This window comes from Hordeum vulgare, chromosome 6H, assembly GCF_904849725.1.
Source record: "Hordeum vulgare subsp. vulgare chromosome 6H, MorexV3_pseudomolecules_assembly, whole genome shotgun sequence".
NCBI lineage: Eukaryota > Viridiplantae > Streptophyta > Magnoliopsida > Poales > Poaceae > Hordeum > Hordeum vulgare.
This window is the reverse complement of record NC_058523.1, coordinates 171,337,087-171,409,175: the sequence shown is the minus strand read 5'-3', so window position 1 is coordinate 171,409,175 and position 72,089 is coordinate 171,337,087. Positions and strand designations below refer to the sequence as shown.

Below are 72,089 nucleotides of genomic sequence, written 5' to 3'. Positions count from 1 at the left end.
ATTCACTCTTTGACTTATTCTTGACCAATATTGTGTCTTTATGACCAATCTTTGGATAACACCTTGAGTACCACATTGGTCATCATATGAACTCCTTGAAACCAACATATGGGCTTCAAGAAGTGCCTATGGACAAATCCATTGAATATAACTCAAAGGCAACCATTAGTCCATAAGGATTGTCATCGATTACGAAAACCACATATGGAGAAATAAGCTCTAACACCACCGTTCATCATATTTTTGATACATGTCATGCTAGATCTTTGCACATCCAGGTACACTACCAGAGGCATTCATACATAGTCATATCGTCCTTTTAGTTTTCATATTGAATTGTAAGTAAATAAAAGTGTGATGATCATCATTATTAAAGCATTGTCCCACTAAGGAAATAAAAATGGGGAGGCCAAATGAGCCCACCATAAAAAATAAAAATAAAATGATAGAAAAAGAAATAATGAACGAGAGATAAAGAGAGAAGGAACTTTGCTACTATCATTTACCACACTTGTGCCTCAAAGTGGCACCTTGTTCTTCATATAGCGAGTCTCGTGTTATGTCACTCATATGCTAGTGGAATCACTTTTTCATAAACTTGGCTTGTATATTCTGATGACAGGCTTCCTCAAATGCCCGGGGTCTTCATGAGCAAGCAAGTTGGATGCACACCCCACTTAGCTTCACTCGAGCTTTCATAGTCTTATAGCTCTTGTGCATCATTTGCATGGCAATTCCTACTCCCCGCATCGATATATATCGACGGGCATCTCCATAGCTCATTGGTACGCCTAGTTGATGTGAGACTATATTCTCTACTTTTACCCCTTTGATACCTACCACCATATTCTATTCCACCTTTATGATATGTCCAATGTTTCACACTCATGTATTGCCTGAAGAATAAAAAGTTGATGCATATTGAAAAAGTACGATCCAATTGCCTAACTTGGACACCGTGGTGCTTGGCATTTGTATTAATGTGGTGAAGATGGAACCATGCCTTGCTAATATAATAAATATGAATATGGGTAAAACAATCTTTGAGGATCGTATACTTTCAAAGATTAATGATTTGCTGCTTATACCTATAAGTATTGTTGTGTTAATATTTCTTAATTCATCATTCTTAGCGAGCATAGATGCGTAAGGTTACATCATGGATAGCATGCCACATATAAAATTCTGTTTTATAATCTACCTACTCAAGGACGAGCATGAATTAAGCTTGGAGATGCTTGATACGTATCCAATGTATATATAATTTTTTATTGTTCCATGCTGATATATTATCCTTCTAGTATGATTTTGGGTTATTTATTTACCAATTTATATTATTTTTTATCACAACCTATTGACCAAGTGCCCAGTGCAAGTTGTTTTTTTCTACGTGTTTTCACTTCTTAAGTTTTCCGTACCAAACGAAGTCCAATTGCCCTGAAACTTTTTGGTGATTTTTTCTCGACCAAAAGAAGACCAATGAGCATCGAAAGAAGGCCGGAAGCCTCACAAGGGTACCACAAGCCAACAGGGCACGACCCCCCTCCCGACTCCATTCTCTCTCTTATAAATTCGCATCTACCCTAGAAACATCACAGGGAGTCCCGAGACACTTTTTACGCCGTTGCAAGTCTGTGTTCCGACGGGAGGCCATCTGGAGCTCTGTTCCGGCACCCTGCCGGAGGGGGACCAATCACGGAGGGCCTCTTCATCAACCGTTCTTCCCTCATGATGATGTGTGAGTAGTTTACCATAGACCTACGGGTCCATAGTCAGTACCTAGATGGCCATCTCTCTCTCTCTCTTTGATATTCAATACAATGATCATTGCATCTTCGCTTTGATCCATATGCTGCAATTCCTTTCATGTGGTGCATTTGTTGGGATCCAATAAATTGTAGATTTATGTTCAGATTATTCATGATAAATATTTGAGTTTCCTCTGAATACTTATATGATTCTTATTTGCATGACTATGATAGCTTCGTAATTCCCTCTGATCTATTGAATTAGTTTGGCCAACTAGATTGATATTTCTTCGGTGAGAGAGGTGCGTGATGGTAGGTTCAACATGGAGAATTTCTATATCCGAGTGCGGAAGGGGACAAGATGTGTCTTTGTGTTGCTGCTACTAAGGATAAAATGATGGGGTTAATTTGTATTGCTTGAGTTTATGTTGTCTACATCATCTCATTGTTCTCCATGCATTACTTAGTTTTACTTAATACTCTAGATGCATGTTGGATAGCGGTCAATGAGTGGAGTAATAGTAATAGGTGCACGCAGGAGTTGACCTATTTGTTTATGGATGTGATGCCTATATACACATGATCATTGCCGTTAATATCGCATAACTATTCGCTTTTTTCAATTGCCCAACAAGAGAGGTGCAGGCAGGAGTTGGCCTATCTGTATGCTATTTTTCATGAGAGATGCCATTAGGGCAAACTAGGCTCCCCTGGTCTATTCACAACATATTGATAAAACATTCAATACCTTACTGACATTTATTTATTTTTATTTTATCTTGCTATCTGCAATTATCTACACACCTCACTTGCTTGCAAATAACAAGACAAGAGGATTGATAACCCTCTTGCCCGCGTTGGGTGCAAGTTGTTTGTTATTTTGTGTGCAACCATTGAAGACGGTTGTGGTTCATATTCCTATAATCTTATTGGTTCAATAAAGCTTGTTTTCATAACTAAGGGAAGTAGTTACCCACATTGTGCTGCGATAACCCATTCCTCTTCACGGAAAACCTAATGCAGATCACAAGTATTAATGTTCGTTGAGTTCAGGAAATCCGGTGGCTCGCGGGGACCGGACATACGAAAAGGGCCAAACATTCGGTGGGTGTGTGTCAACTCGAGATCTAGATTTGGGACGTGATGTTTGGAAGAGTTTTCCATTTTGGGGGGTCAAAAGTTATGGGGACAAGAAAAGTTTTGTGGGGATTCCGTGGAGGGGAAGCTAGATCTACTTGCCAAACATGAGTTCCATGGATCAAAGCCACCAAAATCTCATCAAAACCAACAAACCATAAAAAATTGGTATGACTATTTTTGGTGAGGATTTTCAAATTGGGACAAACTCAAACAAAATTAGGCTAGAAAACGAAGGGGAGGACTCCATATCTGTAAGAACATGGCTCTTGATACCAATATGATGTGAGTGGAACCCCTAGGTGTCGATCTTTCATGAATTGGAGGGGGAAACCTCAAGAAGACGAAGAAAATAGGGAGGAACAGGGAGAAATCACAAGAGGGAACACTCAAGAACAAGTCCAATCACACATCCACTAGACTCACCACACACAAGATTGTTGGAAATATGCCCTAGAGGCAATAATAATTAGTTATTATTATATTTCTTTGTTCATGATAATCGTTTATTATCCATGCTATAATTGTATTGATTGGAAACACAATACTTGTGTGGATACATAGACAAAACACTGTCCCTAGTAAGCCTCTAGTTGACTAGCTCGTTGATCAAAGATGGTCAAGGTTTCCTGGCCATAGGCAAGTGTTGTCACTTGATAACGGGATCACATCAGTAGGAGAATCATGTGATGGACTAGACCCAAACTAATAGACGTGGCATGTTGATCGTGTCATTTTGTTGCTACTGTTTTCTGCGTGTCAAGTATTTGTTCCTATGACCATGAGATCATATAACTCACGGACACCAGAGGAATGTTTTTTGTGTATCAAACGTCGCAACGTAACTAGGTGACTATAAAGATGCTCTACAGGTATCTCCGAAGGTGTTCGTTGAGTTAGTATGGATCGAGACTGGGATTTGTCACTCCGTGTGACGAAGAGGTATCTCGGGGCCCACTCGGTAATACAACATCACACACAAGCCTTGCAAGCAATGTGACTTAGTGTAAGTTGCGGGATCTTGTATTACGGAACGAGTAAAGAGACTTGCCGGTAAACGAGATTGAAATAGGTTTGCGGATACTGACGATCGAATCTCGGGCAAGTAACATACCGAAGGACAAAGGGAATGACATACGGGATTATATGAATCCTTGGCACTGAGGTTCAAACGATAAGATCTTCGTAGAATATGTAGGATCCAATATGGGCATCCGGGTCCCGCTATTGGATATTGACCCAGGAGTCTCTCGGGTCATGTCTACATAGTTCTTAAACCCGCAGGGTCTGCACACTTAAGGTTCGACGTTGTTTTATGCGTATTTGAGTTATATGGTTGGTTACCGAATGTTGTTCGGAGTCCCGGATGAGATAACGGACGTCACGAGGGTTTCCAGAATGGTCCGGAAACGAAGATTGATATATAGGATGACCTCATTTGATTACCGGAAGGTTTTCGGAGTTACCGGGAATGTACCGGGAATGACGAATGGGTTCCGGGAGTTCACCGGGGGGGGCACCCACCCCGGGGAAGCCCATGGGTGTTTGGGGTGCCGCACCAGCCCTTAGTGGGCTGGTGAGACAGACCAAGAGAGGCCTATGCACATAGGAAAGAAAATCAAAGAGAAAATAAAAAAAAGGAGGTGGGAAAGGGAAGAAGGACTCCACCTTCCAAACCAAGTGGATTTCGGTTTGGGAGGGGGAGACCTTCCCCCTTGGCTCGGCCGACTCCCTTGGGAGTCCTTGGACCCCAAGGCAAGTCTCCCCCCTCCTCCTCCTATATATAGTGGGGTTTTAGGGCTGATTTGAGACAACTTTGCCACGGCAGCCCGACCACATATCTCCACGGTTTTACCTCTAGATCGCGTTTCTGCGGAGCTCGGGCGGAGCTCGGGCGGAGCCCTGCTGAGACAAGATCATCACCAACCTCCGGAGCGCCGTCACGCTGCCGGAGAACTCTTCTACCTCTTCGTCTCTCTTGCTCGATCAAGAAGGCTGAGATCATCGTCGAGCTGTACGTGTGCTGAACACGGAGGTGCCGTCCGTTCGGCACTAGATCGTGGGACTGTTCGCGGGATAGTTCGCGGGGCGGATCGAGGGACGTGAAGACGTTCCACTACATCAACCGCGTTCACTAACGCTTCTGCTGTGCGGTCTACAAGGGTACGTAGATCGACCATCCCCTCTCGTAGATGGACATCACCATGATAGGTCTTCGTACGCGTAGGAAAAATTTTGTTTCCCATGCGACGTTCCCCAACAGTGGCATCATGAGCTATGTTCATGCGTAGATGTCTTCTCGAGTAGAACACAAAAGTTTTTGTGGGCGGTGATGTGCGTTTTGCTGCCCTCCTTAGTCTTTTCTTGATTCCGCGGTATTGTTGGATCGAAGCGGCTCGTACCGACATTACTCCTACGCTTACGAGAGACTGGTTTCATCGCTACGAGTAACTCCGTTTCTCAAAGATGACTGGCGGGTGTCAGTTTCTCCAACTTTAGTTGAATCGGATTTGACCGAGGAGGTCCTTGGATGAGGTTAAATAGCAACTCATATATCTCCGTTGTGGTGTTTGCGTAAGTAAGGTGCGATCCTACTAGATACCCATGGTCACCACATAAAACATGCAACAACAAAATTAGAGGACGTCTAACTTGTTTTTGCAGGGTATGCTTGTGATGTGATATGGCCAATGATGTGATGTGATATAGTGGATGTATGAGATGATCATGTTGTAATAGTTAATATCGACTTGCACGTCGATGGTACGGCAACCGGCTGGAGCCATAGGGTTGTCTTTAAACTAACATTTGTGCTTGCAGATGCATTTACTATTTTGCTAGGACGTAGCTTTAGTAGTAATAGCATGAGTAGCACGACAACCCGATGGCGACACGTTGATGGAGATCATGGTGTGGCGCCGGTGACAAGAAGATCGTGCCGGTGCTTTGGTGATGGAGATCAAGGAGCACGTAAATGATGGCCATATCATGTCACTTATGAATTGCATGTGATGTTAATCCTTTTTTGCACCTTATCTTGCTTAGAACGACGGTAGCATTATGAGGTGATCTCTCACTAAAATTTCAAGACGAAATTGTGTTCTCCCCGACTGTGCACCGTTGCGACAGTTCGTCGTTTCGAGACACCACATGATGATCGGGTGTAATAGACTCAACGTTCACATACAACGGGTGCAAAACAGTTGCACACGCAGAACACTCGCGTTAAGCTTGACGAGCCTAGCATGTGCAGACATGGCCTTGGAACACATGAGACCGAAAGGTCGAGCATGAATCGTATAGTTGATATGATTAGCATAGAGATGCTTACCACTGAAACTATTCTCGACTCACGTGATGATCGGACTTGAGATAGTGAATTTGGATCATGTACCACTCAAATGACTAGAGAGATGTACTTTTTGAGTGGGAGTTCTTAAGTAATATGATTAATTGAACTAATTGTCATGAACATAGTCTAATGGTCTTTGCGAATTACGATGTATCTTGCGCAATAGCTCTACTGTTTTTATATGTTCCTAGAGAAAATTTAGTTGAAAGTTGATAGTAGCAAACTTTGAAGAGGATTGTCCTCGTTGCTGTGCAGAAGGCTTATGTCCTTAATGCACCACTCGGTGTGCTGCACCTCGAGCGTCGTCTGTGGATGATGTGAACATTCGACATACACGTTTCTGATGACTACACGATAGTTCGGTGCAAAATACTTAATGGCTTAGAAGCAAGGCATCGAAGACGTTTTGAAACGTCACGGAACATAAGTGATGTTCTAAAGAGATGAAATTGTGATTTCATGCTCGTGCCCTTGTTGAGAGGTACGAGACCTCCCACAAGATTCTTTGTCCACAAAGTAAAGGAGAAAAGCTCAATCGTTGAGCGTGTGCTCAGATTGTCTGAGTACGACAATCACTTGAATCAAGTGGGAGTTAATCTTCCAGATGAGATAGTGATGGTTCTCCAAAGTCACTACCACCAAGTTGTGAGAGCTTCGTGATGAACTATAACATATCAAGGATAGATACAATGATCCTTGAGCGATTCGCGATGTTTGACACTGCGAAAGTAGAAATCCAGAAGGAGCATCAATAGTTGACGGTTTGTAAAACCACTAAGTTTCAAGAAAGGCAAGGGCTAGAAGGGATACTTCGTGAAACGGAAAAACAGTTGCTCCACTAATGAAGAGACCCAAGATTAAACCCAAACCCGAGACTAAGTGCTTCTGTAATGAGGGGAACAGTCACTGAGGCGGAGCAACTCTAGATACTTGGTAGATAAGAAGGCTGGCAAAAGTCGAAAGAAGTATATTAGATATACATGATGTTGATGTGTACTTTACTAGTACTCCTAGTAGCATGAGGGTATTGGATACCGGTTCGTTTGCTAAGTGATTAGTAACACGAAATGAAAGCTACGGCATAAACTGAGACTAGCTAAAGGCGAGGTGACGATACGTGTTGGAAGTGTTTCCAAGGTTGATATGATCAAACGTCGCACGCTCCCTCTACCATCGGGATTGGTGTTAAACCTAAATAATTGTTATTTGGTGCTTGCGTTAAGCATGAATATGATTGGATCGTGTTTATTGCAATACGATTATTCATTTAAAGAGAATAATGATTACTCTATTTTCTTGAATAATCACCTACAATGGTTTATTGAATCTCGATCGTAGTGTTACACATGTTCATGATATTGGTGCCAAAAGATACGAGGTAATGATGATAGTACCACTTACTTGTGGCACTGCCGCTTGAGTCATGTTGGTATAAATTGCATGAAGAGGCTCCATGCTGATGGATCTTTATACTCACTTGATTTTGAATCACTAGTGACATGCAAATCATACCACATGAGCAAGGCCTTGTTTTCATTGAGATGAAATAAGATAGTAACTTGTTGGAAGTGATACATTTTGATGTATGCAGTCCAATGGGTGCTGAGGCACGCAGTGGATATCATTATGTTCTTACTTCAATGACGATTTGAGTAGATACTAGAGTATTTGCTTAATGAATCACAAGTCTGAAATATTGAAAAGTTCAATTCTGTTTCGGAGTGAAGTTCGTTGTAACAAGAGGATAAACTGTCTACGATATGATCATAGAAATGAATATCTGAGTTACGAGTTTTGGTACGCAGTTAAGACAATGTGGAAATTGTTTCGCAGTTCATGCCACGTGGAACACCATAGTGTGATGATGTGTCTGAACATCTTAGCCACGCCCTATTTGATATGGTGCATACTATGATGTCTCTTATCGAATTACCACTATCGTTTATGGGTTATGCATTAGAGACAATCGCATTCACTTTAAATAGGGCACCACGTATTTCCGTTGAGATGACACAGTATAGAGTGAGGTTTAGAGAAATCTAAACTGTCGTTTCTTGAAAGTTTGGGGTTTCGACACTTATGTGAAAAAGTTTCAGTCTGATAAGCTCGAACCCAAAGCGGATAAATGCATCTTCATAGGATATCCAAAACAGTTGGGTACATCTCCTATCTCAGATCCGAGAGCAAAGTGTTTGTTTCTAGAAACGGATCCTTTCTCGAGGAAAGGTTTCTCTCGAAAGAAATGAGTGGGAGGGTGGTAGAACTTGATGAGGTTATTGAACCATCACTTCGACCAGTGTGTAGCAGGGCGCAGGAAGTTGTTCCTATGGCGCCTACACCAATTGAAGTGAAAGCTGATGATGGTGATCATCAAGCATCGGATCAAGTTACTACAAACCTCGTAGGTTGACAAGGTCGCGTACTACTGCAGAGTGGTACGGTAACCCTGTCTTGGAGGTCATGTTGTTGAGCAACAGTGAACCTACGAGTTATGGAGAAAGCAATGGTGGGCCCGGATTCCGACAAATGGCTGGAAGCCATGAAATCCGAGAGAGGATCCATGTATGAAAACAAAGTGTAGACTTTGGAAGAACTACTTGATGGTCATAGGACTATTGAGTAAAGATGGATCTTTAAAAGGAAGACAGACGGTGATGGTGATAAGTCACTATTAAGAAAAGCTCGACTTGTCGCAAAGATGTTTCCGACAAGATCAAACAGTTGACTATGATGAGACTTTCTCACTGGTAGCGATGCTAAAAGTCTGTTAGAATTATGTTAGTAGTTCCTGCATTATTTATGAAATATTGCATGTAGGATGTCAAAACATTGTTTCCTCGAAGGTTTCCTTGAGCAAACATTGTATGAGATACAACCATGAGGTTTTGTCGATCCTAAAGATACTAGCAAGTATGCAAGCTCCAGCGATCCTTAAATGGACTGGTGCAAGCATCTCGGAGTTGGAATATACACTTTGATGAGATGATCAAAGATTTTGGGTTTGTACAAAGTTTGTGAGAAACTTGTATTTCCAAAGAAGTGAGTGGGAGCACTATGGAATTTCTGATAAGTATATGTGGTTGACATATTGTGGATCAGAAAGTAATGTAGAATTTGTGTAAAGCATACAAGGTTGTTTGAAAGGAGTTTTCAAAGGAATACCTGGATTGCGCTAATTGAACGTTGAGCATCAAAGATCTATGGAGATAGATCAAAGGCACTTAATGGAAGTTTCAACAAGATGCATGCCTTGACAAGTTTTTGAAAGATTTCAAAATGGATCAGCAAAGAAGGAGTTTTTGGTTGCGTTGTAAGGTGTGAATTTGAGTAAGACTCAAAAAAACCCGACCACGGCAGAATAAAGACAATAGACGAAGGTCGTCTTCTATGCCTTAGCCGTAGACTCTAAAGTATGCCATGCTGAGTACCGCACCTGATGTGTGCCTTGCAGCAAGTCTGTTAAGAGGTACACAGAGTGATCCAGGATTGAATCACTGATCAGCGGTCAAAGTTATCCTTAGTAACTAAATAGACTAAGGAATTTTTCTCGATTATGGAGGTGGTTAAAGAGTTCGTAGTAAAGGGTTACGTCGATGCAAGCTTTGACACTAATCCGAATAACTATGAGTAGTGAAACGGATTCGTATAGTAGAGTAGATATTTGGAGCATTTCTGAATAGCACGTTGTAGCAGCATCTATAAGATGACATAAAGATTTGTGAAGAACGCACGGATCTGAAAGTTCCAGAACCGTTGGCTAAAACCTCTCTCACGAGCAAGACGCGATCAGACCCCAGAACTATATGGGTGTTGGATTCGTTGGAATCACATGGTGATGTGAACTAGATTATTGACTCTAGTGCAAGTGGGAGACTGTTGGAAATATGCCCTAGAGGCAATAATAATTAGTTATTATTATATTTCTTTGTTCATGCTAATTGTTTATTATACATGCTATAATTGTATTGATTGGAAACACAATACTTGTGTGGATACATAGACAAAACACTGTCCCTAGTAAGCCTCTAGTTGACTAGCTCGTTGATCAAAGATGGTCAAGGTTTCCTGGCCATAGGCAAGTGTTGTCACTTGATAACGGGATCACATCATTAGGATAATCATGTGATGGACTACACCCAAACTAATAGACGTAGCATGTTGATCGTGTCATTTTATTGCTACTGTTTTCTGCGTGTCAAGTATTTGTTCCTATGACCATGAGATCATATAACTCACGGACACCAGAGGAATGCTTTGTGTGTATCGAACGTCGCAACATAACTGGGTGACTATAAAGATGCTCTACAGGTATCTCCGAAGGTGTTCGTTGAGTTAGTATGGATCGAGACTGGGATTTGTCACTCCGTGTGACGGAGAGGTATCTCGGGGCCCACTCGGTAATACAACATCACACACAAGCCTTGCAAGCAATGTGACTTAGTGTAAGTTGCGGGATCTTGTATTACGGAACGAGTAAAGAGACTTGCCGGTAAACGAGATTGAAATATGTATGCGGATACTAACGATCGAATCTCGGGCAAGTAACATACCGAAGGACAAAGGGAATGACATACGGGATTATATGAATCCTTGGCACTGAGGTTCAAACGATAAGATCTTCGTAGAATATGTAGGATCCAATATGGGCATCCAGGTCCCGCTATTGGATATTGACCGAGGAGTCTCTCGGGTCATGTCTACATAGTTCTCGAACCCGCAGGGTCTGCACACTTAAGGTTCGACGTTGTTTTATGCGTATTTGAGTTATATGGTTGGTTACCGAATGTTGTTCGGAGTCCCGGATGAGATCACGGACGTCACGAGGGTTTCCGGAATGGTCCGGAAACGATGATTGATATATAGGATGACCTCATTTGATTACCGGAAGGTTTTCGGAGTTACCGGGAATGTACCGGGAATGACGAATGGGTTCCGGGAGTTCACGGGGGGGCCCACCCACCCCGGGGAAGCCCATGGGTGTTTGGGGTGCCGCACCAGCCCTTAGTGGGCTGGTGAGACAGCCCAAGAGAGGCCTATGCTCATAGGAAAGAAAATCAAAGAGAAAAGAAAAAAAAAGAAGGAGGTGGGAAAGGGAAGAAGGACTCCACCTTCCAAACCAAGTGGATTTCGGTTTGGGAGGGGGAGACCTTCCCCCTTGGCTCGGCCGACTCCCTTGGGAGTCCTTGGACCCCAAGGCAAGTCTCCCCCTCCTCCTCCTATATATAGTGGGGTTTTAGGGCTGATTTGAGACAACTTTGCCACAGCAGCCCGACCACATATCTCCACGGTTTTACCTCTAGATCGCGTTTCTGCGGAGCTCGGGCGGAGCCGTGCTGAGACAAGATCATCACCAACCTCCGGAGCGCCGTCACGCTGCCGGAGAACTCTTCTACCTCTCCGTCTCTCTTGCTGGATCAAGAAGGCCGAGATCATCGTCGAGTTGTACGTGTGCTGAACGCGGAGGTGCCGTCCGTTCGGCGCTAGCTCGTGGGACTGTTCACGGGATAGTTCGCGGGGCGGATCGAGGGACGTGAAGACGTTCCACTACATCAACCGCGTGCACTAACGCTTCTGCTGTGCGATCTACAAGGGTACGTAGATCGAACATACCCTCTCGTAGATGGACATCACCATGATAGGTCTTCGTGCGCGTAGGAAAAATTTTGTTTCCCATGCGACGTTCCCCAACAAAGATTCACATAGGTACATGAACAACAAAGGGAAAGAGGATACATGGTAGAGTTCATCCCAAATCCCATGGGGAGATGGGGCCTTGAATCCACTATGGATCTTCCTTCACAAGGGGCCTTGACATCCACTAAGGGATCTTCTCACATAGAGGTCTCATCTCCATGGGAGAAGTAGTTGAAGGAGCAATGCTCAACTAATCTATGCAGCTAAACCATTGCTAACCCTAGAAAGGAGGTGGGGGAAGAGTGTTTATAGTGTTAACAATGAAGGGGTAAGTGAGAGAGAGATACAAGGACAAAGGCCATAGCTATGCGCAGGTGGTTCTGAATGTCCAGCGGCTCGTGGGCGTCCGGAGGTTGTCCGATGTCCGACATTTCTTTTCGGGACATGTGGCACCGGATTTTCAGAGGCGCTCGGTCATCCAGATTCTAGAGGTGTAAGATGTACGGAGGTCTTCAGACATCCCTAGATTCGGCTCTGTTCGATTGGCACCGGATGTACGAAGAGGCTGAGTCATCGGGATGCTGGATGGTGTCGGACGTTCGAAGGCTTCTGGTCATTCGGAAGCTGAAGACTTCCACCCTCGCATCTTGACGTGTTCGTTTGTTCGTCTCCTCGGTGACTTGGCCTTCACTCTGTGTGTCGCCATGGTCGCCTCGGCTGCACTTGAGTATACAGGAAGTCCATACTTTAGGTAGCATCCATTCCTCATGTGAATTGAAAAGAGAAGCACCTAGGAGCGAGTTCACCTTATGTCCAATGGCGCTTGGGGCTTGGGGAGTACCTAGAGTGTACATGGGGTTGATCATAGGATGCTCTGCATCAATATCGGAGAACACGAAGGAGGTGACTATAGTGAACCAAAGTGGGAGCAAAGACAAACTAACTCAAAATATGAATCATATAAGAGATATCCAGACGAGCGAAAACTAGATAGACAAGACTCCCAACAAGATGACAATAACGCGTCGGATCACGCAAGGGGTTACCATTAGTATAACGAAGGTGAACATTGAGCTCCGTAGGAGTCTCATCAATGTGTTCATCAGTAAGAGAAGCATGAGAAAGAAGATCATGTCTATACTTTTCCTGAGATTTAGAAAAGCCATCAGAGGTAGATGAGACTTCAATCCCAAGAAAGTAGCGAAGAGGTCCAAGATCAGACTAAGAAACTGCTCACTAAGACGGGCCTTTACAAAGGAAATATACCTAGGGTCATATCCAGTGATGATCATGTCATCGACATAGAGAAGAGGAAGATTCTGACCATGAGGTGAAAGGTGGACAAACAATATTGGATCATGAGCGCTCGCTAAAAACCAGCGGCAGTCACCACACTGGTAAACACTCAAACCACGCACGGGAGGCTTGCTTAAGGCCATAGAGAGAGCGACGAAGACGACATACCATGCCATCACGAATAGAATACCTAGGTGGTGATTGCATGTATACCTCCTCAATAGCTCACCATTAATAAAGACATTCTTAACATCAAGCTGTGATACAGACCAGTGGCGTGCAGAGGCCATGATAACAAGTGTACGAATAGCGGTCTGATACGTCTCCAACGTATCTATAATTTTTGATGGTTCCATGCTATTATCTTGTCAAACTTTGGATGTTTTGCATACTCAGTGCCAAGTGCCAGTTCCTGTTTTTTCGATCTTTTTGACCCCTTTCAGAGGCGGATTTTGAAAAGAGTCCAAACAGAATGAAACTGCCAAAAAGATTTTTTTCCGGAACAGAAAAAGATCGGAGAGCCGGAGAATCAGGGCAGGGGCCCACCAGGGACCCCACAAGCCCTCATGGCGCGGCTAGGGGGGAGGCCGTGGCCCCCTGGCTTGTGGGCTCCCTGAGGCCCCTTTGACCTAGGTTTTGCGCTTATATATCCCCAAAAATTCCACAAAAAATCAGGAGATCATCGAAAGTACTTTTCCGCCGCCGCAAGCTTCTGTCTCCGCAAGATCCCATCTGGGGCACGTTCTGGTGCCCTGCCGGAGGGGGGTTCGGATACACCACGACCTCTCCGATGATGCGTCAGTAGTTCACCATAGACCTACGGGTCCATAGCTAGTAACTAGATGGCTTCTTCTCTCTCTTGGATCTTCAATACAAAGTTCTCCATGATCTTCATGGAGATCTATCCGATGTAATCTTATTTTGTGGTGTGTTTGTCGAGATCCAATGAATTGTGGATTTATGATCAGATTATCTATGAATCTTATTTGAGTTTCTTCTGATCTCTCTTATGCATGATTTCATATCCTTGTAATTCTCTTCGAGTTGTGGGTTTTGTTTGGCCAACTAGATCTATGATTCTTGCAATGGGAGAAGTGCTTGGTTTTGGGTTCATACCGTGCGGTGACCTCACCCAGTGACAGAAGGGGTAGCGAGGCACGCATCGTGTTGTTGCCATCAAGGGTAAAAAGATGGTGTTTTTATCATTGGTTTGAGATTATCCCTCTACATCATGTCATCTTGCTTAAAGCGTTACTCTGTTCGTCATGAACTCAATACACTAGATGCATGCTGGATAGAGGTTGATGTGTGGAGTAATAGTAGTAGATGCAGAAAGTATCGGTCTACTTGTCTCGGATGTGATGCCTATATGTATGATCATTGCCTTAGATATCGTCATGACTTTGCGCGGTCCTATCAATTGCTCGACAGTAATTTGTTCACCCACCATGATATTTGCTATTTTGAGAGAAGCCTCTAGTGAACACTATGGCCCCCGGGTCTACTCCACACCATATTTTCAGCCTTACACTTTTTACTTCGTTGCACTTTCTGCCTTCAGATCTCACTTTGCAAACAATCTTGAAGGGATTGACAACCCCTTTGAAGCATTGGGTGCAAGTTCGTTTGTGTTTGCGCAGGTACTCTGGACTTGACGAGACCCTCCTACTGGATTGATACCTTGGTTCTCAAACTGAGAGAAATACTTACTGCTCCTTTGTTGCATCACCATTTCCTCTTCAAGGGAAAAACCAACGCAAGCAAGTCTCCGCCAACATGTCAATTTCTGGCACTGTTGTTTGAGAAGTAGCAAGAAGAATTTCTGGCGCCGTTGCCGGGGAAGAACTTTTGTTGCCGTAGAAGAATAATTTTTGGCGCCGTTGCCGGGGAGGAAGATCAAGTCAAGAACTCATCCAAGTACGTGTCGCAAACTCATCTCTTGCATTTACTTTGTTTGCCAGTTGCCTCTCGTTTTCCTCTCCCCAGTTCACCAATTTTCCTTTTTCGTTTGCCTTTTTCGTTTGCCTTTTCGTTCGCCTTTTTCTCGCTTGCTCTTTGCCCACTTGCCTGCCTGCTAAAACCCGAATGGCCCAACCAAGGTATTTTGATGCTCACTATGCGAAGTTAGAAGAGATTGAAACTAGCGTTAAAGGCTTCATGTCTACACAGTTTGAATACAACACTTACTTCCGTAGAGAGATGAAGGAGCAAAATTCTTTTCTGGCTTTTATGAGTAGAGAAGTTGATGATATGGCCAAAGAATTCCTTGCGGTAAATTCTCAGTTTGCTCGTCTTGAAAAGTTGGTAGGCCAGATTTCTCATAAGCAGACTACTTTAGTCAATAAAATGGCTGCTAAACCTGAAACTCGTGATGAGAATCACGAAGATCTTAAAGTGCTTGGTGTGACTCCCATTGAATCTTTGTTTTCTTGTGTCAAACCTAATGATTATGGGGCTGGATATGAATCCACTTTGGTTGAAAAGTGCCCCAATGATTCGGAGTCCATCTATCTTGATGCTAAAAGCATGGAAAGTGGAGTAGAAGATATTAAAACTTTGAGTAGTAACGAAATTACTACTATGGATTTCAAGGAATTCAATTATGATAGTTGCTCCTTGATTGAATGTATTTCCTTGATGCAATCCATGTTAAACTCTCCACACGCTTATAGCCAAAACAAGGCCTTTACCGATCATATCGTTGAAGCTATGATAAAATCTCTTGAAGAGAAACTTGAATTGGAAGTCTCTATCCCTAGAAAGCTTCATGATGAGTGGGAACCTACTATCAAAATCAAAATCAAAAACTATGAATGCAATTCTTTGTGTGATTTCGGTGCTAGTGTTTCCCCGATTCCAAAGTCTTTATGTGATGTTCTGGGTTTTAATGAGATTGAAGAGTGTTCTCTTAATTTGCATCTTGCTGATTCTACTATCAAGAAACCCATGGGAAGGACATTGTGCTTATTATCGCAAATAGTAACTATGTACCCGTGGATTTCATTGTGCTTGACATTGATTGCAATCCTACATGCCCTATTATTCTTGGTTTCAATTTCCTTTAAGGAAGGGCATGGAACACTTTCCTAGAAAGAAAATAAGATTGCCTTATGAATCCATGATGAGGGCCACTTATGGTTTGAGCACCAAAGACGACGATACGTGATTCTATCGCTTTTATGCCTAGCTAAAGGCGTTAAACAATAGCGCTTGTTGGGAGGCAACCCAATGAATTTATCTTTTTCTTTCTTTTTTGTTGCATCCACACCATCATAATTCTGTTGTGATTGTGTTTTTTGTGTTTCTTTTTGTGTTTGAGCCAAGCAAAATCTTTATGACTAGTCTTGGTAATGGTTGTTTGATCCTGCTGAAAAAAGACAGAAACTTTTCGTTCACGAGATGATTTTTTATTTTTATTCAGAAAGAGCTTTTGAGTTGATTCTTTTTTCTGCTGGTTGATATGCCTTTTGCCCAGGCAGTCGTAATTTTTCAGATTTGTTGAGGTACCATAAGTATACGAAGTATACAGATTGCTACAGACTGGTTTGTTTTTGACAGATTCTGTTTTTGTTGAGTTGGTTGCTTGTTCTGATGAAACTATGGTTAGTATCGGGGGGTACTAGCCATGGAAAAGAGAGAATACAGTAGTCCAACACCAATATAGATAGAATTCAAGTTTGCTACAGTACCAAAAAAAGTGGTAGTTTGTTTTCTTGTGCTAATGTTATCACGAGTTTCTGTTTAAGTTTTGTGTTGTGAAGTTTTCAAGTTTTGGGTGATGTTCTCATGGACAAAGAGATAAAGAGTGGAAAGAGCTCAATCTTGGGGATTCCCTAGGCATCCCAAGCCAAATTCAAGGACACTAAAAAGCCTAATCTTGGGGATGCCCCGGGAAGGCATCCCCTCTTTCATCTTCAATCCATCGATAACATTACTTGGAGCTATATTTTTATTCACCACATGATATGTGTTTTGCTTGGAGCGTCTTGTATCTTAGGAGTCTTTTCTTTTTGTTGTGTCACAATCATCCTTGCTGCACACCTTTTTGAGAGAGAGGGACATGCACTCATCGTGATTTTGCTAGAATGCTCGTAGTGCTTCACTTATATCTTTCGAGCTAGATACTTTTGCTCTATGTGCTTCACTTATATCTTTTAGAGCACGGTGGTTCGTGACTTGGTAGTTGGCTTATGCTATGAAAGTAGTCCCAAAGGAGATAGGTACCCAAAGAGGATGCAAAAAACCTCCATCCTCCTATGCATTGAATAGAAAGAGAAGACTTGATTCCTCTCAATTAGTTTTGAGACGTGGATTTGGCAATATTAAGAGCTATGTTAGTAGGGTGTTGTGAATCTAGAAATACTTGTGTTGAAGTTAGTGATTCCCGTAGCATGCACGTATGGTGAACTGCTATGTTAGGAAGTCGGAGCATAATTGATCTATTGATTGTCATCCTTTGTGTTGAGGTCGGGATCGCGCGATGGTTAACACCTACCAACCCTTCCCATAGGAGTATGCCTTTAGCACTTTGTTTCGATTACTAATAAAAACTTTCACAACAAGTATGTGACTTCTTCATGACTAATGTGAGTCCATGGTATAGATGAACTTTCACCTTCCACCATTGCTAGCCTCTGTAGTGCCGCGCAATTCTCGCCGGTACACAAATCCACCATATGCCTTTCTCAAAACAGCCACCATACCTACCTACTATGGCATTTTCATAGCCATTCTGAGATATATTTCCATGCAACTCCCACCGTTCCGTCTCATGACTTGTGCTGTCACTCTCATATTGCCATTGCATGATCGTAAGATAGCTAGCGAGATGTTCCAACATCATACGCCATGCTAGATCGTTGCACATCCCGGTAGACTGTCGTAGGCATTTCCTATAGAGTCATCATCATTTTGAGCTTTGAGCTGTTAGTAAATAAAAGTGTGATGATCATCATTATTAGAGCATTGTCCCATGTGAGGAAATAAAAAAAAAGAGGCCAAAGAGCCCAAAAATATAAAAAAAGAGAAAAGAAAGAGGCCTAAGAGCCCAAATGAAAAAAAAGAGAAAAAGAGAGAAGGGACAATGCTACTATCTTTTTCCACACTTGTGCTTCATAATAGCACCATGTTCTTCATGATTGAGAGCTTCTTGCTTTGTCACTACCATATGCTAGTGGGAATCTTCATTATAAAACTTGGCTTGTATATTCCAATGATGGGCTTCCTCAAAATTGCCCTAGGTCTTCATGAGCAAGCAAGTTGGATGCACACCCACTAGTTCTCCTTTTGAGCTTTCACATACTTATAGCTCTAGTGCATCTCTTGTATGGCAATCCCTACTCATTCACATTGATATATATTAATGGGCATTTCCATAGCCTTTTGATACGCCGAGTCAATGTGACCATCTCCTCCTTTTTTGTCTCACAACCACCACCACCACACTCTATTCCACTTATAGTGCTATATCCATGGCTCACGCTCATGTATTGCATGATAGTTATAAAAAGTTTGAGAAAGTAAGAGTGTGAAAACAATTACTTGGCCAATACCGGGGTTGTGCATGATTTACATTAGTTGTGTGAGGATGATGGAGCATAGCCAGACTATATGATTTTGTAGGGATAACTTTCCTTGGCCTTGTTATTTCGATAGTTCATGATTACCTTGCTAGTTTGCTTGAAGTATTATTGTTTTCATGTCAATAGCAAACTATTGTTTCGAATCTTACGGATCTGAAAATTCATGTCACGTGAAAGAAGTTGCAAAGGACAACTATGCTAGGTAGCATTCCACATCAAAAATTCATTCTTTATCACTTCCCTACTCGAGGACGAGCAGGAGTTAAGCTTGGGGATGCTTGATACATCTCCAACGTATCAATAAGTTTTGATGGTTCCATGCTATTATCTTGTCAAACTTTGGATGTTTTGTATGCCTTTTATATATTTTTTGGGACTAACTTATTAACTCAGTGTCAACTGCGAGTTCCTGTTTTTTCCGTGTTTTTGACCCTTTTCAGAGGAGGATTTTAAACGGTGTCCAAACGGAATAATACTTCTGAAAAGATTTTTTCGGAACAGAAGATACGCATGGGACGTGAGAACCAAGGCAAAGGCCACCAGGGGACCCCACAAGCCCCCTAGGCGCGGCCAGGGGGGCCGCGCCTAGTAGGCTTGTGGGCCCCCTGTGGCTCGTCTGCCTTACCTCTTCTGCCTATAAATTCCTGAAAAATCCAAAACTACAAGAGAGGTCCACGAAAATACTTTTCCGCCGCCGCAAGCTTCTGTCTCCACAAGATCCCATCTGGGGCACGTTCTGGTGCCCTGCCGGGGGGGGATTCGGATAAGGAGGGCTTCTTCATCAACACCATGACCTCTCCGATGATGCGTCAGTAGTTCACCATAGACCTTTGGGTACATAGCTAGTAGCTAGGTGGCTTCTTCTCTCTCTTGGATCTTCAATACAAAGTTCTCCATGATCTTCATGGAGATCTATCCGATGCAATCTTATTTTGCGGTGTATTTGTCGAGATCCGATGAATTGTGGATTTATGATCAGATTATCTATGAATCTTATTTGAGTTTCTTCTGATCTCTGATATGCATGATTCCATATCCTTGTAATTCTCTTCGAGTTGTGGGTTTTGTTTGGCCAACTTGATCTATGATTCTTGCAATGGGAGAAGTGCTTGGTTTTGGGTTCATACCGTGCGGTGACCTCTCCCAGTGATAGAAGGGGCAGCGAGGCATGCATCATGTTGTTGCCATCAAGGGTAAAAGGATGAGGTTTACATCATTGGTTTGAGTTTATCCCTCTACATCATGTCATCTTGCTTATGGCGTTACTCTGTTCGTCATAAACTCAATACACTAGATGCATGCTGGATAGCGATCGATGTGTGGAGTAATAGTAGTAGATGAAGAAAGTATCGGTCTACTTGTCTCGGACGTGATGCCTATATGTATGATCATTGCCATAGATATCGTCATGACTTTGCGCGGTTCTATCAAGTGCTCGACAGTAATTTTTTCTCCCACCGTAATATTTTCTATTTTGAGAGAAGCCTCTAGTGAACACTATGGCCCCGGGGTCTAATTCACATCATATTTTCAGCTTTACACTTTTACTTCGTTGCACTTTCCGCCTTCAGATCTCACTTTGCAATCAAACTTGAAGGGATTGACAACCCCTTCATAGCGTTGGGTGCAAGCTCGTTTGTGATTGCGCAGGTACTCTGGACACCTGGCTTCGATTCTCCTACTGGATTGATACCTTGGTTCTCAAAACTGAGGGGAATACTTACTACTCCTGTTCTGCATCACCCTTTCCTCTTCAAGGGAAAAACCAACGCAAGCTCAAGAGGCAGCAGAAGGATTTCTGGCGCCGTTGCCGGGGAGGATCAAGTCAAAAACTCATCCAAGTAAGTGTCGCAAAGTCACCTCTTGCATTTACTTTTTTGCCTCTCGTTTTCCTCTCCCCCACTTCTGAAAAACAAAAATTTACAAAAATATTTGCCTTTTTCGTTTGCCTTTTTCGTTCGCCCTTTTCTCTCGCTTGTTTTCCGTTCGCTTGTGTGCTTGTTTTCTTGCTGAAGTCACCATGACTGAAAACACCAAACTTTGTGACTTCTTGAATACTAATAATAATGATTTTATTAGTACTCCGATTGCTCCCACCACTAGTGCGGAATCATACGAAATCAATGCTGCTTTGCTGAATCTTGTTATGAAAGAGCAATTCTCCGGCCTTCCTAGTGAAGATGCCGCATCCCATCTTAATACCTTCACTGAGCTTTGCGATGTGCAAAAGAAGAAAGATGTGGATAATGATGTGATTAAATTGAAGCTTTTTCCGTTCTCGTTGCGAGATCGAGCAAAAACTTGGTTTTCGTATTTGCCCAAAAATAGTATTGATTCTTGGAACAAGTGCAAAGATGCTTATATATCCAAGTATTTTCCGCCAGCTAAGATTATCTATCTCCATAATGATATCATAATTTTTAAGCAACTTGATCATGAACATGTTGCACAATCTTGGGAGAGAATGAAATTGATGATTATAAATTGTCCCACTCATGGCTTGAGTCTTTGGATGATTATACAAATCTTCTACGCTGGTTTGAATTTTGCTTCTAGAAATATCTTGGACTCCGCCTCAGGTGGAACGTTCATGGAAATCACATTAGGAGAAGCCAGAAAACTCCTAGACAATATCATGACAAACTACTCTCAGTGGCACACTGAAAGGTCACCTACTAGTAAGAAGGTATACGCTATAGAAGAAATTAACTCGTTGAGTGCTAAGATGGATGAGTTAATGAAATTGGTCACTAGTAAAGGTTAATGAAATTGATCGCTCGTAAAGGTGCTCCTTTAGATCCTAATTATATGCCTTTGTCTTCCTTGATTGAGAGTAGTAATGCGAGCTTAGACGTTAATTTTGTTGGTAGGAATAATTTTGGCAACAACAATGCTTTTAGAGGAAACTATGTTCCTAGGCCTTTTCCTAGTAATCCCTCTAATAACTTTGGCAACTCCTACAACAATACTCATGGAAATTACAATAAATTACCATCTGATCTAGAGAGTAATATCAAAGAGTTTATCAGCTCGCAAAAGAATTTCAATGCGTCCATAGAGGAAAAACTACTCAAAAGTGATGATTTGGCTAGGAGCGTTAATAGAATGTCTAGTGATATTGATGCTTTGAAAGTTATATGTGCTCCTCCCAAGATCAATATGGATGAAACTTTGAAAGCTATGCGTGTTTCCATGAGTGAGAGCAAAGAAAGAACCGCCCAAATTCGTGCTAGACATGAATGGCTTAAAAAGGCGTGTTCTCGTGATAAGAATCACGAAGATCTTAAAGTGCTTGGTGTGACTCCCATTGAATCTTTGTTTTCTAGTGTCAAACAAAATGATGATGGGTCTGGATATGAATCCACTTTGGTTGAAAAACGCCCCAATGATTCGTCGTCCATCTTGATGCTAAAAGCATTAAAAGTGGAGTAGAAGATATTAAAACCTTGAGTAGTAATGAAACTACTACTTTGGATTTCAAGGAATTAAATTATGATAATTTCTCCTAGATTGAATGCATTTCCTTGATGCAAGCCATGCTAAACTCTCCACACGCTTATAGCCAAAACAAGGCCTTTACCGATCATATCGTCAATGCTATGATAAAATCTCTTGAAGAGAAACTTGAGTTGGAAGTTTCTATTCCTAGAAAGCTTCATGATGAGTGGGAACCTAATATCAAAATCAAAATCAAAAACTATGAATGCAATTCTTTGTGTGATTTGGGTGCTATTGTTTCCGCGATTCCAAAGTCTTTATGTGATGTTCCAGGATTTAATGAGATTGAGGAGTGTTCTCTTAATTTGCATCTTGCGGATTCTACTGTCAAGAAACCCATGGGAAGGATCAATGATGTTCTTATTATTGCAAATAGGAACTATGTACCCGTGGATTTCATTGTGCTTGATATTGATTGCAATCCTACATGCCCTATCATTCTTGGTAGACCTTTCCTAAGGACTATTGGTGCTATCATCGATATGAAGGAAGGGAATATTAGGTTTCAATTTGCTTTAAAGAAGGGCATGGAGCATTTTCCTAGAAAGAAAATAAGATTGCCTTATGAATCTATGATGAGGGCTACTTATGGTTTGAGCACCAAAGACGACGATACGTGATTCTATCGCCTTATGCCTAGCTAAGGGCGTTAAACAATAGCGCTTGTTGAGAGGCAACCCAATGAATTTATCTTTTTCTTTCTGTTTTGTTGCGTCCACACCATCATAATTCTATTATGATTTTGTTTTTTGTGTTTCTTTTTGTGTTTGAGCCAAGCAAAACCTTTATGACTAGTTTTGGTGATGGTTGTTTGATCGTGCTGGAAAAAGACAGAAACTTTTCGCTCACGAAATTATTTTTCATTTTTGTTCAGAAAGAGCTTTTGAGTTGATTCTTTTTGCTGCTGGTTTATATGCCTTGTGCCCAAGCTTTAGTAATTTTTCAAAAATGTTGAGGTATCAGAAGTATACGAAGTATATAGATTGCTACAGACTGGTCTGTTTTTGACAGATTCTATTTTTTGTTGAGTTGGTTGCTTGTTTTGATATAACTATGGATAGTATGGGGGGGTACTAACCATGGAAAAGTGAGAATACAGTAATCTAACACCAATATAAATAGAAATCAAGATTGCTACAGTACCTCACGAGGTGGTAGTTTGTTTTCTTGTGCTAATGATATCACGAGTTTCTATTTAAGTTTTGTGTTGTGAAGTTTTCACGTTTTGGGTGATGTTCTCATGGACAAAGGGATAAAGAGTGGAAAGAGCTCAAGCTTGGGGATGCCCAAGGCATCCCAAGCCAAATTCAAGGATACCAAAAAGCCTAAGCTTGGGGATTCCCCGGGAAGGCATCCCCTCTTTCGTCTTCAATCCATCGGTAACATTACTTGGAGCTATATTTTTATTCACCACATGATATGTGTTTTGCTTGGAGCGTCTTGTATCGTAGGAGCATTTTTGTTTTGTTGTGTCACAATCATCCTTGCTGCACACCTTTTGAGAGAGACACGCACTCATCGTGAATTTGATAGAATACTCATTGTGCTTCACTTATATCTTTTGAGCTAGACCATTTTGCTCTATGTGCTTGACTTAGATCTTTTAGAGCACGGCGGTGCGTGACTTGGTAGTTGGCTTGTGCTATGAAAGTAGTCACAAAGGTGATAGGTACCCAAAGAGGATACAATAAAACTTCCATCTTCATGTGCATTGAGTAGAAAGAGAAGTTTGAGACGTGGATTTGGTAATATTAAGAGTTATGTTAGTGGGGTGTCGTGAATCTAGAAATACTTGTGTTGAAGTTAGTAATTCCCGTAACATGCACGTATGGTGAACCGCTATGTTAGGAAGTCGGAGCATAATTGATCTATTGATTGTCATCCTTTGTGTTGCGGTCGGGATCGCGCGATGGTTTACACCTACCAACCCTTCCCCTAGGAGTATGCATTTAGTACTTTGTTTCGATTACAAATAAAAACTTTCGCAATAAGTATGTGATTTATTCATGACTAATGTGAGTCCATGGTATAGATGCACTTTCACCTTCCACCATTGCTAGCCTCTCTAGTACCGCGCAATTTTCGCCGGTGCACAAACCCACCATATGCCTTCCTCAAAACAGCCACCATACCTACCTACTATGGCATTTTCATAGCCATTCTGAGATATATTGCCATGCAACTCCCACCGTTCCGTCTCATGACTTGTGTCGTCACTCTCATATTGCCATTGCATGATCGTAAGATAGCTAGCGAGATGTTTCAACGTCATACGCCAAGCTAGATCGTTGCACATCCCGGTACACTACCGAAGGCATTTTCTATAGAGTCATCATCGTTCTAAGCTTTGAGCTGTGAGTAAATAAAAGTGTGATCATCATCATTATTAGAGCATTGTCCCATGTGAGGAAATAAAAAAATAGGCCAAAGTTGCCCACAAAAAAAAGAGATATGGAAAAAGGCCAAAGAGCCCAAAAAGAGAGAGAGAGAGAGAGAGAGAGAAAGAGAGAAGGGGCAATGCTACTATCTTTTCCACACTTGTGCTTCATAATAGCACCATGTTCTTCATGATTGAGAGCCTCTTGTTTTGTCACCGCCATATGCTAGTGGGAATCTTCATTATATAACTTGGCTTGTATACTCCAATGATGGGCTTCCTCAAAATTGCCCTAGGTCTTCGTGAGCAAGCAAGTTGGATGCACACCCACTAGTTCTCCTTTTGAGCTTTCAGATACTTATAGCTCTAGTGCATCCTTTGCATGGCAACCCCTACTCATTCACATTGATATCTATTAATGGGCATCTCCATAGTCCTTTGATACGCCAAGTCAATGTGACCAGCTCCTCCTTTTTGTCTCCCAACCACCACCACACTCTATTCCACCATAGTGCTATATCCATGGCTCACACTCATGTATTGCGTGAGAGTTGAAAAAGGTTTGAGAAAGTAAGAGTGCGAAAACAATTACTTGGCCAATACCGGGTTTGTGCATGATTTACATTAGTTGTGTGGGGATGATGGAGCATAGCCAGACTATATGATTTTGTAGGGATAACTTTCTTTGGCCTTGTTTTTTCATAAGTTCATGATTACCTTGCTAGTTTTCTTGAAGTATTATTGTTTTCATGTCAATAGCAAACTATTGTTTTGAATCTTACGGATCTGAACATTCATATCACATGAAAGAAGTTACAAAGGACAACTATGCTAGGTAGCATTCCACATCAAAAATTCAGTCTTTATCACTTCCCTACTCGAGGACGAGCAGGATTTAAGCTTGGGGATGCTTGATACGTCTCCAACGTATCTATAATTTTTTATGGTTCCATGCTATTATCTTGTCAAACTTTGGATGTTTTGTATGCATTTTATATCTTTTTTGGGACTAACTTATTAACTCAGTGCCAAGTGCCAGTTCCTGTTTTTTCCGTGTTTTTGACCCTTTTCAAAGGAGGATTTTAAACGGTGTCCAAATGGAATAAAACTTCCAAAAAGATTTTTTCTGGAACAGAAGATACGCAGGGGACGTGAGGACCAAGGCAGAGGCCACCAGGGGACCCCACAAGCCCCCTAGGCACGGCCAGGGCAGCCTGCGCCTAGCAGGCTTGTGGGCCCCGTGTGGCTCATCTGCCCTACCTCTTCCGCCTATAAATTCCTGAAAAATCCAAAACTGCCGCCTAGGGGGCTTGTGGGCCCCGTGTGGCTCGTCTGCCCTACCTCTTCCGCCTATAAATTCCTGAAAAATCCAAAACTACAACACAGATCCACGAAAATACTTTTCCACCGCCGCAAGCTTCTGTCTCTGCAAGATCCCATGTGGGGCATGTTCTCGTGCCCTGCCGGAGGGGGGATTCGGATACGGAGGGCTTCTTCATCAACACCATGACCTCTCCGATGATGCGTGAGTAGTTCACCATAGACCTTCGGGTCCATAGCTAGTAGCTAGATGGCTTCTTCTCTCTCCTGGATCTTCAATACAAAGTTCTCCATGATCTTCATGGAGATCTATCCGATGTAATCTTCTTTTGCGGTGTGTTTGTCGAGATCCGATGAATTGTGGATTTATGATTAGATTCTCTATGAATCTTATTTGAGTTTCTTCTGGTCTCTTATATGCGTGATTTCATATCCTTGTAATTCTCTTCGAGTTGTGGGTTTTGTTTGGCCAACTTTATCTATGATTCTTGCAATGGGAGAAGTGCTTGGTTTTGGGTTCATACCGTGTGGTGACCTCTCCCAGTGACAGAAGGGGCAGCGAGGCACGCATCGTGTTGTTGCCATCAAGGGTAAAAGGATGGGGTTTACATCATTGGTTTGAGTTTATCCCTCTACATCATGTCATCTTGCTTATGGTGTTACTCTGTTCGTCATGAACTCAATACACTAGATGCATGTTGGATAGCGGTCGATGTGTGGAGTAATAGTAGTAGATGCAGAAAGTATCGGTCTACTTGTCTCGGACGTGATGCCTATATGTATGATCATTGCCTTAGATATCGCCATGACTTTGCGCGGTTCTATCAATTGTTCGACAATAATTTGTTCACCCACAGTAATATTTGCTATTTTGAGAGAAGTCTCTAGTGAACATTATGTCCCCCGGGTCTACTTCACATCATATTTTCAGCCTTACACTTTTACTTCGTTGCACTTTCCGCCTTCAGATCTCACTTTGCAATCAATCTTGAAGGGATTGACAACTCCTTTATAGCGTTGGGTGCAAGCTCGTTTGTGTTTGCGCAGGTACTCTGGACACCTGGCTTCGATTCTCCTTTTGGATTGATACCTTGGTTCTCAAAACTGAGGGAAATACTTACTGCTCATGTGCTGCATCAGCCTTTCCTCTTCAAGGGAAAAACCAACGCAAGCTCAAGAGGCAGCATGCACCGATGAAAGCCGCGAAAGAAGTCAGTGTAGATCGGCAATCATCATATGTGAAGCTCGCAAGAGGAGCAACAGAAGAGCTACCACCATAGTGTGTAGAAGTCAACGAAGGGGAAGACATGACATACAAATGAGCATCAACCGCCGAGAAATGTCCCATATGCGAGACGGTTGTAGGGAAGAAAACACCGTCAAGAGTCATCCAATGGATACTCAATGAGATAACCTTAAGGGGGTAAGAAGGACACCCACTTTAACAGATCATCCCTAAAACTAGCCTTAATTCTATGAGCTAGTAAGGAAATGTCATGCATAAAATTGACCATCCATATGTTGAAACAAGGGCGCTCATTCTTGAAGACTCTTGCATTCCTTGTAGTCCAGATGTTCCAGCAAGCAGTGAAAACCATTTCAGTGAAGAAAGGTTGGTGAAAGTCTCTTCTTACCCCTATGGAAATATCCCGCATGGAGTCCCCCTGCTAATGGATTTGTAAGTAATTCCAAACTCTGAACATGTATAGGTGTAGAATATGGAGGAAACTCCTTATACAATATGGTAAGTACGAAAGGTTACATGGCTACATATATAATACTCTTAACACATACTACCACCAACAAAGTTCCCACACAGTGAAAGTAGTCGAGGGAGAGTTGTTGAAGCACGATTCCCGCAACTAGGCAATACCTGTGAGCCGCGAGAATTTTTTTCCGATCGATCGACGGTCGAATGCACGACCCCTCGGCGGTATCCATATGTACTGTATTAGTGATTTGGAAACACTTCATCGTCTAGGCCAAAGGGCTACCTAAGCACTAGAGGAGGAGCGCCCTTCCAGAGAGAGAGAGAGAGAGAGAGAGGGGAGAGAGAAAGGGAGGGAGGGAGAGCGACAGGGAGAGGGAGACGGAGACGGAGGGAGAGAGAGCACAAAGGGGAGGGCACAACCTTGGGACATGCATATGTTCCTCGGGGTGTCCCTCTCCTCTTTCTATGGGCCGCCAGGGGGAGGTTGGCTTGGAGAAGGGTATTCCTCCCATTATGGTTGGTACACCATTGGGGTACACCCCCCCCTCAAAAAAAAGAACCTCGAGGAAAGATGTGATCTGTTGTTGCAGCTCGATCTTTCGTGGCACTCCACCTTAAGTAGTAGTAACATCTCGTCCGCGCATGAGATGTACATGAAGTACAGAGTTGAACCTAACGGTCCAGGACATGAGAACCATTCTAAATGATGACAACTTGCACGCAAGACAACTTACATGCATAAATCACAACACATATGTTTTCTAAAACTTCCTCCAAAACATAGGGATTTTTAAATAGCTTCCCTCAAAATTCGATACAGTTATTTACCTTGAATAACACATCGTGTCAATTGATGATTAACTTTATGATTCAATTTTGGATTGTAGATACCCCCTTATATTTTCCCAAAGGAGTGGCCCAAGTTATGAAACCAATGAGAGGATGTACTCTATGACAAAGATTCAAGCAAGTTATTGCTCTAGCAAATTTTTTAGTTTCACACACCTTTTAAGTGACCATTTTGGTGTAAACAGTGATATGTACATAGGCATGGGTATGAGGACTTATACTTACAACTAACTTGTGCATGGGATCTCGTCTAGGTTTACAATAGTTCTCCAACTTTTTCCCTTACTATCGCGTGGTGTTACCTCAGTTATTAAGGGTTTATATAGAAAGAAGCATTGGGCATTTCATGACTACACCTCGTAGTAAATGCTTTCCTCTACCATACTAATCCTTACCGTCATAGATTTTGACAGCAACATTCCATGCATCCTAGTTTATTACCTCCTCCTTGATCAATTTCCAGGATCCTAGGTACTTGCGGGGCCTTAGAACAAGAAGAAGACAAAATACAACTCTGTTGCTAATAACACATACGAATAACATCAGTTAAGCAAAGTCATCCAACAATCCTGTGCACAAATACATAGGGATGCAAGGCCATGCATCGACCCATTGTCTTAAGGGATTACTCTCACATCACGTTCGGATCACAAGGAGAAAACATCATAGATGGCAATACATAAAGATGAATGCTTGATGATAAATTGTCTTACACTATTCCTAATTATGATGCAACGATTACAAGTATGGCTAACTCGGGGGAGAATGGCTATGGAAATGATGGAGGTGATGGTGATGGAGATGAGATGGAAAATGGTGGCGGCTAGGGTTTGTGAATGGTTTATATGGGTGTTTTGGTTCTCTGCGGTGTTTCAAAACTTTCAATGTACTCCTTCGTGACTTAGGCATGCCCCCCTTTTTTAAATTGAGTTCACATGGATGTCGTGGTGCTCCAGGTGGCTGATATGACCGACAGTATATGAGTGATAATCCCCAAGTGCAGGGAGTTATTGTAGCACTCTCCAAGGTGGGTGTGGAAGTACATGGAGTGCAGAACCAAAGAGAGATAAAGGTAATCTTCCTGTTCTCTCATGTTCCTTATGCCACTTATGCAACTATCTATGCACTTAACGTCTATTATGCCTAGACTCTCTAAAACTAAGTTAGAGCCGGGGAGTAGAAACTAAGGTGCTTTGTAAAAAAGGTTTTCAAGGAAGTGACTAAGGCATTTATACAATATAAAATTAAAATGTTAGTGGCTTACAAGCAAAATATTTACGAGAGCAAAAAGAGAGCTTGAGTGTGCGGTGGTTGTTATGAATGTAGGTGCGTCCAATATGGGAGCAAGTTTTCCTCACAATTGGTTATTTTTGCATACTCATGGTTTGTTTTTTTATATTGGGAACAAGTGCAAAAACGATGCGAAGATGCATCTCAATGTACACGTAGACAATTATCCTTCATAAAATTTTGAAAGTTATCTCACAAATTAAGTGATTACCTTTCATGTCCCTTAAAAGTTATCTCGAGACTTGGCAGACAAGGCACGACATTGTAAGATGGACTTTGTGCTTTCCTCAGTAAGTGTTTTGTTATGGGGAGAAGCGTAAGCTAGCTTGTTTCTATGACGAGCATACACACACTTATAATTGTTTTCTTAGCATGTAGCCCACACACCAAGATCCATTAAGTTAAAAACCCAACTATAGCTATATCTTCCTCTAGGGACCCCTTAATTCTCCAATGTCATAACACATATATGCTTGGATCGCTAATATTTGTCACTCCCGTCTCGTGCCCACAAAGAGAAAGCGACTTGGTAGTAATAAGAAAGATGTGTAGCGCACTGCTAGCCAGAAATCGGTTGATAAGAGAAGGTCAAGGTTTAACAAATCTTCAGGGTCTAACAAAGGAGAGGGTGGTTGTCCTCCTCTATGGTATGCCCATATCACGAGTGAAATCATCATACAGAGGGATTTTTGCAATATCCTCTTCTCCAAAATGAAGATTCTGCATGATGACATTCTCGTTCGAAAGAAAGTGACTCGTTAGGGTGGAGATAAAGCCCTTATTTTTTTCATGTGTAGTTTCCACCGGGTCTTGACTTCGTCGATGTTTTACCCACAAACAAATTCTATCTAGATTGCAAGGACATGTTCAAAATGTTCTAGCTCTTCAGGCTTAGCCCATCTTTCGTTAAGCTATGGGTCCTATATCAAGCCAATGTGGTCACAATCAAAAGTTCCACGATGTCGCGGTAGCGGATCCTTACCTCATGAATGAGGACAACCTCCACAACCCTAAAGGTTTTGCAATTGTGAAGTAGTACATGTGAACTTCATGGTTGGCAATAAGGAGAAGGACTACCTTCCTGTCACCTACCATTTCATGGAAGTACCTCCTCATGACCCACAAGTATAGGTCAACGGTCTTTGAGGGTAGTATTTCATGCAAATTTATTGATTTGACATAAGGAGAGCCAAATAATATTCATAAGTTTTAGAATTTGAGTTATCAGGGGGGGTGATTAGACAACTTGAAAAATAAAAACCCAGCCTTTGCCAATTTTAGTTCTTGATAGATTTTAGAAACACTAGTAAGTCTAGTTATACCCTAGACCTGCAAGTATAATATAGTAGGCAGCGGAAAGTAAAGACTATGCGCACGAGCACAAAGGAGGGGTTGGAGATAATCAAACGAAATGAACACACGATGATTTTCGCATGGGTCTCATAAATGGTGCTATCATTTGTCTATGTTGATGGATACTTCAACCCATGGGGGGTAACGGTTGCGCGAGTCCACAGAGGTCTCCACCCACGAAGGGACCATGAAGAAGCAACCCCGTCTATAACATCATTGCTTCTTACGTCCATGAAGGACTAGTCTCACTTGGGATAGATTTTCATGAAGTAGGCAATATCCTATTACTTACGAACTCCTTGGTTTAACTACACAAGATTTGGAGGCTCCCAAGTGACACCTAGCCAATCTAAGAGACACCACTCTCCAAAAGGTAATGGATGGTGTTGTTGTTGATGAACTCCTTGCTCTTGTGCTTCAAAAGATAGTCTCCACAACACTAAACCATTCTCTCACATATTTGTCTATGTCTAGGAGAAAGGATTGGAGCAAAAAGCAATTTGGGGAGGCTAGAAATCAAGGATCAAAGGTTGGAGCGGAATCCCCTTGATTTCAACACAAGTGTAGATGGTTCTCTCTCGGAAATTGGATATGTGAAGTGGTAGCTTCGTCCTGGTTGATCTCCCTGAGATGGTGGAGTGGGTAGGTGTATATATAGGTAGCACCAAAAATCCAATCATTCCACACCTTTATGCACTACTGAGTGGGACCGAGTGAAAACACTCACAGAGACCGACTATTACAAAAGGTATGAACTTAGGCGTTTCGATGAGACCGGTCGGAACAGCTCGGTGAGACCGATGGGTGATAACCAAAGCACTATCCACACTTCAGTTAGACCGATTGAAACTATGCGTAATTTCCAAAGTGAAATTGATAGGTAGCAAAAGGTTGGCAAGTGTACTTTGGTGGGACCGAGTTGCTAGGGTTTAGGCAGTGGCTATGTCAGGTGTATATTGGTGGGTCCGGATAGGGATGGTTCGATGGGACCAGATGAACTTTAGAGTTTGGGATATGGATGAAAATAATAATGTGGCTTGGTTTTTTTGGAGCAATATCTCTAAGCACTTAAGCAGTGAGAGCATCATCAAAACCTCATCCCCTTTTAATAATTTTGGCTTTCCTATGGACTCAATGTGACCTTGGACTATTTAACCAGAAATGTGGAGCCTTGAAGCTTTGCTAATATTTTTTATCCTTTGCATTTTGAGGGGTCCATCTCCATATTATAGCCATACCTACATTGAACTTTACGTGAAATATTTTGTGAGTAGGCATTAGTCTAATGATATATATAGGAAAAATACATCCTACCACCCAGGGATAGTTACCCCACATGTTCCATATACTATCATGTGGTAGTATATATATTAATTTATCATTTTTATTATGTTTATATATTATATATAAGATTTTTCCAAGTGAGTTACATGAAAAAAATACAAGTTAGCCCATAGTTTTTATTATATTTGTGAAATACATATATTTTTATACGTAAAAAAGAACATACACAAAATATGATACATACTACCAAAAAATAGTATCTATACTACCTAAACATTATTATATACTACTCCCTCCGTCCCAAAATAACTGTCTCAACTTTATACTAGATCTAGTATAAATTTGTACTAAGCTTAAGACAGTTATTTTGGGACGGAGGGAGTACATACTACGCGTACATACTCTCTGATTTGATAGATACTACATACAACATACAAAACGCAAGTGGTGGTAACTACCATCGGTGGTAGATAAAATTTGTCCTATATATATATATATATATATATATATATATATATATATATATTGTTATGAATTATCAAAACCACCTGGGGGTTAGTTGCACTTTCTATCTCCCCCCTTTCTGTAATTGATGACAACATATAGATCAAAGCTTCGATATAAGATATAATCACTGAACAACGTCATCACTTTGAGAGTATGTAATAAGCAAGTGCTCCCCCTAAATTTGTGCATTATTTAAAATTTACGTTTGAGTGGAAATGCACAATCAATTAGGATCATGGGGTGACTCTTCCATACCACATACATCTTGGTGGAGCGCATGAAGAATATGAAGGTTGTAAAAACACTCATCACAAAGAAAACATATGGATGAACATGATAGCAAGCATAACCAAATGATACATACCATGAAGACCAAATAGAGTATGACTTTTACAAGCAATCTAATCAAAGTATCTCAACCAAAGCAAAGCAGATGAAACACAAAAAGCAAGACTCTCTTTCTCTCTCTCCCTCCCCCCTTTGGCATCAATATACTAAAAATATCGACTAAAAGTTACTGTTCTGACCCATGATCTATAAAGAATTCATAGAACGAACTCGCCCCGAAAAGATTTCACGTTTTGACCGTTTTTAAAAACGCCATAAACCATTGGCGTTGCAGGTCACTTATCAGATGCCAGACTAGTGTGGCGTTGCAGATCACTTATCAAACGCCAGACTAATGTGGTGTTTCAAGCCTTCAGTCCAACGCCAGGCACCCTGGCATTTCTTAAGGACAGAACCTCCCAGCTTTCGAGCCCTGGAGCGTTGCTGCCTCCATCACAAACGCCAACATGGCTGGTGTTTCAGCGTGCAGTCAAAACGCCAAAGGAACTGGCATTTCTTAAGGACAGAACCTCATAATTCATACTTCAACAGCATAATTCACACTTCAACAACATAATTCACTTCATAATTCATACTTCAACAGCATAATTCACTTCATAATTCATACTTCAACAACATAATTCATACTTCAATAGCATAATTCACAACATAATTCACTTCATAATTCATACTTCAACAGATAAATACTTCATAGTTCATAACACTTCAGAAGATAAATACTTCATAGTTCATAGTTCATACTTCACAATTCATACTTAAGAAGATAAAGACTTCATAGTTTAACAACATAACACTCAAAATACTAAATAGGTCATAACACTTCACTTCCTCCCTCTCTTCGCAACCATCTTGCCCTTAGTAATGTAGCCCTCTGGAGTGTTCTGCCAGCCAGGACGTCTGATGTTCCTTGAGCTAGCTCGGCGTGTTTCCTCTATTGGCTGAGTGGGTTGACTTGGCTGTGGAGCATCTTCCGTCTGCGAAGCCCCAAACTCAATGAAGTCTGGATCCGCGGCCTCAGTGTCTGACTCCTCTTCTTCTTCAAACTCCTCAACATGTGCTCGGCTAGAAGAAGCACGTGGTCGGCTCGAAGACGGACGAGCGGAAGAACCCCGTGGACGGCTGGAAGACAGACGAGCAGAAGACTGCACCTCCATTCTGTACTGCGCACGTGCCCTCACATCGGTGGACGAAACACTATGGCAAGAAAGTAAAGCGGCTAGTGTGCGGCACCGATTGACGACCTTCTGCGCACGGAAAAGATAATGACATGTTAATATGCTAACAAAGCTACGAAGACTAAAACAACGGTTAACAAGACATCTAACCTGCAGAGAACTTCTAACAAGCCCGTCCATTTGTGGACATGGGGCACGGCCAATGACCACGTTACTATCATTGATACATCTCCATAGCTCTGTGCGCTGGATAAAAATATGTGACATCCCACCCACGAATAAATGACACTTGCTCATATTTTAAAGGAGGGATGTACCACTCGGTCATGGAGAGGGCCATAGTCAAGATGCGCTCCAACTGTCTCCCTAATAGAATTGTTGAATGCAGCATCAGCAGCCTCACTTGGCAGTAAGTCCAAGCAATCGGAACGAGTCCAGGAACCCTTATGGATAACTATGTACTCTGTACGCATCCACTCCAAATGCCTTAAATATGTCGCCTTGTCAGTGTCGGGTGTTTGATCAGTTTCAACTTGAGTATGTCTCTGAGCATTCCACATGTCCACCCACATAATGTGGTGCTCCTCCCAACTGATGACACTCTTATTGTTTTGTCGGTTTGTCCTACAAAGCATTACAATACTACATTAGTTCCATTTTCTCGTGTTAGACATTGATCAACAGGATAAACACGTGATACAAAATACTCACTTATGTAGCCGCACACTTGTCTCGACGTGATCTGGCGGGATGCGTTGTTGGAACCCGAACTGCTTTGAAACACGATGAGGAAGATGACACTCCACCGAAAAAAGCATATCATGGGGAACCGCACACGCCAAAGGTGCTGGTCACGAAGGCACATGTTGCTCAGAGGAACTGCCTAAGTACCATGTACGACCTCCAATTGACCTACATAACAACAAGTCACTCGACCATCCATGACAAAAATTCTGAAAAGTTGCTAAAGCATTTACCTGTTCATAAGTCAGCATGTCAAGCTCGCTTATGTATGCCTTATACCGCACCATAGCTGCGATACTCGTCCATTGGACATTAGCCCATGTGTGTGCGATAGTGGGGTACCGCTCCTCATCCCCGTCAAATGGGTACCTCCAAGGTTCTTCCGGAGGAAGGCTGAGGTTACGGCCAACATGGATACTCTCCCACATCCAAACCTGTAGGGCCCAAACAAAACCTCCAAGAGTGGACGTCGTCTTACTCCTCATACATGCTCCATCCAACTACAGATTTAATAAAATGAAAATGCAACATATACCCATTTAATATAATGAAAATGCATCATATACCCATTGAATAAAATGAAAATGCATGATATTAAGCCGTACCTCACGGTACAAGAAGGCTAGTGCCGCCGAACCCCAACTCCACTTAACATCCCAGTCACGAAGAGGATCCAAGAACATCCATGAGGCTGTGTCCCCCGTGCCATCCGGAAACACCACTTGGGTAAAAAGTTTCCAGAGGTAAGCCCTGGCGAACCTCTCCACAACTGTGGGACTAGCATCCTTTGGGCACTTGCGAAAATGTCTCTGTATCCAAGAGAACACCACACCGAATGGCCTAGGATCCTTCCTGGTTTCATGAGTCCATGGCTCGGATTCAACACCAACCAATGCTGCAACCCGTTGTCGCCACCCATCGGACCTAACCTTCCATGTAAGAGCCCTGCCCTCGATCGAAAGCCCGGTGATCGTAGCAATATCCTCCAGAGTTATGTTCATCTCACCAAGAGCAAGGTGAAAAGAGTGCATCTTTGGACTCCAACGGTCCGTAAGGGCGGTAAGGGCCGTGGCGTTCAACCATGGTGGTGTGCCTTTAAAGTTGAGCACAAACTGAAGAAGATCCATTCTTCTAAAAGAAGGCTTGTACCGAGGGTCATATAAGAGAGATTCATTCGGGTTGTGCCCCCTCAAATAAAGTAGTGGAGGAACCTAAACAAACAAATTCATAATTTGTTAGTTGTCTCAACTTGTCACAATATGAAAATCATGGAATATAGAAAAATAATCATCAAGACCATCATAATTACCTCTCCTCTTTCCACTAGCACCGCACGATGCTTCTGCTCGTAGAACTCATCAAGGAACGGATATTTATCCGGCTGAAAAATCCTACATAATATGAACAAAATTCTTTTAGGCATTAACCTAGTATCAAAAACAATCACACTACACCTAGTGCCAAAAACCTAGGCATTCACCTAGTGTCAATAATATGTACAAAACCTAGGCATTCACTAGTGCCAATAATATGAACTAAACCTAGGCATTCACCTAGTGCAAATAATATGAACTAAACCTAGGCATAAACCTACTGCAAATAATATGAACAAAACCTAGGTTATACCTAGAGCCACCAAAAACTACACATATTGCCAAAAACATATGCATTAACCATCACAAAATAGATTTTACTTCAAAACATACGTTACGCCTAGTTCAAAAAAGGCTACACAAACATAAAGGTATTGCAAAAACTAATTGGAGGAATTGGAGAAGCTTACCAGCCTCTTCGATTTGCCCCAAAGAACCCACAAAACGGTTGAGGGAGGAGGGAGATCGAAGGGGGGGATCTGGAGGAGGAGGGAGAACTTTTTCGCCCAAGCTCGAACAGAAGAGGAGGAAGAATAGGTGGTTGGTGGGCGACGGGGCTGGGCAGATATGGCCCCTAGAAAGGCCAGGGTACCTGGCGTTGCACTGAAGGCTTGAAACGCCACATTAGTCCGGCGTTTGATAAGTGACCTGCAACGCCACACTAGTCTGGCGTTTGATAAGTGACCTACAACGCCACGGTTTATGACGTTTTTAAAAAGGGTCAAAACGTGAAATCTTTTTTAGGGCGAGTTTGTTCCATGAATTCTAACATGAAATCTTTTTGGGGCGAGTTCGTTCTGTGAATTCTTTACAGATCATGAGTCGGAAAAATGATTTTGTCCAAAAATATCAAATGATCTAGAGCTAAATGTCGCTCTCGGCACGATCCACGGTTGGAGGTGAAGAAGTTTTCTCGTTGGCAACTCCTTTGTGGGTCGATACAATGGAGAGAAGTCTGTGTGTGGATGCTTATGAAGAAGTCTATTGGACTGGCGGTGTCAGCCAGGAAAGGATTCAACCCCAAGCACTTCAAACGCATGAAATCACATATAGCTTAGCGAGTTTAATTCTTCTATATATATACGCACACACACCCACGCACGCACGCACATACTAGCAAGTTGTTTGTCCTACATTGCAGAACCAAAGGAAACACAATGTAATTTAAAAATATACAATAATCAAACACATAAATCATACTTATTTTCAATATTATTTATTATCATGTTATTAATTCAAATGTTCATGGTCCATATAATATTTTATTGAAATTTATTGCAAAATATTCACACACCAATGTGTGGGTTATCTTAGTAAGATTATTGATGGGAGACGACGTGAGTAGGTGATTGTGTGATGCGAGAGGACAAAGGAAGGGGGTGTACACTAGTACAAAATAGGGTTTTAGGACAAAGGCCAGGCTTTAGACCCGGTTTATTTGTGACCTTTAGTCCGGGTTGGTGTTATCAACCGGGATTAAAGATGTCGTGGCATGGTTGCGTCAGACCCGGGCCCTGCGAGTCCCGGTTGGTGTTACCAACCGGGACTAGATGTCCATCTCTAGTCATGGTTTGTATCACCAACCGGAACTAAAGATATCACTATATGTAGTACTTCGTCCAGCCCGAGCCCAAGAGCTGTCCTTTCTCTGTTTTCTCCTTTTTCTCCTCTTCTCTCTTCCCCTTGCTCGAGCTCATCCTTCATTGTTTCCAAGATTTGAGGCACCCCATCTATCCAAGTGTTTACAAAGGTTAGCAACTTTGTCCTTTCATCTCTCATTGCTAGATTAGCTCGTGCAATGCTCTATAAGTATAGTGATTTGTGAGTTTTAGTTTGGGAGTAATTATGTGGGAGTTTATTTCATTTATATGCAATTTGAGCTCAAATGAACTTCTTCGTTTTCATATGTGTAGGTGTGATTTACTTAGTGACTTCCCGTCCCCGTCCTAACCACCGTTGATCGCCCGCACCGTCCCGCCACCGGCACCACCTTGGTGAGCCTCTTGTTCTTATCATTTTAAACAAAAAACTTATTTGTATGATTTAGATAGTTACTTGTATAATTTTATTACTTGTATGATTGTTTATTATACATAGTGCCATGGTTTTGATATCCATGCCCATTGGCCCTCGTCTGATTTATGTTTTAGATATGGTATATTCTCTTTTATAACTATTTATTGCATTTCGAGTTTATGACAATTATGCCCATCAAGTTTACATAGATATTTTTTTATCTAGGGGGTATGTGAACCGGAAATTGCAACCGACCCTCTTGTCAAGAAGTTAAATTTAGTCGAAAAAGAAAACGAGTATTTGAAAGAAAAATTGAAAAGAATTGAAGAAGAGAAGATGAAACTAGAGTTGTATGTTGCCGATGTCGTCGATGATCACAATATCAAGATGGATGCAATGCGGTTAAAGATTATAAAGATTAGAAAATATGTCGTTAATAAAGAGGCTTGGTACCATTATGCTGTTGGATCAATTACTACATTAGTTGCGATTTTAATTGCATTTGTTAATGAATTTAAATGCTTTAGCTAGATAGTTTTATGTTGTTTTATGAGAATAAGTGTGTATGGACTTATGTATGAACTTGTATTAATTTGGTCTTTTCGGTGTTGTGTAATGAAGATGAGTCAACAATGGATATACGATGATCGACGCTCTCCCTAGTTCATTGATGGCGATCATAGTTTTGTGCATGCGGCTCAGGCAAACAAGGAGAATGGTTTTATTTGTTCATGTGGTGTCTGTAAGAATGATAGGAATTACTCTAGATCAAAATTCATTCACGTCCACCTATTTATGTCCGGTTTCATGTCCGTCTATAACTGTTGGACCAAGCACGGAGAAAGAGGTGTTCTAATGGAAGAGAATGAAGAAGAAGAGGATGATGACAACTATCCTCGGTTCCTTGAATACGATGGTACTACAATGGGGGAATATAATGAAGAAGAAGAAGATGAAGAAGAGGCATCGGATGAGCCCGCTGATGATCTTGGTCGGGCTATTGCTGATGCAAATAGAAACTGCAAAGTGAAAAAGAGAAGTTGAAGTTGCAGCGCATGTTAGAGGATCACAAAAAATTGTTGTACCCAAATTGCGAAGATGAAAAGAAAAAGATGGGTACCACACTAAAATTGCTGCAATAGAAGGCAGAGAATGATGTATCTCACAAGGGAATTGAAAGGTGGCTGAAAATGTAAAAGAAGATGCTTCCAAAGGACAACGGATTACCCGACAGTATGTACGAAGCAAAGAAGGTTGTCTGCCCTATAGGATTAGAGGTGCAAAAGATACATGCATGCCGTAATGACTGCATCCTCTACTGCGGTGAGGAGTACGAGAATTTGAATGCATGCCCTATAGGAGTATGAGAAGATGTTTCCAAGTGTTCTATTTAGAAAAACAAATAAGAAAGGAAAAATCAACCTTTAGTCCTGGCTCTAGCCACTAGCGGGACTAAAGGTTCCTTCTCCCGCGCGGAATTTGGGCCGCCATAAAGAAGGACCTTTAGTCCCGGTTTGTGCTTGGATCCGTGACTAAAGGTCCTTTAGTCCCAGTTCATGGCTGGAACCGGGATTAAAGGGCTCTGCTATATAACTCTCTCTTCTCCCGGTGCCAGCTACCGCCCAGAAGAAGGATCACTTCGAAGCCACCAGGCTGCCCAAAATCGCCCCGACAATGTCGTCGTCGCCGCTCCTCAATGTTGCCCTCCTCCTCACCGGTCTCCTCTGCCACCGTCGCCGTCCTCTCCTTGGCAACACCGGTAAGGCCCCTCCCTGTTCCTTCGATCATGTGTCCTCGTCGGCCCCGCTTCCTATGCTCTCCCCTGCCACTGTAGTGCCCCCGTCGGCCCCGCCTCCACCTCTGCTGTTCGCCCCCGCCCACCGCAGCGCCGCCATCGGCCCGGCCTTTGCCTTCGCTGCTCGCCCCCGCCCCCGCGCCGCTCGTTTTAGAAATTTTGTATATAAATCTTAGAAATTTTGCATATTTTAGAATGTTGATTTACTCATTTTGATCCTTATGTAGTCCATAGTGTAATCTTTAGGAGGTCTTATATTTAGGAATGGAGGGAATAATGTTCATGTGAATTACTAGGTTACTTCTGATTAGGCCCCTCCCGTATTTGTGCTAATGTTGATGTGAAAATACTAGGTCACTTCTTATTAGGCATTAAGTTCTCGACATCTAGGGCTGACTACTATATATGATTCCGTTTTTTCATTAAATACTAAAATGTTAATCTTAGAATCAATGACCATTAACAAAAAAAATGTCGATCGATTTTTAATCTTAGAATCATGAACACAGGAAATGGCATAGTCCGATGACGATAGGATCCTAAGTGCCATTTGTGCTGGGATGACATGGGTATATGCGTCCGTTATCCTCACCTAGACAACGGTACGTCCTTCACCGTCAAGCTACATGATGACTTTAAGATTATTACAGTATGTAAAGACGGCATGTATTTTTTGTTAATAAAGTATGACGTATGCTTTTTTTGCTTTAATCAACCTTTAATTTTCTTTTGTACAATTCGACTAGTGCCTTCCTGTCATGCAAGATTCATTGTCTTGGACAAGTTTCTTTCTAAAGAGAAGGATAGTACAAAGCCTAAGATAGCTCACCTAAGAACGGAGCATTTCACTTTTGTTGTTAAGGTAAAAATGAAGAAGATCACACATATTTTGATTGTTCTAATTGGAGAGCATTTTTAAAGGTGTATCGGTTGGATGAGGACATGAACATTACCTTCGACCTTGGTAATGACGATGTTCGTGACAATAATATAGAAATTTGGATGCATGCACAAGATGACTTGATTCCAGTTCTACCTGCAGGTGCGTTTGTCAACAGTTTTGTTAGGTAATTTATATTGATTATTAAAAGTATATGGTACACATCCCGACTAAATTTCTTTATTTATAATTATTAGCTTATTCCCGTGCTACAAGAACTACACAATATATAATAGATTTGACCTACTACAGTTATGGCTTCGAGCTTACTTGATTGGAGAAAAATCATCTCATCTCATTTATTCATGATGTTCAGTATCATGCTAAATATTACATGACTCGCAACATTTATCATGTATATGTGCCCCTAGTGCACCAGTTGAGCCCTTATAACATCACTTCTGAAAATTTCGTTAGATTTTTTTACCATTGCGTCATTAGTCTATCTTTTTCATACATTGTTCTTAACCAAAACTAGTTTAGCTAACTATGTTATTATTACTTATCTTCTTCAACAGGTACTCCCGCCAGAGACCGTGCCTAAATGGATGTTTACCACCGGTGATTTGCAAATGGTTACCTTACGTCCAATGTGGATGAGTTACCCTGGTAAATATAGAATATCTCAAAGTGAAGAAACCCTGAAAATGAAAGGATGGAGCAAGGCAATGAAAACAACCACGCGACCATTTGGACACGATATCTTGATTGGTGGAGATAGGTTGATCACACCACAAGTTAGAGATAGGTTAATCTCTCTTCTTCAATACGGAGATGTAGAAGTTTACATTTTTATGCTATTTTACCTAGGAGAGAGAGCAATAATTAGTGTTTATAACTTGTGATAACGTGATCACTTGCTAGTATGATAAAAACCAGAATGATGAGGAGTTCACCTTTTTTATGCTATTTTACCTATAATGATGAAGAGTTGATTAAGATGATGATGAGTTGTTATATGACATATACCAGTACAAATTAGATGGATGCAATAGCAACATCGTAATTTCCTCTAATTCAACTTGGTCTCTTGCATCCATCTAATTTGTACTAATGTTGGATGTTGTTCTTCCAGAATTTGTACTGATGTTTTATATCAGTATGTGTAACGCGTTGGTCTACCCACACATTTACGGATAAACCCCCATCCCAAAAAAACATAAACCCTAGGGCTTAGCAGTGCTCATGCGTGGTTGTCTTTTAGTCCCGGTTGGTGTCACCAACCGATACTAAAGGTCTCCATCCCCCAATGCGCGCTAGCTACCACGTGGTGGGACTTTTAGTCCCGAGTCGTATTCAACCGGGACTAAAGCGAGGGGGGCTTTAGTCTCTATTTATTAGTCCCGGTTGGTGAACCGGGACTAAAGCCCGTTTTCAACTAGGACTATAGCTCGTTTCTCTATTAATGGTAGGTGTGTGTTGGTGTTTTATTTCTAGTTTTGCGTTGTCCTGCTTGTTGGACTCAAAGATGAGAGTAGGAGGACTGCAAAATGAGTGAATGCACGACCACCAACTCTATTTTTTATAACTATAAAATACATATATAATTGTGTGTATCAATCGATCATGAGGCCGATAGTTATCCTCCTTTTAGGAAACAACACTATTTTGAATGTTTACGAGCCGAGGAATATTTTAGATGGCGGGTAAAAAAAATCATGTAAAGAGATAAAAAGACTAGAATTCATGGATTGTTTTGGTTCATAAATAATACATGTCCATAATAACCTTGTACACAGTGATATAGAAGGAGAGAGGAGGGGAGGACTCGAAAATTAAGGAGAGAATTCCTTATTTAACACTGACTTAAATTTGTTTGCTCTATTTAACACTGCAAAAGTTTTTCTTCCTTGTGTAACACCAACACTAAAATTTGTTCTCTTTTTAACATTTTGGTCCATTTTTACCATTTACGGTGTTGAATGATACCTGAGAAGACGATTTTACCCCTGATGAAGTTGTGACCAAAATTCATCACATACAAAGTAGTTCAAAATTTGGGCAGAACCTCCCCTATAATTTGATGCATATAAGGATCACACAATTCATATATACTTATATTTCAACAAATAGTATTCAGATTTGCACATAAACATCCAGGCTCACATGCAAATACGCATATATCACATACAATATATCCAGGTTCACATATATGGGTCCAACATCCAAGTTCATATCATATGAGCAACACAAAAAGATTGTCATCATATCCAGGTTCGCGTAGATAGTCCAAGTGACCAAAGCTTCGCATACATGAGTCCACACAATATGACATTAGCAGCAACAGAAGTGACTTTAACCAAAAAAAATGAAATTTTGTTCACAAGCTAAGCCTTCTTTTGCTTCTTGTGCTCATTGCAGGGCTGGTTGGGTTAGTCTTTTTGCTTCTAGTGCCCATTTCAAGGCTGTCAAATGGCACCATAGCACAACTTCCATCGCTTTTAGCAAGCTCCAACTTCCAATGCCACTTCCTAAGATATGCAGTTGCCGCTGGCTTTGTTGTCTCCATTTCAACCTAATTTTTTTCAAATATATATTTTTTCCATGAGTAAGCAGCAGCCCAAAGGTGGTCGTCAAATACTTTTCCGTGATACTTTTTCTTAAAGTTTGACACCAAGTGAAACATGCATTCCCTATGTTCTACCTCTGGGAATACTTCCTTTACCCCTGTCATCACCGCTTGCCCGGAATCAGTGCTTATGGCTAAACCCCTTGGTGGTCCTATGGCTTGCCTAAGCAACTGCATGAACCAGATCCAGTTTTCATTTGTTTCGGAATCAAAAATTCCAACACAAAGTGGATACATCCAATTATGGCCATCTACAGCGGTAGCACTAGTCACCTGCCCCTTGAACCTACGTGTTAAGAATGTGCTATCTACTGCCAAATACGGTATGCAACCAACAAGGAATCCATCTATGCAAGGTTTCAAAGCAAAGAAGAACCTTCTAAATATGATTTTTTTTCTTTTATAGTGTAATGATCAATCTGCACTATGCTACCAGGGCAAGAGATTTCAACTTGTGATTTAAACTTATACAAATGGAGTATGCTCTACATGTGGAGTGTGCTCTACCTCATGCAACTCCTCATCCTCCTCTACTTCACTCTCAGCCTCGCTATCATCCTCAAAAATATAGTCTTTGTCATCTTCTTTATTAGGACAAAGAACCACATCTAAGGGCATAGGTTCATCCACTTCCTACATATTCTCCTCATCAATGCCAACATGCTCATTCTCAGGTCTTGGGTTGCAAAGGTAATTATCATCATCATCTTCTATAGTGTTGTACCGTTACACATCACTTTGCCACTCGGTGATAGGCTCATATGTTTCAGAGGGATCACAATATGAAATAATCATGTGCAACACCTTTGTCTCGCAGTGTTTTTCAAACATAAGCATCAAATCTTGGTCAGATTTTACTTCTGGACAGGTTTTAAGAACATCATCATAATACCGCACATGTGCAACTTCCAAATAACCCGGCGGATACTACTCTACAATTGATTCAACCAAATCCTTATAATTTGTCAAGTCACAATCGATGACCTTCTCAAAACAAAAACATCTTATGTCCTTTCGAGCTTTCCTTTGATTGCCAAACAATTTAATTTTGAGCAAATAACTTGAATTTGGATCCATGCTATGAATTCAAAAGACAAGTTTACATGATAATTACTACTAGATGGACTGTATTGCTACTAACATTACATTGAAATCTCGAAGAAATCTTACCCCTCTGGACATGCCCATGTAGTTGAAGCTGCTGCCGAGCCCTATCCTGAAGCTGCCGCCGAGCCGCTCACCAAGCCACCCCACCCGCTGACGTCGCGCACTGGCCTGACCCCTCCGGCATCGTGCCCTGGCCGGCCCCCTCCATCGTCGCGCAATGGTCGGACCCCTCCGGCATCGCGCCCTGGCCGGCCCCTCTGGCGTCGCGGCCTGGCCGGATCCATCCGACATCGCGCCCTGGTCGCCCCCTCCGGCGTGGATCCATCTCCGGCACCGCCATTGTCCATCTCGCTAGGGTTTGGGTGAACGAGAGAAAGGGCGGGTAGGGTTCTGTCAGGGGAGAGAGGCGTCGCTCGAGGGTTTCTCTCCTTTCTCTTCTTTTTTCCTATGGGCAGGGGCAGTTTCGTCAATGCAAGTTTACTTTAACGGCGTGGGCTATCAGAATGGACAGAAATGTTAGATAAGGCAAAATATTTACACTCGGTGTTAGATAAGGAAGAAATATTTCTTCAGTGTTAAATAGGGAACCAACATTTAAAATAGTGTTATATAAGGATTCTTCTCAAAATTAGAAGAGAGGCCAGGCTACCCAACAACCTTCCGTCACCTCCCCCTTCCCCGGTACCCCGTCCCTATCCTCGAGGCGACTACTAGAGCCTCACCCTTGTCCGGCTCACAATGGATGGTTTCGATCAACCCTGCTATCATTGCCTTTGGCCTCGTCGAGGTGGTGAGGATCAATGGATCATCTTCCAAGTGGACACCAGCCTCTGGTCACTGTCTTCTTGTGTACTTCCATTTTTGAATCACATTTATCGATATCAACAGTCTCCAAAGAGATGACGGCATACATTTTTGTTAACCAGTTATATGCTTGCTAGAAAGATCAAGACCTTGAGTTTCTTCAGCATGAATCTGAACTAAGCCTCAAGTTTCTTAGCTTGTACGCGTTTGATGCTCACGCCTCCTAATAGTGTAATTTTGAATTATGGAATTTTCGAAAGGGAATGGAAACTGGAAGGCAGATTATTTAACTTTTTTGGAGAAAGAAGAGAGAGTACTTGATAGTCATCTACTCCAGTACTTCAGTAGCTCTAGGATTTGAAATTATTTGTAGTTGCAATGGAAGAGTAAAATAATTAGCGACAAACACGCTGCAACATCGTTGCGCTGACTGTTGCTACACATGGCAATATTCACCACAATCCCAATAGTAGTTTTGGCATGGCGAAAACCACACGAATTGCCATACCAGTAACACCCCACGTATATTTAGAGGGAACATAATTGAACAAAGATACAAGGAATAGTTTGGGTACATTACAAAAAGGGGACAAAGGATCAAATGACCAGCTTCTGCTAAATAAGTTACCCTTTTTCAAAATGGCAGTTGTCAAATCAACTAGAGAAGATCTTATCTTTCTGGGCAACGTCACTGTCCATAATGTTGGAAAGATCTATCTGGTATATTACTACTCTGAAGCTATCTTGGAAGATCTACCTTCGATAGAATTGGAAGACTACATGCTTTAGTTTGAAGCTATCGTTCATCAACATCGTTTATTATGTCATCAGTAACAATCTGTTTTGTCAATGAGAAGAGCCTAGTTATTTCTTTTTCAGCTTCAAGAATCACATCCGTCTTCTTGTGTACTTCCATTTTAGAATCACAATTTCTGAGTTTTTGACTCCCTGATGCAGCCAAATCAATACCAGAATCACCTTTGTCGTGTTTGAAGAGATCCTTAGTCATGTCTGCAAGCTTCCTCAATGCAGTCGTAGCAGCAAGTGCTTCCACCTCCGCAGCTCCAATTTGAAGCTCTTGGAGCTCCATCTCTCCTACAACTCCGCCCTCGGTTGTCTCATTGGAGAAACAAGCAAGTTCATTTGTGGCACTGGGATCCAGTAACTCTTCCAACTCATGTAGTTCCCTCTCCTTCACATCCCACTTTTTAAGTACTGCCTTCAGCTCTTGATCTTTGGCATCAAGTGCTTCATGAGCAGCTCTCAAGTCCATGTCCTTATGCCGCAAGCATTCTCTTAACATCTCTATGTCAGCCTCCAGTTGATTATGCTTATGCAAATTGGACTCGAGGGTTGTACCTGCGCTTGCAATTTCATCATCCAGTAATGTATAGATGTCCGTTTCTCCAGTTTTTACGGAACTAGCAAGATCGCCAGTGAGCTCAGCCATCCTTTGAACCACGGATTCAGCTTGCGAGCATCTGAGTCGTATGCTATCCAATTCACTCTCCAGTGTTTCTATATGTTGTTCTTTATCATGCAATTCAGTTCTAGCCTGAACCAGTTGATCCTCCTTGCTATTTAGCAACTGCTGAAGTTTAACAACTTCACTGCTGACTTCAGTTAGTCTGCTCTGTGTAGCAGAAAGCTCTGAATCCTTTTCTTGAACAGCCAATTGAATAGACTCTACCTTTAACTTCATATCTTGGACTTCATATCTGGCTTCTAACAGCTCAAACTCTTTTACTTTAACAAGTTCTTGTGATTTGGTGCACTCATTTTCTTTCTGTACAAGCTCCTTCTGAAGAAAGTCTACTTCTTCAGTTCTATGTTCTAAGCTCTGTCTTTCTTTGGTTAATTCGGCTTCTAGAGACTCGACCTTCTCCATTTCCTGAAGTAAATGTGACTCAAGTTCATGACAACGAGACTGTGCGTAATTGAGCTCCTGTGTCTTCCCTTGAATCTCCAGTCGAGCAGCCTCCAAATCATGGGTGTGAGACATCAGCAATACCCTTTGGTCCTCAAGTTCCTGTACTTGTTCCCGCAGCTGCACCGCTTGATCTTCTATTTGTCTGCGAGAGGAAGCGAAAGCATCTTTTGAAGAGATCAATTCAGAGCGTACAACATCTAGCAGAGACCTCACACGTTTGAAGTCAGTGATAATACCCTTGATATCATCTGTATCATCGGATGCCAGTTGGGCAAGTTCCTTTAACTCTTGCTGTGCTGCTAACCATCCTAAATTCTGCTTCTCAAGTTCCTGTTCAGCAACTTTCAGTTTATCTTCATTAGTTTTCCTCAATTCATCTGATCTGGCGATATCGATTATCTTTCTTTTAATTTCACTCTGCAGCTCCCTAACTGTTGCTTCTTGCTGCACAACAGCTTGATTAGCTGTAAGAAGCAGCTGTTCTTTGGACTTGATCTCTGAACGCATCAGGTCAGCTTCCTCGTTCTTTGTGAACATGTCTTGTTTGAGATTTTCCACTTCAATTACCTTCTGAGAAAGCAAAGCTTGTGAACTGGCAATAGTCCTATCTTGCCCCTCAACCAGAAGCTTCAGATTACTGATCTGCTTCACTCGCAACGCCAGATCTCTACTTGCCCTTTTCAGTGCTTTCTCTATATCTTGTTGCCTTACATAAACTTTGCGGATCGTCTCCTCTCTCTGATCAAGGTCCTGCTTCGTCTTGCTCAACCTTGTCCGATCATCGGAAACCCTCTTCTCTGCGTTGCGAAGATCCCTCTCTTTCTTTCTGAGGATAGACAAGGCACCCTCGAATTCAGATTTCAGGACCTCAATGCTCACGCCCAGTTCACTGTCATTTGAAGCACCAGTGTCTAAACTTTGTGTCTTCGCAAATAGCCGCTCCAGCAATTCTCTAGCTGGCTCAGTCGTTCCATTATCACCATCAGTTATATTTGATCTAATACTTTTTACGACTGATTTGATCAAGCAAGGAGCATATTTCAGATGCTGAGTCTGAAATGCCACCATGAAACTCAGCTTATGTCTGAACATAACCTGAGAGAGTTGCAGGAAACAATGCATAAGTAGCATATTAGGATAAGTGAAGCAGGGCACAAGCTAGTGAAGCTATTATCTTTTTTCGAGAACAATAGTGAAGCTATTATCCGAGGAATATTCTTTCCTCAAACTAAGGACGTAAAAATTGTTTTGTAAATCGAAGAACTGAAAGGGCAGGGCACTGAACTCCAGAAAGAAAAAATCAGGTACAACTCTTCAGACAAATTCACTGCTATTAATATAAGGTGAGGTATCATAACTGATGAAATTTGACCTCAAACCTGCCCCTGCATACATATTTCATCTGCTCGGTACAATTTTTGAGTTTATAGGCAGTTCTCCAATCAAGATTTGTTCAGCCAGGTACAGTTTACAGAATTTATCACAATAGAACCAATTCCAGAAAAGTAAAAAAAGTACCGATACTGGCAGAACATGAATTAGCGACGCCAAATCTCTACTTCAAACACATGTGAACACAAGCAGCCCATGTAACAGTGAGCAGCGTGGTACCAGGAAACAGTGATATGGGAGAAGGAAGAAAAGATCAGCGGGTGCTCACATGAGTGGCGGTACGGCACGACGGGGATGTGCTGCGGTGAGCGGCGGCCAGCGCCGCCGCCGGCGAGGGGGATGGGCAGCCGGTGGAGAGGCGCATGGCCGCGGAACATGGGGAGAGGGAACCACCGCCGCCCGGGCGCGATCGGACGGCTGACAATGCGCCTGTGGGGTGTGGAGCAAGGCGACGAGATACGAGGCAGAGGGAGTCAGGGAGATGAGGTGGTGGAACCAGCCGACCCCAGCCGCGTGTGGACTGCAACGTCGACCACGGGAAAAGCGTGAGAGAGCGCTGTGCCGTTTGCCTTCTACTGCTTTCCTTCTCCGTTCATTAGTCTTGCTTTTTTCCTTTATATTTCAAATAATAAAAACACGAAAGGACAGATCCAAATCATAATTTTAACCGTCTAATCGCTTAATCAAGGGTCTAAATACTCCGTTAACGAAAACGGTTTTCGTTAGCGCTAATCAATACTCACGCTCCACGTCTCACGAATAGACCCCCTCCTCCTGGTCGGCATGCTTGCCGCGACCCCTCCCCCCGTTCGCCTCGACCCCTTCCCCGCCGCTCGTCGCGACTCCTCCCTCGCTCGCCGCGCCTCCTCCCCCCGCTCGCCGCAACTCCTCCCGCCACCGCGCCTCGACCCCTCCCCCGCTCGCCGCGCCTCCTCCCCCCGCCACCGCGCCTCCTCCCGCCGCTCCACCAATGCCACCGCCACCGCCACCGTTGGCCCCGCGCCGCGCCACCGCCGCCCTCCTCTCCCGCCCTGCCACCGCCGCCGTCCTATCCCGCCACCGTCGGCCCCGTGCCGCGCCACCGCCGCCCTGCAACCGTCGCCCTCCTCTCCGCGCTGATCCCGCTCGCCCCGCGCCGTGCCGCTTCCGCTCGCCCCGCGCCCCGCTGCGCTCGTCCCCGCTGCGCTCGCCCCCGCCCCGCGCCGCGCCCCGCTCGGCCGTCGTCGCGCCCTCCTCTCCGCGCCGATCCCGCTCGCCCCACGCCGCAACGCTTCCGCTCGCCCCCGCCCAGCGCCCCGCTCGGCCGCCGCCGCCCTCCTGCCGCTCACCGCTCGCCCCGCTCTGCCATCCACCCCGATGCGCTCGCCATCGCCCTGCGCCGCGCCCCGCTCGCCACCTCCTCCTGGTCGGCCCGCTCGTCGCGCCTCCTCCGCCCGCTCGCCGCGCCTCCTCCCGCCGCTCGCCGCGACCCCTCCCCCCGCTCGCCGCGACCCCTCCCCCCGCTCGTCGCGTCTCTCTTCTCCTGCGACGTCGCCGGATTCAAGATCTCCACCACGATGGGAATCACAAGCCAAGGGAGTGTGTCGAGGGCTCGAGGCTATGGCGATGTTGATTCCCTTCCTATCGTCGTCACCGTGTTTCACCACTTGTGGCAGGAAGCCATGGCGGACGCAGAGAAGCCTCGTGCCGAGGAGGCGGCTCCAGCTGCAACGCCGGACAAGTGATCCCGACGAGGTTCTTCAGTTACACACACACACCTTAGAATTTGTTCTTTTCTATTTTTGCAGATTTTCTATTCAGTGTGGCAGAGAACACCCACAAAATCATCACAAGGATTCATGAACTTACTTTCGAATGGAAGAAATATGATGTTACAAGAAGCTTAAAATACTTATTAAAGTTTACCACACTGAATTTACCTAGATTGTAGTGATTGGTGGCATTGTTGTCTCCTGTGCGGTGCCTTTTCCGAGTAAAACATCAGTAAATGGAAAAGTGTAGATGGCATTTACCTGGATTGCAGTATTGTTCGAAGCCACTGTCAAATTTGGACATTGAGCGCACAACTGGGTATCCAACCATCCATCGAAACAAATGGATTAGTCTGAAACTCTGTTTTCACTTGTCTTCTGTATTGTCGTCAGTACAGTCATGCGTGACGCCTCAGGTAGACAACTCGGGTTGGCAGTACTGGGCCAATGTTGTGAGCTCAAGAATTGAATTGCCGAGGTCTTCCTGAGCGCCATACCATTTTTCTTTTTCCCCTTCGAGCTCTGGTCCATCTATTATGTTTAGTGCAATGGAGTATTGCAATATTTTTATGTGATTTTGACAATGCATGATGCTGCAGGCTTGAACAAGAGTCAGGATTCTACTTCAACACCAAGTACTTTGAGGAGAAGGTCCATGCTGGGGAATGGGATGAGGTGGAAAGGTATCTCTCAGGTTTCACCAAGGTGGACGACAATAGGTATTCAATGAAGATGATCAGGAAGCAGAAGTATTTGGAAGCGCTTGATAGGTAACATTCTTGCGTTTCTTGTGGAATTGTACCCCACACTGAAATGGATCAGGCGTTTCTTGTCCCATGTTTTTGCCATTGGTTGAAACTAAAGTTTACTAATTTGCTGTAATAATTTCCGACAGGCATGATAGAGCAAAGGCCGTTGATATTCTTGTCAAGGATCTTAAAGTCTTCTCGACATTCAGTGAGGAGTTATATAAAGAGATAACACAGCTTCTCACTCTTGAGAATTTCAGATTCTTTTTTCCTACCCCATGTTATCATTATTGTTTGTTTTCTCTTTTTCTTTATGTGGAAGCCATTCTGAAAGTTTCTTGTAATTGATGTTTGCCTCATATGGTCTTGTAATGACGACAAGCGCATCCGCGCCTCTATGCCGTCCATCAAGTTCCTCATGGGAAAGGGTGCCAAGGTCGTCCTGCCAACCATCTGGTGAGCATAGGCTTCCACCATTCAGCCTCCATTGTGGCGCACGATTGTAGCTGGGAGCAACACCATAGGATGGCCCAGCCACGCCTTGATCGTAGACCTCACCGGTAAATTCCTTGCTTGATGTTCTGTCAAAGGAAATTCCAAAGCTTGTGCGTTTTTATTTGATACGCCGTGTGCCGAAAACTGAACTCTAAGTGGCACGACTAGGAATTCTGTTAAGTTCATATGTTGCAATTCTGAAACTGGATTTTGTGTATCTTGTTATTCTAATGTCCGTCAGATCAACTCTGCATGTTTACTTCTCATGTTGAATGTTGTGTGATACTGGGTCTTGTGTACTTTCAATAGCCTTGTAATTTTTGTTAGGATTTGGTGTGTGCATTTTCACACGATTTCTAACAATCCAGTTTATCTTTTCATTGCAGCAGAATAAACAACCAGGCGTAGCTCCATTTCATTCTATAAGCGTCCCAGGATGTGTATGCTAGCCTCCTCCGCTGCATTTGCAGGCCGACGAGTCCAACTCCTCTGCGGTGCAGATCACCCGCCTGCCACGCTGCGCAACTCAGGATGCAGGCGATCCTCCTCCGTGGCAAGGTAGTCTTCACGCTCATCGACATTAGATTAATTCAGATTCTTTTTCGGTGTGTTTGGAGTGGATGGTAAGATGATGTGCTCAAATAGATAATCATAGAAACTGAACTTTTTGGTGTAAACTAATTCGAGAGTACTTGAAATCTGATGGGGAATACTGATGGTACATCATGTTGGACTAATCTTCTTAACTGAGACCAAATTTAAACGCCCTATAGGCCTTAACACTAAGATGACTTGATCCTTTCAGCATCTAACAGTTATTACAAAAACAAAACTGAGAAAACTCCAGTTATGGTGAAGAATGGATGAGTCTACTAAACTCCATCGTTTTGTTGTTTCGGTATTGTCTGCAGATTTGATTCATGGTGAACTCTTTGCCAAACAAGAAGATATGAAAATTAGGAATACGTGTCCCATAAGGTAGCTATATAGTAATTCATGTGTGGTAGTGTGGATTATGGTCACGCTCTATGTTGGACTGTAGACAACTAGGTTAACAAAATTGGATATTCTGCATATTTTCTGAATTTTTAGTAAGGGCTAGATGAATATTGTATGCAATAGTTCTGACTTTGGGCACTGATTAATTCTTCATATGCAGGAACGTGGCGAGATGGTGGGCTCCAAGGCCATGGAGATATTGTTGCCCCTGCAGCTTGAGATGTAATTGGTCCAAATGAATAACCACCATTTCGAAGGGTTAGTAGATGATGCTCAATGCCATAAACCTGCATTGATCTTCACTCATGTCATCTGATAGAAGCCTATTGAATTTCAATTAAATTTTACTGTATGTTGTCGATGATGTAAGTGGAGATAGGAAGGTCCCAAAAAATTAAAAATTGCGGCACAAAGGGGACGGTCACCAATGATTTACATGATGAAATGTTTGTGAAGTATGGAAAATTATGACCTGAGCAAAACTTTTATTTAGATATATTCATATATACTTTGAGTTTTAGAAACGTGCATTGTACGTAAATGGTTAGATCTTATTTTTTTATTATTCAAAATACTTGTACCCACTAGGATTCCTTTTTTTATGTACCTTGAAGGAGTATTATATTACTGTTATTTGTTGTCCACCTTGATCATGCACTGCTATTTTTGCTAGGCAACTCCGCTTAGAATTAGGATCACTTAATAAGGTTATGATATATTTTCCATGTGTGTAGAATTATTAGCATGTGAGACGACATTTACAATTTGATTGTCTGTTTTGTTGACTATGTTGGCAATTCATTTGTATAATAATATGTTCATTACATATCCTGAACAAGGAGTGAGATAATTAGTTCCTGAAGCTTCTCTGTTGGGATGCACATGCCGTAAGAAAAACTGTAGCCGACATCGCCTTTGTCGCTTATGGAGCTCCATACAAGTGCCTATTCCTGAACCTATGTGTTTTTTTATGATTGAATTAGATAAAACAAGTCTTTATATATTTCTTCAGACAAGGGCAAGCATGATGGGACGTCTTATCAATCTCTGTAGGTTTTGTTTTGTGGGGATGCCCCTAAAGTTGTATCCAAGGGTTCACCCCTTTCTTCTGTGTCAAATAAAATTAAACAAATTCCTTTTGGTGAGAAAAATTAGAACAATTAATACCTCCTTTTGAACTTAAGAAGACTCATGTAGTAGATGAGTTGTATACAAATTCTATCATTGTGATGTATAGTGGGTATCTGATTCAGTAACAAATTACGAAAAGGAATATAGTCCATGCTTTATTGTGACACATGGATATCTCACTTGATATCTTGTGCCTGTGCTGCTCCCTGTGATAGAGTCGAATATATAGTCGAATATATGCAAGAATGCCTTTATTTTGTTTCCCAATAAAATGATGAGTTCACACCCTTTATGCATTTCATTCTTGTAGTGAAGGTTCCTATGATCTGTTTCAAATCACACATCCGTCCATTATGATTTTCACTGTTGTAGTTGTTGTAGTGAAGGTACCTATCTTCTGTTTCAAATCACACATCCATAAAATAATTCTTAGGACCAGAATATAATTCTTTTGTAGTGAATATATTCTTGTCATGTCTATTACTGTTGTGACCAGAATCGAGAAAATAATCCTGTATTGCAAACTTCCTTTTCTTCACTTGGCATTGTAAAGACAGCTACTGCATTGGTTAAGTTGGCAGGCTAGACTACCTCAGGTAGTGAAATTTAACTAAATCGCTATTTTGTGCACCGTCACAGGACAAGGAAGGGATTGTTGGTGCTCAGGGACGCCGCTCCCAACACCTTTAGCCTTGGCTCGATGCCTCAGTTCGCACAGTCACGAGGTTTTCCGTATCAGTTTCATTTTGTTCACGGTGTTTTATCAATGATGATGTACTGCTTCAAAATTTGTTCCGATACTCTCCAAATTTATATGACCCAAGAATATGTCCTGGATCAATGTTTTATATTCAGAAGTTCATTCTTGTCAACCGGTTAGTCTGAATTCTTCTAGCCTTCCATCCAATTTCTGTGTAAACCACCAACGTAGGGTCACTCTGCACCAAGAAGATGGTTGTTCTAGCTAAGGAGAATACACCAAGAAAGCAACCGAGCAGAATTCAGCAGCATGCCTACAATGACATCTCAGTTTTGAAAATATAACTTGAGTAACATCATAAATATTGTGTATCTATTTAATTCATATATACCTGGGATCAATTTTTCTATATTGATGTAGTCTCATTTGGTCAACATTTTAGCGGTGTGTTGCACGGGCAATTTTCCTAGTATTCCAAATAGCAAAGGGGCCGTGCGTTGCAACGGGAAAAGAAATACCACATATTTTTAGTTTACAAAAAGCGATCTATAATTTGAGTATTTGTAGCTAAGACCCAAACAAATATGATCTTAGCCTACAAAAACATAGTTCAAGATTTCACGGGTCTTCTATTTTAATATAGCGTGCATGTAGATTTAATATGTACAAAAAACGGTCAAGTGATCTTCAATTTCGTCCCTAATCGTGATTTTGCTGAGATGTTCATCCACAATCCAAATTAGTACCGGTATGAAAGAAAGACGGATAATGCATTATTGATTAAGATTGCATCCTAGATAACATTTTTAAATTTTTAACATGTAAAATAACATCATATTAAGATTCTACATGTTTTTCTAATCAAAATCCATATATAACATGTTTAATTTGAAGTTACGGTTTAGAATATATGAGTATTTAAACAAATATTTAATATGTACTGCGGGGAGGGCGGTGGTGCTCGTGGCGGGGTGGTGGGAGTCCCGTGCTCCGGCCATCTTGGGCATGCGCAGGGCTTCCGGCGGCGCAGATCTGGCGTCTTTCGGGAGCTAGCGCGCGGGGAGTGTGCCCTCCTTGCACGGTGTTGCGGCTTCGGCTGGTGGGGCCCCTGGTGGGGCCCCGAGGCTACGTCTATGCCGGGTGGCGGCCGCGGTGGCGTCGTAGGCAGGATTTGGGGCTGCGCCCCGGCGGCTCCTGCCCAGCGAGTGGAGGTGGGGTGGCGCCCCCTTTCCTATGTCTTCAGGCCTTTCTTTCGCGTTGCGGTGCTGTGTGAGGGTGGTGCCAGATCCGGTTGCTTTGGTCGGGTCCGACTCGTGTACGGTTGCCAGTGATTCGGTTGGTGGTGTTGCGACAATGGTTGGCGGTGGATCTCGCATGATGTCGGTGCAGCGGCTGCTCAGGAGGTGTGCGGACTAGCGGAGGTGCGGTGCGTGGGGGTGTGGTGTTGGGCAATGCTCTGGGCGAAAGCCTGCTAGCCGACGGTGTCAGCGTCCGTGGACGTCCTTTACCTCCTTGAAGGCGCTGTCAAGGAGTCCATCCCCTGCACACACCCTGTTCGAGGTCTTCGGGCGAAAACCTAAAGCCCGGTCGGGCTAGGCGTCGGCATCAGCATCGTCGCTTTCCCCTTTCGGGCGACGTCTTGAAGGCCTTGGGATCCGGTTTGCGCTCTTCATGGGCTAGACGCTCACGGCGCTGCAATCGACTGGTGCCCCGACTGGCAGCGTGGAGGTTTTGGCATCACGAATTGTGTGAAGCCGGTGGTGATGGTGCGACCGATGAGGGGTCGACGGTGGTGTGTGTCGTGCTTGAGTGCTCCTGCTACGGCTCTGCTTGGCGGTACCTGCGGCTACGTTGTTGGCACACTGGTGTCGTGGCGTCGTCTCGCCCTCGCTTTACCGTTCGAATGCAGCCCCGACACAGGTGGTGTCGCGGCGTCGTGCGGTCTTGGTTTGTGAGGTGCCATTGGATTGCGTCGATAATGCACTACTACAACTTGGTTCGCTAGGCGATGCCTTCGATTATGCCGATGGCACACATGTGTCGTGGCGTCGTCTCGGGTTTGCTTGACCTCCGACTGTGCCTCGCAATACAGTCTTGGGTCACGGCGTTTGCAATCTTGGTTGTGTGAGGTGCCGTTGGATTGCGTCGACGGTGTTGTGTCATGGTTTGGTCCGGCTAGCCAATGTTTTTTTCTTCTCATACGGCGCTCTCTGTTGTGTTTTGCTTCCTTGTTCTCCGTGTTAGGTGTGTTGTTGCGTGCATTTTTTTGTTCATCTCTTCTTCCTTGTATCCCCTCTACTTCTAGTTTGCTTGAACCTATCTTGTGAGGCTGCAAAGCCTCATAGGCAAATTTGAAATACAATTCAGGTGGAGGGCCTTGCCCTCCTCCGGTGACCTTCAAAAAAATTATGAGTTTATAACACATGAAAGTTAAGGTACACTTTGTTTGCCTTAATGAGTTTACTTAACACATAAAAATTGTTAGGGACTATTTTGACTTTAAAAAATAGTTTATAACACATGAAAATTATCTTGCAAAGAGAGCCTTAGCTCATGGTTGGGCATGCGGTTGTGCAGCCTAACAACCCGAGTTCAGTTCCTAGAATTGACACGTGATGCACACGGGTTCTTCCTCATTTATTGAGAATCAAGTTTGGTGTGTTTTGAAACTATTCATCAAGAAATATCTTGATACTCATTTAAAAAAAATATGAGGACCATGTTTATCTTGATACTCATACTAACATGGTTGTATGCATCGAGATGCCAGGAAGTGAAATTCTCCCCATTTTAAGACGTATGCACCCGCGTCGCCTCGTGGCGGCTCGGAGGAGAAAACCCTAGCCGCAAACTTCCTCTTCTCGTCCCGCCCCGCTGCCTCAGTGCAGCGTGGGGGCAGAGAGATGCGTTTGGGCCGAGGCGAGGTGTCCCTCCACATGCGCACAACTTGCCTCACCCCTCCATCGCCTACCCTGATTGATGGCGGCGGGGTGGCGGCCGACCGGTGTCAAAGTGGCGGCCATCGCAGTAGACTGGCTCTGCTCTACCTGATATGGGGCAGAGGGTCCTAGATCCGGGGCGGCGGCGGCGCCCATGGGTGTCACTTTCCTTCATGAAGGTGCAACTGAGGGCCCAATCTACCCACCCCGATCTCCTACCGGGTGAAAACCTTCAATCCTCTTCGGATTTGGCGGCAGCGGCGTGTCCGCGTCGTGACTTTCCTGGAGGTGTCGCCAGGGGCATTGGGGATTGGTTGGGAGTGCAGAGGATCTGCAGGTGGAGGGGATGGGACCAGTGGCTGCAGGTGGTGTTCGCGAAGGTGGAGCGGCGTTGCATCTAGCACGCCGACAACGATGGGTCTCAGTGGCATGGAGCTGGGGGGTCTCATTGATGGGTGTGTGTTGATGGACGAGCGCGGGATGGTGGCGTTGTCTGGCGTCATGGTGGCGTCGACGGCAGCTAGGCCAGACAAGGTTGATGCGTCAGTACAGCTGTGAAGATGGACTCGTGGCAGGTGGAGGCGACGGTCTCTGTGTGTGTGCGCCGGACAGGTTTGTACCTCATACTCGACAAGTGGCTTGGTTCAGGCCTTAGGTCTTAGATGTTAGGCTTAGCTGCAAGGTTTGTTTGGTATTAGGCCCGCTATCAGCATCTCTTCATCAACTGGATAGGAGTAGCAATAGATGTTGCCTCGACAGTGGCTTTAGACTTACAATTGTATCTCTTTGTAAGGTCTTTGGCGAATAATTAATAAAGTGGTTGCATGCATTGCCCAGATGCAGAGGCCGGGGGTCTTCCTCCTTTTCTAAAAAAATTGAAAATTATCATGGACTATTTTGACACGGAATGAAAAACTAGGGTAAAAGGTTAACATCCATATGCTATTGGGAATCACTTCTTATTGAAGAATTGCATCCTTGTGATTAAGGTGGTCGACTCCTTTATGTCGGATCATGCAAGCATGACCGATGCAACGCATCAACACTTCATCGGCATTCTAGGCATCATTCTGGAACGTGTTTTCACGCTTAACCTTGGTGAGATCCACACTGGGCCCTTTGACATACCAAGCCTCGGGAGACCATTTACCAAGGAGGAGATCTGGGTCGTTGTCAAGAGTTTGCCATCCGCAAAGGCGTCCGGGCCGAATGGTTTCACTTCTGAGTTCCTTCCAAGTGCTTGGGAGATCATCAAACACAACACTTGTGACGCCGGGAAGCTCTACTCGCTCAACAGTTGTGGCTTACATAAATTAAACTAAGCCTTCATTGTCGGTGCTAAAACTGACGGATCTCGGGTAGGGAGTCCCGAGCTAGTTGAAAGGACGTCGATGTCGCCTAGAGGGGAGGTGAATAGGTGCTTTAAAATAATTACGGTTTAGGCTTGAACAAATGCGAAATAAAACTAACGTTTAATTTGTAAAGTACAAAATATAAAACAACTAGGCTCACCTATGTGCACCAAAAACTTATGCTAAGCAAGATAAACAACTAAGTGATAGCAAGACATACAACAAGAAACAATATGGCTATCACAAAGTACAGTGCATTAGTAAAGGGCTTGGGTAAGAGATAACCGAGGCACACAGAGACGACAATGTATCCCAAAGTTCACACCCTTGTGGATGCTAATCTCCGTTTGGAGCGGTGTGGAGGCACAATGCTCCCCAAGATGCCACTAAGGCCACCGTAATCTCCTCACGCCCTCACACAATGCAAGATGCCATGATTCCACTAAGGGACCCTTGAGGGCGGTCACCGAACTCGTACAAACAAGGTTGGGGCAATCTCCACAACTTAATTGGAGGCTCCCAACAACACCACGAAGATTCACCACAATGGACTGTGGCTTCGTGATGACCTCATATGCTCGGGGCAATCTCCACAACTTAATTGGAGACCCTGACGCTTGCCGAGAGCTTTACACCACAATGATTGAGCTCCGAGACACCACCAAGTTTCTAGGACGCCGAAGCATCCACGAAGAACAAATTCTAGGGGTACCAAGTACCCAAGGGTGATAAGATTCTCAAAATTCACTTCCACGTATCACAGTGGAGAACTCAAACCAATGCAACTAATGCAATGGCAAGAACACACGAAGTAGTCAAGTCCCTCACACTCAAATCCCTCCACAACAACAAAAGCTATGGAGGAATATGAGAGGAAGAACAAGGAGCTCACAAAGAACTCCAAGATCAAGATCCAAGGGGTTCCCCTCACATAGAGGATAAAGTGATTGGTGGAGATGTGGATCTACATCTCCTCTCTCTTTTCCCTAAAGAACTAGCAAGAATCATTGGCGGGATTGAGAGTTAGCAAGCTCAAAGAAGGTCAACAATGAGGGAAGGACATGAGCTCAACGGATAGAAAACCATTGGGGAAGAAGACCCCCTTTTATAGTGGGAGGAAATCTGGCCGTTATTCTGCCCAACGACACAGCTAAGCGGTAGTACCATGCACCTGGGCGGTACTACCGTCCTGCACAAAGCGGTACTTCCGCTTGCAGCGGTACTACCGCCCAGCACACGGCGGTACTTCCGCTCAACATGGACAAAGTGACCAGAGAAGCCAGAGAAAATATATAAGTGGAAGTGTGAGTAGCAGGGGAGGGCGGAAGTACAGCTGGAGCCGTACTGCCGCTCCCCCAGAGCGGTACTTCCACTCGAAAAAGAAAACCTGCCCAGAACTGCCATAACTTTCGCATACGAGCTCCGAATTGAGCAAACTCAAGCTTGTCGGATTCAGGACGACAAGGGCTAACCAACAATAGTTATGAAAATGCCAATGATATAGAGATGTGAAACCTCTATCAATTAAGAACCGGCAAAAACTCCCAACATCGAAAACATCATAGAATATGCATATGAACTACGTTTTTGATGAACTCGAGCTTGTCATGAAAATGACCATAAGCTCTAATACTCTCAAAGAGAACCACCAAACAAGAACCAAGAAAAATGATGCAAGGATGCAAACGAACGATACAATCAAGCTACTCACTTGAGATCCCCCTTGACAGTACGAAAATCTATCCTAAAATAGAAAATCTATCAAGGACAAACCTCACATAATCCACTTGAGCTAGATGATGATGATCTTGACTTCCTCAAGATGGACCACCTTTCTTGATTGTGCTGGCTCGATGAAGACTTGTAAACTGCTCCCCCATACTCCACCATGGGTGAGCCACTCTTCAATATATCTTCACAAGTCCATTACCACCACAATGGACGACAATCTTCAAGCATGATATCTTTGTGATGATCCACTTGAACTTGCACACCGCAATCTTAATGACGATCACCACTTGACGTCATCTTCCATGCGTTGTATGAGATCTTCCTCTTGACGCAAGCCCATGGAAACACACCTAACCCCACATAGAACTCTCACAAAGACCATGTGTTAGTACACAAAAGCGTAATGGACAATGCTTACCATACCATGGGATCACTTGATCCCTCTCGATACATCTTGTGTTGGAAATATGCCTTACATGCAATGATAAAATAGTTATTATTATATTTCCTGTTTCAAGATAATCGTTTATTATCCATGCTATAATTGTATTGGATGAAAGCATATATACATCTGTGGATATATAGACAAAACAATGTCCCTAGCAAGCCTCTAATTGGCTAGCGAGTTGATCAAGGATGGTTAAGGTTTTCTGACCATACGCAAGTGTTGTCACTTGATAACTGGATCACATCACTAGGAGAATCATGTGATGGACTAGACCCAGATAATGAACGTAGCATGTGATCGTGTCATTTTATTGCTATTGTTTTCTGCGTGTCAAGTATTCATTCCTATAACCATGAGATCATATAACTCACTGACACCGGAGGAATACCTTGTGTGTATCAAATGTCACAACGTAACTGGGTGACTATAAAGGTGCTCTACAGGTATCTCCGAAGGTGTCCGTTGAGTTAGTATGGATCAAGACTGGGATTTGTCAGTCCGTGTGATGGAGAGGTATCTCGGGGCCCACTCGGTAATACAACATCACAAACAAGCCTTGCAAGCAATGTGACTCAAGTGTAGGTCACGAGATCTTGTATTACGGAATGAGTAAAGAGACTTGTCGGTAACGAGATTTAAATAGGTATATGGATACCAACGATCGAATCTCGGGCAAGTAACATACCGAAGGACAAAGGGAATGACATACGGGATTATATGAATCCTTGGCACAGAGGTTCAACCGATAAGATCTTCGTAGAATATATAGGATCCAATATGGACATCCAGGTCCCGCTATTGGATATTGACCGAGGAGTGTCTCGGGTCATGTCTACATAGTTCTCGAACACGCAGGGTCTGCACACTTAAGGTTCGATGATGTTTTAGTATAGTTGATTTATATGTGTGGTTACCGAAGGTTGTTCGGAGTTCCGGATGAGATCACGAACATCACAAGCGTTTCTGGAATGGTCCAGAAACGAAGATTGATATATGGGATGGTTTCATTTGGTCACTGGAAAGTTTCGGGCATTACCGGCAGTGTACCAAGAGTGTCGAATGGGTTCCGGATATTCACCGGGAGGGTCCCACCCACCTGAGAGTGAGCCCAGTGACCCTAGGGTGGCACACCAGCCCTTAGTGGTCTGGTGAGGCCAGCCCAATAGGGCCATGGCGCCACAAGTGGAAAAATACCAAAAGAAAAGAAAAATACAAGGAAAGAGGGAGGTGGGAAGGAAGGAGGGGACTCCTTCCCCCAAACCGAATTGGGGTGGGAGTCCACCTCCTCCCACTCGGCCGGCACCCTTGGGGCTACCTTGAGCCCCAAGGCTAGCCCCTGCCCTCCTCCTATATATATCGGTGGTTTAGGGCTTTTTGAGACACAACTTTGCCACGTGCAACACAAACCTATACCACGTAGTTCTTCCTCTAGATCGGATTTTTGCGGAGCTTGGGCGGAGCCCTGCATGAGTAGATCATCACCATCAACGGAGATTCGTCACGCTGCCAAAGAACTCATCTACTTTTCTGTCTCTCTTGCTGGATCAAGAACGCCGAGATCGTCATCGAGCTGTACGTGTGCTGAACGCGGAGGTGTCGTCTGTTCGGCGCTAGATCGGAACGGATCATGGGACGGATCATGGGTTGACAGTGAGTTGAATCACGAAGCTGAACCACTACATCAACCGTGTTTGTTAATGCTTCTCGCTTAGCGATCTACAAGGTTATGTGGATCTAATCTTCTCTCGTAGATGGACATCACCATGATAGGTCTTCGTGTGCGTAGGATTTTTTTTGTTTCCCATGCAACAATGAATTATGAAGAACAATGGTGGGCCCGGATTCCAACAAATGGCTAGAGGCCATGAAGTCCGAGATAGGATCTATGTATGAAAACAAAGTGTGGACTTTGGAAGTGTCACCTGAAGGCCGCAAGGCTATTCAGAACAAATGGATCTTTAAGAAGAAGACAGACATGGACGGTAATGTGGCCGTTTATAAAGCTCGACTTGTGGCAAAGGGTTTTTCACAAGTTCAAGGAGTTGACTACGATGAGACATTCTCACCGGTAGTGATGCTTAAGTCCGTCTGAATCATGTTAGCAATAGCTGCATTTTTTGATTATGAAATCTGGCAGATGGATGTCAAAATGGCGTTCCTTAACGGTTTTCTTAAGGAAGGGTTGTATATGATGCAACCCGAAGGTTTTGTCGATCCAAAGAATGCTAACAAAGTGTGCAAGCTCCAGCTATCCATTTATGGACTGGTTCAAACATCTCAGAGTTGGAATAAGCGCTTTGATGAAGTGATCAAAGCGTTTGTGTTTATACAAGTTGTTGGAGAATCTTGTATTTACAAGAAAGTGAGTGGGAGCTCTGTGGCGTTTCTAATATTATATGTGGATGACATATTGCTGACTGGAAACAATGTGGAGTTTTTAGAGAGCGTAAAGGATTACTTAAACAAGTGTTTCTCTATGAAGGACCTAGGAGAAGCTGTTTACATTCTAGGCATTAAGATCTATAGGGATAGATCGAGACGCCTGATAGGACTTTCACAAAGCACATACCTTGATAAAGTTTTGAAGAAGTTCAAAATGGAACAGTCCAAGAAGGGGTTCTTGCCAGTATTACAAGGTATAAACTTGGGTAAGACTCGGTGTCCAGTAACTGCAGAAGATAGAGAAAAGATGAGTACCATCCCCTATGCTTCAGCCATAGGGTCTATCATGTATGCAATGTTGTGCACTAGACCGGACGTCAGCCTGGCCATAAGTATGGCAGGAAGGTTTCAAAGTAATCCAGGAATGGATCACTGGACGGCGGTCAAGAATATTCTGAAGTACCTGAAAAGTACTAAGAAATGTTTCTCATTTATGGAGGTGACGAAGAGCTTGTCGTAAAGGGTTACGTCGACACAAGCTTTGACACTGATCCGGATGACTCTAAGTCTCAAACCGGATACGTATTTATTCTTAATGGGGGTGCGGTAAGCTAGTGTAGTTCCAAGAAAAGCGTCGTAGCAGATTCTACATGTGAAGCGGAGTACATGGCTGCCTCGGAGGCAGCTAAGGAGGGTGTGTGGATGAATCAGTTCATGATGGATCTTGGAGTTGTGCCGAGCGCACTAAATCCAATAACTCTGTTCAGTGACAACACCGGTGCCATTGCTTTAGCAAAGGAACCAAGGTTTCACAAGAAGACCAGACACATCAAATGACGCTTCAATCTCCTCCGCGACTACGTCGAAGGAGAGAACGTAAATATTTGCAAAGTGCACACGGATCTGAATGTAGCAGATCCGCTGACTAAACCTCTTCCACGGAAAAACATGATCAACACCAGAACTGTATGGGTGTTAGATTCATTACAATGTAAATCGCATAGCGGTGTGAGGACTAGATTATTGACTCTAGTGCAAGTGGGAGACTCTTGGAAATATGCCCTAGAGGCAATGATAAAATAGTTATTATTATATTTCCTGTTTCAAGATAATCGTTTATTATCCATGCTATAATTGTATTGAATGAAAGCATAGATACATGTGTGGATATATAGACAAAACACTGCCCCTAGCAAGCCTCTAGTTGGCTAGCCAATTGATCAAGGATGGTTAAGCTTTTCTTACCATACGCAAGTGTTGTTACTTGATAACTGGATCACATCATTAGGAGAATCATGTGATGGACTAGACCCAAACAATGAACATAGCATGTGATCGTGTCATTTTATTGCTATTGTTTTCTGCGTGTCAAGTATTCATTCCTATGACCATGAGATCATATAACTCACTAACACCGGAGGAATACCTTGTGTGTATCAAACATCACAACGTAACTGGGTGACTATAAAGGTGCTCTACAGGTATCTCTGAAGGTGTCCGTTGAGTTTGTATGGATCAAGGCTGGGATTTGTCACTCCGTGTGACGAAGAGGTATCTCGGGGCCCACTTGGTAATACAACATCACAAACAAGCCTTGCAAGCAATGTGACTCAAGTGTAGGTCACGGGATCTTGTATTACGAAACGAGTAAAGAGACTTGCCGGTAACGAGATTGTAATAGGTATACGGATACCGACGATCGAATCTCGGACAAGTAACAGACCAAAGGACAAAGGGAATGACATACGGAATTATATGGATCCTTGGCACAGAGGTTCGACCAATAAGATCTTCATAGAATATGTAGGATCAAATATGGACATCCAGGTCTCGCTATTGGATATTGATCGAGGAGTGTCTCGGGTCATGTATGCATAGTTCTCGAACCCGCAGGGTCTGCACACTTAAGGTTCGATGATGTTTTAGTATAGTTGAGTTATATGTGTGGTTACTGAAGGTTGTTCGGAGTTCCGGATGAGATCACGGACGTCACAAGGGTTTTCGGAATGTTCCGGAAACGAAGATTGATATATAGGATGGTTTCATTTGGTCAACGAAAAGTTTCGGGCATTACCGGCAGTGTACCGGGAGTGACAAATGGGTTCCGGGTATTCACCGAGAGGGGCTCACCCAGCTGAGAGTGAGCCCAGTGACCCTAGGGTGGCGCACCAGCCCTTAGTGGGCTGGTGAGGCCAGCCCAATAGGGCCATGGCGCCACAAGTTGAAAAATACCAAAAGAAAAGAAAAAAACAAGGAAAGAGGGAGGTGGGAAGGAAGGAGGGGACTCCTTCCCCCAAACCGAATTGGGGTGGGAGTCCACCTCCTCCTACTCGGCCGGCGCTCTTGGGGCTCCCTTGAGCCCCAAGGCTAGCCCCTCCCCTCCTCCTATATATATGGGTGGTTTAGGGATTTTTGAGACACAACTTTGCCACGTGCAACTCAAACCTATACCACGTAGTTCTTCCTCTAGATCGGATTTCTGCGGAGCTCGGGCGGAGCCCTGCAGGAGTAGATCATCACCACCACCGGAGCGTCGTCACACTGCCGGAGAACTCATTTACTTCTCCGTCTCTCTTGTTGGATCAAGAACGCCGATATCGTCATCGAGCTGTACGTGTGCTGAACGCGGAGGTGCCGTCCGTCCGGCGCTAGATCGGAACGGATCATGGGACGACGGTGATTTGAATCACGAAGGTGTACCACTACATCAACCGTGTTTCTTAACGCTTCCCGCTTAGCGATCTACAAGGGTATGTGGATCTAATCTCCTCTCGTAGATGGACATCACCATGATAGGTCTTCTTGTGTGTAGGATTTTTTTTGTTTCCCATGCAACGTTCTCCAACATCTTGTATGCTTTGTGTGTTGATCAACTTGATTTACTCTTTGTATTAGTCTTGGTCAACCTTGTGTCTTTATGGACATTCTTTGGATAATACCTTGAATACCACCTTGGTCATCATATAAACTCCTTGAAAGCAACAGATGGACTTCAAGAAGTGCCTATGGACAAATCCTTCAAATGTAACTTAAGGCAACCATTAATCCATAGGGATTGTCATCAATTACCAAAACTACATATGGAGAAATATGCTCTAACATTAGTGATCTAGGAACAATGTTGAACATTATACAAGGGGGGGAAGTTTTATCCGGGTTAGGGCCCTCTCAAAGAGGTAAAAACCCTACGACATCCTTTGATTGTATTAATTGGATGGGGTAAAAAGTACAGGATGATCTACCTCGGGATCGGATGTCTGTGTTCTAAACCCTAAGGATAGTATTCGTGTCTCTAAAGACTGAACCCATCTGCTTGTATGTGCATCGGGGGTACCTAGGTTGCACGTATGGTCGGTTGACACCTAGCGATAAACTTGTAGACTACTGAAACACTCCTTGAGGTGCATGCCAAGTCGTTGGAAGGTTCCACCTTGCACATGCCATGGGTTATAGGTTTGGTAGTCCTTCCTTCAGTGGTCGGCGGGCCATGGCCTGGCCCATGGATGACAGGTCGTCAGAGTTGACACCCAGTAGTCCATGATAGCATCACTCATCATCTTGCTCCCCAAGAAAATGGATGTGGAGCCACATTTTGACTATAGCCCAATCGCCCCGATCCACCTCCTCGCAAATCTGTTCGCGAAACCTGTTTCACTCCGATTGGCTCTTGGGTTAGGAGAGATGGTCTCCGCCAATCAAAGTGCCTTCATCGTCGGTCGTAGCATCCATGTGAGTTTCTTGTTCATGCAACATATGACACTCCTATGCCACAACCTCAAAGTTCACTGCATGCTTCTCAAGCTTGACATCACTAGAGCATTCGACTAGGTCGCTTGGCCATTATTACTACAGGTGTTGATGCACATTTGCTTTGGAGAGAGGTGGACATAGTCTCCACGTGTTTTTTCATTAATGGGCTTCCTAGACCACCCATTATGCATGCATGTGGCCTTCGGCAGGGAAAACCACTCTCCCCGATGATATTCACTCCCATGATCGATGTCCTCAACCCCGCATTCAGAGGGCATCTCAGCGAGCTCTGATCGAGCGGATCCCTCGACATGTGGCCTTAGCGTATGGTTGTAAGTCGATGATGCCATCACCTTTTTGCCACCCGGATGAGCAGGACATCGCCACCATGAGGGCGCTACTCCAGATCTTTGGATCCTCGTCTAGTGTTTAGACAAATCTAGCTAACTGCTCCGCTATTCCATTTTGTTGTTCCGAGGAAGATATCTCATTGACCGCTCGAGAGATGACATGCCCGATTTCCTAGTAAAGCACTTCAGCCTCCCCCTCTCCATCCAGAAGGTGGTAGTTTTGGACCTTCTTTCGCTTGTCAAGCATTTTACAACAACAAAGTGTAAAGCAGATAAGGTGAGTTCTTCTCCAAATCCAAGAGGAATTGATGGTATTTAGAGGTAGATTGTCTTCCCAAATCTCTAAGAGAGATGGTGATCTTGAATCCAAGTTGGATCTTCTAAGAAGGATGCCTTGGTCTCCAATGAAGTTGCATATGAGAAAATCCCTCGCAAGAATAGTATAAACTTCGCTCACCCTAGATCTAAAGCGGAGTATGGCTTATATAGTCTAGCCACGAAGGAGTAAAGTGAGTGTTGAAAGATACACGGGCATGTGGTCTCTCTCGCTACGCGCATGCAGGCCCGAAGTTCCGAGCGACACATGTTCCAGGGCTGGTTCCGAGGTGGTTTTGGGTTATCTAGAGAGTTTGCAGGTGCTAGAGTCGTTAGGGCCAGAAGTTTTGAAGCTGGCCGAAGTTCTGGGAGGGAGGTTCCAAGGTTTCCAAAGCGTTTGCATGGTTAAGCGTTGCATTGGCCCAGAAGTTCTGGGGTGGAGTCTGGAAATTCCAAGGTCTTCACAAACCTTCTACTTGGTGCATTTCTACATCTCCTCGCCCCCTTATCCTCCAACTCGCTACTCCAAGGTGGGGCCCTTCCTCCATGCTTCTTTATCATCAAATCTAGTGTGCCTAAAGCACACATAGAGTTCCATTTTGAGGTAGTAACTATTGGGGAACGTTGCATGGAAAACAAAAAATTTCCTATGGAACACCTAATATCTATTCTATGGAGATGCTAACAACAAGAGGGAGAGGTGTCTACATACCCTTGTAGACCGAAAGCGTTGACAATCTAGAGATCGTGGTTGGTGTAGTCGTACCCACGTCGCGATCCAATCTGATCCAAGCACTGCATGTGCGGCACCTCCGAGTTTAGCACACGTCCAGCTCGGTGACGTATCCTCCTTCTTGATATAGCAAGAGAGGGAGAATATATAGATGAGATCTGAACCAACACGATAGCGTGGTGGTGGTGGTGGCAGCAAAATTCCGGCACGGCTTCACTAAGCACGTACCGGAGAAATGTAGGAGGAGTTGGGAGAGAGAATGGAAAGGGTGAACGGTTGGATGCCCCCATGCACCTCTCCCGTCTATATATAGGCTATAGGGAAATTGGGGGCATCCAAAAACTTCCTAGGGCCGACCACAAGGGAGAAAACCCTTTAAACATGAAGATAACATCTTATCTCAAGATTCAACCCATTAAATTTAGAGATAAGATCTTATCTCTAGATTTAAATGACATGTACCTTGCGGAATGGTGCAGCCAACCCATGTGGGTTGCATCCCCATCCCTCGGTCCATGTGGGCCCTTCCTAGGTCATTGAGCCCCACGGTGGAAACCCCGGAACCTTTTAGAACCTTCCCGGTACTCTACCGAAAATTTCCCAAACTTTTGTGGAACCCTGAATATGACTTCCATATATAAATCTTTACCTCTGGACCATTTCGGAGCTCTAGTGATGTCCTGGGTCCCATGTGGGACTCCGAACAACTTTAAGAATTTCCACTATTAATATATCAACATTACCCTAGCGCTACCGAATGTTAAGCGTGCGACCCTACGAGTTCGAGAATCATGTAGACATGACCGAGACACCTCTCTGGTCAATAACTAATAGCGGTACCTAGATGCCCATTATGGTTCCTACATATTCCACAAAGATATTCATCAGTGGAACCACGATGTCAAGGATTCAGTTAATCCATATGTAATTCCCTTTGTCTAGCGATATGTTACTTGCCCGAGATTCGATCGTCGGCATCTCACACCTAGTTCAATCTCTTTACTGGCAAGTCTCTTTACTCGTTCCGTAATGCAAGATCTTGTCACTAAATCCTTAGTCACATTTCTTGCAAGATTCTTGTGATGTTGTATTACCAAGAGGGCCTAGAGATACTTCTCCGTCATACAGAGTGATAAATCACAGTCTCGATCAATGCCAACTCAACAAACACCCTCGAAGATACCTATAGAGTACCTTTATGATCACCCAGTTACGAAGTGAAGTTTTATACACACAAGGCATTCCTCCGGTGTCAGGGACTTGCGTGATCTCATGGTCTTAGGAATAGTTACTTGACATGAAGAAAGCATTAGCAACAAACTAAGTGATACGATCATATGCTATGATTACGGTTGGGTCTTGTCCATCACACCATTCTCCTAATGATGTGATCCCGTTATCAAATGACAACTCATGTCCATGGTTAGGAAACCTTAACCATCTTTGATCAACGAGCTAGTCTAATAGAGGCTCACTAGGGTTACGGTGTTGTCTATGTATCCACACATGTATTTAAGTTTCCGGTCAATACAATTCTAGCATGGATAATAAACGATTATCATGAACAAGGAAATATGATAATAACCACTTTATTATTGCCTCTAGGGCATATTTCCAATAGTCTCCCACTTGCGCTATTGTTAGAGATAATATCTCCAAATGTGATTTTGGTAATTGATGACAATCCCTATGGACTAATGGTTACCTTCAGTTATATTCGAAGGATGTGTCCATAGGAACTTCTTGAAGTCCATCTGTTGGTTTAAAGGAGTTTATATGATGACCAATGTGGCATTCAAGGTTGTATCGAAAGATTGGTCATAAAGACACAAGGTTGATCAATACAAAGTCAAAGAGGGAACCAAGTTGATCAACACACAAAGCATACAAGATGTATCGAGAGGGATCAAGTCATCCCATTGTATGGTACACATTGTCCATTACGCTTTGTGTACTAACCCATGGTATTTGTGAGAGTTCTGTGAGGGGTTAGGTGTGTTTCCATAGGGTTGCATCAAGAGGAAGATCTCATATGACCCATGGAGGATGGTATCAAGTGTTGATCGACATCAAGATTGCGGTGTGCAATTTCAAGTGGAGCATCATGAAGAGATCACACTTGAAGCTTGCCATCCATTGTGGTGATAATGGACTTGTGAAGATGTATTGAAGAGTGGCTCATCCATAGTGGAGTATGGGGGAGCAATCAACTATTCTTCATCGAGCCAACACAATCAAGAAAGGTGGTCCATTTTGAGGAGGACAACATCGTCATCATCTAGCTCAAGTGGACTATGCGCAAGGCAAAGGTTTGTCCTTGATAGGTTTTCTATTTTACTGGTCTGAGTGTGTTAGTTGTGCGACCGGGTTATAGGATAGATTGACGTACTATCAGGGGGGGGGGGGTCTCAAGTGAGTAGCTTGATCGTATCATTTGTTGAGATCTCAAACCATTGCATTCTTGTCATCATCATCTTTATTTGTTCTTGGTTGGTTTTTCTCTATATGGGTTCTTGATCTTATGGTCATCTTCGTGACAAGCTCGAGTTCATCGAAAGCGGAGTTCGTGTGCATCTTCTATGATGTTTTCGATGTTGGAGTTTTTGCTGGTTCTTCATTCATAGAAGTTTCACATCTCTATAGCATTGGCATTCTCATAACTGTATGTTCTTAAGCTTGAGTTCATTTGGATAGTACTTGTCTTGTGCTATTCAACAAGTTTCAGTTTGCTCAATTCGGAGCTCGTATGCAAAAGTTATGGTAGTATTAGTGCCACGACAGTTTTTATATGTTAAGCGGAAGTACCGTTGCGATGAAATCGGTAGTACCGCTCGGGCAGTACTACCGCTCTCGAGTACCGCTACTACTACCGCTTATTTTTATATCTATGGTATCTTTGGCACTCGAGCAGATTTTGAGCAGAAGTACCGCTGTGGTGGAAGCGGTAGTATCGCTCGGGCGGTACTCCCACCCTCCACTTCCGCTGCTAACACCGCTTAGTTTTTGTGTGTGGTATCTCCAGCGATAGTATTGTTCGGTCGGATGGTAGTATCACTCCTGCGGCACTAACGCCCCAAGATCTGTGCCGTTTGCATGTTTTTACTTGAAACTTCTGTTCCAGCGAAAGCACAGC

At 43.3% G+C, this 72,089-nt stretch overlaps 2 protein-coding genes and 1 long non-coding RNA gene across 4 annotated transcripts; 1 reads left to right on the top strand and 2 right to left on the bottom strand.

Annotated features, from left to right (window-relative positions):
• Window positions 1-43,469: 43,469 nt before the first annotated feature.
• On the bottom strand, window positions 43,470-45,433 carry LOC123404651. The gene is made up of 2 exons (XM_045098590.1): window positions 45,069-45,433; window positions 43,470-43,844 (listed from the first exon to the last, which is right to left on the bottom strand). The coding sequence occupies exons 1-2, from the start codon at window positions 45,294-45,296 to the stop codon at window positions 43,650-43,652; spliced, it is 423 nt and encodes a 140-aa protein (XP_044954525.1). The 5' UTR covers window positions 45,297-45,433; the 3' UTR covers window positions 43,470-43,649.
• An 881-nt stretch (window positions 45,434-46,314) lies between these two features.
• On the bottom strand, window positions 46,315-49,662 carry LOC123405994 (golgin subfamily A member 1). Its single transcript, XM_045099501.1, has 2 exons — window positions 49,400-49,662; window positions 46,315-48,834 (listed from the first exon to the last, which is right to left on the bottom strand). Exons 1-2 carry the CDS (start codon window positions 49,493-49,495, stop codon window positions 46,606-46,608), a joined length of 2,325 nt encoding a protein of 774 aa, XP_044955436.1. The 5' UTR covers window positions 49,496-49,662; the 3' UTR covers window positions 46,315-46,605.
• A 931-nt stretch (window positions 49,663-50,593) lies between these two features.
• Window positions 50,594-55,128, top strand: LOC123405995. Of its 2 annotated transcripts, none has more exons than XR_006611991.1 (6): window positions 50,594-50,865; window positions 51,482-51,652; window positions 51,778-52,191; window positions 52,513-52,684; window positions 53,286-53,383; window positions 54,896-55,128. It is a non-coding gene; the product is annotated as an uncharacterized LOC123405995 (long non-coding RNA). The 2 variants fall into 2 exon arrangements; XR_006611992.1 differs by having other exon boundaries at window positions 50,594-50,873.
• Window positions 55,129-72,089: the final 16,961 nt, after the last annotated feature.

Bases quoted from the DNA above. Each gene is read 5' to 3' on its own strand.
- LOC123404651 (XM_045098590.1), bottom strand. From the start codon at position 45,296: ATGTCGGATGGATCCGGCCAGGCCGCGACGCCAGAGGGGCCGGCCAGG. The intron at 43,845-45,068 runs GTAAGATTTCTT...GAAAAAAATTAG, and splicing joins ACATGGGCATGTCCAGAGGG to GTTGAAATGGAGACAACAAA.
- LOC123405994 (XM_045099501.1), bottom strand. From the start codon at position 49,495: ATGCGCCTCTCCACCGGCTGCCCATCCCCCTCGCCGGCGGCGGCGCTG. The intron at 48,835-49,399 runs GTGAGCACCCGC...CAACTCTCTCAG, and splicing joins CGTGCCGTACCGCCACTCAT to GTTATGTTCAGACATAAGCT.